Genomic DNA, 72,089 nt, shown 5'->3' with positions numbered 1-72,089 from the left:
ATTTTTTATTGATTTTCAAAGTTCGGAAAAACTGCGAATTTCGATGTTGCCTGCTTTTACATTTCTCCCCATAACTCGGGCTAGAAAAGAGATAGAGAAACAAAATAAACACCATTCTACTCAGAACTGTACAGGTTTTCACCAGATATGTCACAAGAGTATCTTTAATAATATTTTACCTATGCGAACGCAAGCGCAAAACTTTAAAACGCATTTCCGAAAAAAACGTTTAATTTAAAAATGTCAAAAACTGCACATGTGCCTGCTATGCTCCTAGCCACTTCTGCACCAAAACACAAGCTGGGATCGTGGTGGGATCATATTTTAAAAAATAAAACTATTACAGTGTCAGTTCAAAAATCTTGATCTCAGATCTGTTCAGCCTGTGGTCTAACAGTGTGGGGTCTAGATTTACCAAATAATCCATGATTGTTAGATATTACGGTATTATTTATTATGTTACAGAGTATTAGAAGCAGGAGAGGACAGAGGAGAAGCTTTGTTAGGGCTGAGGATGACCAGGGGTAGAAGGTGACTGCAGAGCAGATGACAGGCCGGCAGCTCGGGCCTCCAGAGGCCATATTCACACCAAATCTTATCACCCAGGAGAGGTAACTCCTCAAATGGAGGGAGAAACATATTCTTAACATCCAGTTCATGTATTGTACAAACCAGGACTACGAAGAGGAGGAGAGTTTGTTATAACATCGGTTACAGGAAGCAGAACCCATCACAGGGACTCAGCAATACCGGACTGTCATTCCATGTAGTGGAAATAAAGACAGTGACGTCCATGAAGTGGTAGAAGGCGGCACAAGATCGGCCATGGATGGCATAACTGGCTATGTGACCTATGAATATGATCGGCGCTGGTGGCTACTGGACTCTCCAAAGATTGTGAAAATGAAGACGTAGAAGTGACTTTTCTGCACCTTCTGGTCCAGCGCCGTCCTTTGTGTATCCAAGAAAAACAGACATTGTAAAAGTTACAAAAATCAGATATAACTCAGGTGGAGCCGAGCACCATGACAGCCGCACGTACTCTGACACAGAAGGAAACGGCCATTGCTAGTGAGCGCTTATGGACAAGGTCACATTTCACCCACTAGAAGGGACACATTGCTGATAACAGGCCAGTGTAAAAACCTACTATTAATTGTTTGATTAGTTCATATTTTATAGTACGAGGAGGATTTAACTACTGGACTATTCTTCTTAAACACTTCAGAAATGACATGTTTAGTGATATAGTAGAAAAAAAAATGTTCCATGTATAAATAGGTGGTAAAAATATTGGTTCTTTTAATCTTGTTTTTAACATATAATTAGGATCAGACTGTATTTAGAAAATCACACTTGAGGATGTGATCACGTTTTTTCTTTTGGCTTGTTCAATGCATTCAGGTTGAAAATGCTGAGCAAGTTGTGTTATGATGATTAAGGCTGGTTTCACACTTGCGTTTTTATCTGCATGCGTTTTTTAAAAAAAACGCATGTGTGAAAAACGCATGTAAACGCGGTAAAACGCATGCGTTTTTTAGACGCATGCGTTTTTATAGAAAAACACAAGAAAACACAAGAAAAAACAAGAAAACCCTAACCCTACCCCTACCCCTAACCCTAAACGTGACTGAAATACGTGGCACTGAAATACGTGCAACTGAAATACGTGGTACTTAAATACGTGGCACTTAAATACGTGGCACGTGGCACTTAAATGCGTGGCACATGGCACTTAAATGCGTGGCACGTGGCACTTAAATACGTGGCACGTGGCACTTAAATACGTGGCACGTGGCACTTAAATACGTGGCACGTGGCACTTAAATACGTGGCACGTGGCACTTAAATATGTGCCATGTGGCACTTAAATACGTGGCACGTGGCACTTTAATACGTGGCACTTAAATACGTGGCACGTGGCACTTAAATATGTGGCAATATGACTGTCAGAAAATGTTCATTAAACGGTTAGGGGTGAGGTTAGGGGTAGAGTTAGGGTTAGGGTTTGGATCCCTTTATCACCTTGATGGTGGTGGGTGGCTTTTCAGTGTGTTTTCTGGTGTTTTTCTATAAAAACGCATGCGTTTTTAGCGCAAACAAACGCATGTGCTTAAAAACGCATGCGTTTACATAGACAGCAATGCATTTTTTTGCCGCGAAAAAACGCATGCGTTTTTTCGCGGCAAAAAAACGCGCAAGAAAATACTGCAGGTAGCATTTTTGAAAATGAACGCATGCAGACAAAAAACGCATGCGTTTGAAAACGCGACCAAACGCATGTGCAAAAAAACGCATGCGTTTTCAATGTTAAATATAGGAAAAAAAACGCTGCAGACAAAAACGCAAGTGTGAAACCAGCCTAAGATGTATTTATTCTGGCACTATGGTATTTGTTTTTTGCGTTTCTTTATTGTTACATATAAATGTTGAATGCAATAAGTTGTAATTTGAAAAGAAAAAGGGAAGAAACTCACCCAAACAAAAAAATCAGATGATTCAGGGCTTAGAAAAAAATACAAATGTGATAGATCCCAAATTGAATCCCTGTACAAATATAAACAAGGTCACAAGTAACACACATGCATGTTTTCAAAATTTTAAAACATACGTTTTTTTCAGAATTGCGCATCAAAATGTTTAATTTGATTTCACCAAAACAAAATATAAAGAAACATAGTCTTGTGACATATCAAATGAAAGCCGGTACCGTTCTGAGAAAAATGCTGCCTCTCCCACCTTTATATCTTAATTCTAGCCCGAGATATGATAAAAAATGTAAAGCCATACCAGGCCAAAATCTGCGCTTTTTTTAAAACTTTAAAAATCTGTAAAAAATTAACTGATGAAGGAAAAAATTCTAAACTTTTAATTTGTAATTAACTAAAGTTGTACTTCATAAAAACAAAAAATAAACAAAATCTAAAGACGTCAGGTAAAAAAAATATTCATATTTGGATCACTTGATATGGAATGACCCACTAGGAGGAGCTCCATGTATAGAGAGATACAATGATAAGATCCTGTCTGCAGCCACCACTAGGGGGAGCTCCCTATATGCAGAGATACATGATAAGATTCTGTCTGCATCCACCACTAGGGGGAGCTCTCTCTATACAGAGATACATGATAAGTTTCTGTGTGCAGCCACCACTAGGGGGAGCTCCCTGTATACAGAGATACATGATAAGATTCTGTCTGCAGTCACCACTGGGGTAGCTCCCTGTATACAGAGATACATGATAAGATCCTCTCTGCAGTATACAGAGGGCAGTGCTGATTGGCTGCCGGGGTCATGTGTCACAATAACCTCCCAGGGAGTGTCGGGGACAGTGAGTGCTGACACCACAGGAACGGCATCGGCACAGGAGGGGAGTATAGGCCAAGTGAGAGGTTTGACAAGGAGTTACCCTACTAGTTTACCACTTCTTTAAGATCTCTACTTGCTTTGCACCTTGAGTCTGATGTCACACAGAGGATTGTTCCATTTACAGCCCCTTGTACTTGTCTGATACATGTAGTGATGATCCCAGATCGTATACCGCACTGTATCCCCCATACACGGCCGCCTCCGCTGCATCCCCCCATACACGGCCGCCTCCGCCGCGCTGTATCCCCCCATACACGGCCGCCTCCGCCGCGCTGTATCCCCCCATACACGGCCGCCTCCGCCGCGCTGTATTCCCCCATACACGGCTGCCTCCGCCGCGCTGTATCCCCCCATACACGGCCGCCTCCGCTGCGCTGTATCCCCCATACACGGCCGCCTCCGCTGCGCTGTATCCCCCATACACGGCCGCCTCCGCTGCGCTGTATCCCCCCATAAACGGCCGCCTCCGCTGCGCTGTATCCCCATACACGGCCTCCTCCGCTGCGCTGTATCCCCATACACGGCCTCCTCCGCTGCGCTGTATCCCCCCATACACGGCCGCCTCTGCTGCATCCCCCATACACGGCCTCCTCCGCTGCGCTGTATCCCCCCATACACGGCCGCCTCCGCCGCGCTGTATCCCCCCATACACGGCCGCCTCCGCCGCGCTGTATCCCCCCATACACGGCCGCATCCGCTGCGCTGTATCCCCCCCGATACACGGCCGCCTCCGCTGCGCTGTATCCCCCCCATACACGGCCGCCTCTGCTGCGCTGTATCCCCATACAAGGCCTCCTCTGCTACGCTGTCTGTATCCCCCCATACACGGCCGTCTCCGCTGCATCCCCCCATACACGGCCGCCTCCACTGCGCTGTATCCCCCATACACGGCCGCCTCCGCTGCGCTGTATCACCCCATACACGGCCGCCTCCGCTGCGCTGTATCCCCCATACACGGCCGCCTCCGCCGCGCTGTATCCCCCCCCATACACGGCCGCCTCCGCTGCGCTGTATCCCCCCATACACGGCCGCCTCCGCTGCGCTGTATCACCCCATACACGGCCGCCTCCGCTGCGCTGTATCCCCTATACACGGCCGCCTCCGCTGCGCTGTATCCCCCCCGATACACGGCCGCCTCCGCTGCGCTGTATCCCCCCATACACGGCCGCCTCCGCTGCGCTGTATCCCCCCATACACGGCCGCCTCCGCTGCGCTGTATCCCCCCATACACGGCCGCCTCCGCTGCGCTGTATCCCCCCCTACACGGCCGCCTCCGCCGCGCTGTATCCCCCCATACACGGCCGCCTCCGCTGCGCTGTATCCCCCCATACACGGCCGCCTCCGCTGCACTGCAGACACCATGGGGTGATGATACAAAGAGCCGGCGCCGCTGGTTCTGTCTCTGGATGTGAGGTTGTAGGTCGCCCTCTGGTGGCCAAGTCCTGGCACCTCAGCGCAGCTGCTCCTCATTAGTCCTAATAGAAACAAGGCGGCGATTTCCCCGTATAATTGAGAACGTTCTAGAATTTTCCGGATCTATTTCTGGCACAACAATAATTAATGACTGATAATAATTTTCAGCATGAAAACATTTCTCTGTTTTAGTTTCATTTTGGCCGAAAGGCAAAAGATGTGAGACGCAGATAGAGCAGGATGCGTTGTATCGTATAACACGAGCCAATTATAAAGCAGGAAATGTCACTTCCTGTCCAGATCCAGCCGTGTAATCAGCATTACTCCAGAGAACAGCGCCACCACATGTCCGCAGCTCTGGGAGCCGCCATTTTTCACTGTGCGGTTTTCCGGCGTCTTCTAGTGCTAGACCGATGTAGCGGAATGTGATCCGGCGCTGTGTCAGCTCTGCGGGCGAGACATACGAAGTGTCTCCCCTTAACTCTTCGTTCCGGGGGTCATTGACATGGCGGCACATAACCGCGCTGTGACTGTGAATTCGTCACCCGCCATTTTAACGCTCCATGTGACCCATCACTGGGGGTCCGCGTATTGTACAGCACGTTCCAGCGTGCGGAGAGTTAAGTGGTAACATAAACCCTGAGCGCAGCGCGGAAGGCGTCCATCTTCATCAGCGCAGCGCGGGGCCACGTCTCCTCCGTTACTTTGCTTGTTACCTTTTAGTTTAAGTGTCCTTTTCACATACTATTAGTCGTGTTTGTAAACGCTGTCAGACGTGCGCTGAGCGCGGAGAAACTCTACGCCGCCGTACCCTGAACAAGCAGGAGCCGGGGCACGACCTCTGTGGGATAATGGCCTCATTATTACAGTGCAGCAATAACCCTAAATGTAGAGGTCGCGATAAGAAACCGACAGAAAAAACGTAACAATGATGGCGGCCGCGCGATATGAGGACAACCACGTCCCGACAGCTAAGTCCTGAGTCCGCTGTTCCCCGTAATGATGAAGGACAGCGCGAGGTGTAGAAGGGTCACTGTCATGTCGCCCTCAGGTCACCTTCACGTTACGGTCGCACCCCCTGAGGTCACATCCTCGCCACCTCCGGGTGCAGATGACCCGACTCCCCGCTTCCCCTTCCTCACAGTCGCTTCGTGTTTTCTGGAACATTCTGCTAATTCTTCCGATTTGTAAACATCTGGTGCAGCGTCCTGACAGGCGGCAGTGACGGCCTCCGCAGAAACACACAGTCCTCACGCGCTGTTTATGTTTCCGTCAGTCCCAATTAGACAACGGCGGCGAGTGAGAAGACGATGAAATGAGGGACGACACGAGAGGTCGCGCAGACCAAAGCGCCGATCTTTGATAATCAGACGCTGCCGCTCGTTTACCGTCAGTCACTCAGAACATGCAGGAAATGGAGCAGCGCAGCGACAACCCCAGTGACACGCTTGTTTCACATCATGGAAGCAAACGCGGTGTAACATGGAGGCAGGCAGCGGGAGACATCTGCAAGTAATGAGCAAATGTTCACAACTCGGGGCCCCATGTGTCACCCTATACACAGAGGCTACCGAGCCCCTACAGATCTCCTGTATTAGGGCCTCAATGTGTCCCGTTACACACCATATCTACCCCATAATAAGGTCGTCATAGTCGCCTCCATGATTCTGCTTTTAAGGGTATGTCTCCACGTTTAGGATGGCCGGCGGGATCGCCGCAGCGGCGAAGCCGCTCGGCGCTAAGCCCCGCCCCCTTTCTGGGACACGATCATGCCGGATGTGTTAACTCTTCACATCCGGGATGATCGCTCTCTCCCATAGCGCCCTGTGATATGCCTTGCGGGGACGCTGCGTCCCCGCAAGGTGTACGGACATGCTGCGATCTGAAAAGACGCGCAGCATGTCCGTAGTCGCAGGCCCGCCGCATGCCGGTTTCCACGCATAGTGGAGACGGGATTTCATAAAATCCCCTCCACTATGCTGGAACATCTGGACGCTGCTTGTTTGACGCTGCAGCTCTGCGCAGCGTCAAACAAGCAGCGTTTCCTGACCGTGGAAACATACCCTAAGGCTGATCATGTGGTCAGTATTCCTGCATCGCTTATTAATCAGTCTCCTTCCTCTTCCGGTGGCTATAAATATAGTCCCTTACTCCCTCCTTAGCTCCTAGTTAATCTCCTTCCTCCCCAGGAAGCTGTTTTCATAGTTCCAGGCACTCTCCTTCCTCTTTGTGTATCTCTAATTATAGTACCCTGTAAGTTCCTAGTTAGTCTCCTTCCCTCCTCTGGCAGCTGCACAATAGGTTCCCAATAGGTTCCCAGTATCATTCCCCTTTGTAAACTGTAAATATATACCCCGGTCAATCTCCTTCCCCTTCTGGCAGCTCTAAATATAGTCCCTAATTAATTCCCAGTTAATTTCCTTCCTTTTTTTCCCCAGTCAGTCTCCTTTCTCCCCTAGCAGCTGTACATATAGTCCCAATTAAATTCCCAGTCAGTGTCCTTTCTCCCCTGGCAGCTGTACATATCGTCCCAATTAAATTCCCAGTCAGTGTCCTTTCTCCCCTGGCAGCTGTAAATATAGTCCCAATTAAATTCCCAGTCAGTGTCCTTTCTCTCCTAGCAGTTGTACCCCCATAGGTTCCTAGTGAATATTAATTTATTTATTTTACTCACTTATATAGCGCCATTAATTCCACAGCGTGTTACAGACATTATCATCACCATTCTTCTCTGGAAGCTGTAAATATAACACCCACTAAGCTTTTAGTTAGTCTCCTTCCCCTTCTGGCAGCTGCTGCGTATATCACACAGAGCACTCCAATCTATGATCTCTGTCCCTGTGTGAAGCCCTCATCAGCACGATCGGTGACGGTGGTCATTTTTCACGGGCGGCTGAGCTCTCATCACTGGTACTTGCCCCAGTGTGGGCTGACGGGAGCGGCGCCGCTGGAGGGTCATGTGTCTGCAGCGCCAGTTGTGCTAAACATTTCCTTTAGCTCCGAGAATGGCGTCTGATTTTGCCCCGGTCACCATCTTGTTTACTTCCGGGTGGCTGAGCGCCGGCGTAGTGTAGACTCTTTGGCGCAGGAATGGGCGCACATTACGGAGCTCCTGCCCTATTTTTGGCTATTTTTAATCGCAGTTTCCGCTGGTACTCGTTCACTTCCTGAGGTCTTCGTGTGTTACCACAGATCGCGACTCATTCTTCCTGCAAACCGTCCTCCCACCGAGAGCAGGAAGCGCAGCGCACAGCTCCGGCCGCACAGCAGCTGGCACATGAAACACTCGGATGTCGCTTCTCTATGCACAACATCAAGATGAACACAATGTAACAAGTGAAAATAGATCTTGTGGTGGCTCCTTTAAGATGAGATAGGACCACCTGCTCCGGTCTATCAGATAAACGCCCCCTGAACCCTGAGTATCTGCATCCAGGACCCCAAGAACCTGACACCAAGTGACAACTCAAATGTGACACAGGTTATGTTCTGCGTTAGCCGAGTAGAGTGTCAGCTCTTAGGGCAAGATTCCAATGTAGGTGTCCAACGTTACCAGTGTCAGAAACACCAGCTCATTATTGGGGGGCTCCAAAGAGGGGGACTCTCTAATACCATTGCACAGATTGTCTAGCATGGCACAACCATAGGATAGTCACAAGAAGGTCTGCCAGCAAAGTCTCAAGAGGGCCTTCACCAGACAGCACCAGAAATGTCAGGACCACTGGGCTATTAATTATGTATCGGTGCATCCGATGCTGCTAAGTAGTGCCACTGATGGAATGTGCCAGGAGGAGATCCCCAGGCACCATATGAGTAGTTGAATACCTGGAGATGAACCCGCAGCTACAGCCACAAAATTTTGCACAGTCACACGTCTGGACCCCAAGAGCGTCATAGGCTATGTTGTGAGGCGAAATTTTAACCCCGCGCTTTCCAATTCACTAAGCAATTTTGCCCCTATCTACATAATGAGGAAAAAGTGAAAGGAAAAGTGTTGGAGGCAAATTGACAGCTGCCAGATGTGAACAAGGGGGACTTAAAGAATGAGAGCGATGGCGCCAAAGAGTATATACCGTACAGTTGCTAAGGTGGGGCCCCGACATGGGATACTCACCACACGGGGATATGAACACACACACAAAATGCGCCACACACTACCACGTGCTTGAACACATATACCACCCTCAGCACACATTTCACCACACATACACCAACCTCGCCACATAAAAGTCGAAACACAAAAGTCACCGCTCAAAACTCGCCACGCGCAAAACTCGCCACATGCAAAACTTGCCACATGCAAAACTCGCCACACGTGCAAAACTTGCACACGCGGAAAAATTGCCACATGCACAAAAGTTGCCTCACACAAAAGTTGTACATACTCAAAACGCACCACACATAAAACTCGCCATGCGCAAAACTTGCTGCACACAAAACTTGCTACACTAACCTGTCACATGCAACTCGACACACAAAAAGTCACTATATACAGGAGATGACACACAGGTGTATACTATATACAGGGGAGATGACACACAGGTATGTACTATATACAGGAGGAGAGGACACACAGGTATATACTATTTACAGGAGGAGATGACACACACATATATACTATATACAGGAGGAGATGGCATACAGGTATATACTATATACAGGAGGAGATGACACACACACACACACACATATATATACTATATACAGGGAAATGACATATAGGTATATACTATATACAGGAGGAGATGACATACAGGTATATACTATATACAGGAGGAGATGGCATACAGGTATATACTATAAACAGGAGCAGATGACACAGATATATACTATATACAGGAGCAGATGACACAGGTATATACTATATACAGGAGGAGATGACACACAGGTATATTCCATATACAGGAGCAGATGACATACAGGTACATACTATATACAGGAGATGACATACAGGTATATACTATATATAGGAGGAGATGACATACAGGTATATACTATATACAGGAGGAGATGACACACAGGTATATACTATATACAAGAGGAGATGACACACAGGTATATACTATATACAGGAGCAGATGACACACAGATATATACTATATACAGGGGAGTGGAGATGACACACAGGTATATACTATATATAGGAGGAGATGACTCACAGGTGCATACTATATACAGGGGAGATGACACACAGGTATATACTATATACAGGAGTAGATGACTTACAGGTATATACTATATACAGGAGATGGCATACAGGTATATACTATATACAGGAGGAGATGACACACAGGTGTATACTATATACAGGGGAGATGACACACAGGTATATACTATATACAGGAGGAGAGGACACACAGGTATATACTATATACAGGAGGAGATGACACACACATATATACTATATACAGGGGAGATGACACACATGTATATACTATATACAGGAGGAGAGGACACACAGGTATATACTATATACAGGGGAGATGACACACAGGTATATACTATATACAGGGGAGATGACACACAGGTATATACTATATACAGGAGGAGATGACATACAGGTACATACTATATATAGGGGAGATGACATACAGGTATATACTATAAACAGGAGCAGATGACACAGATATATACTATATACAGGAGCAGATGACACAGGTATATACTATATACAGGAGGAGATGACACACAGGTATATTCTATATACAGGAGCAGATGACATACAGGTACATACTATATACAGGAGATGACATACAGGTATATACTATATATAGGAGATGACATACAGGTATATACTATATACAGGAGGAGATGACACACAGGTATATACTATATACAAGAGGAGATGACACACAGGTATATACTATATACAGGAGCAGATGACACACAGATATATACTATATACAGGGGAGGGGAGATGACACACAGGTATATACTATATACAGGAGGAGATGACTTACAGGTGCATACTATATACAGGGGAGATGACACACAGGTATATACTATATACAGGAGTAGATGACGTACAGGTATATACTATATACAGGAGATGGCATACAGGTATATACTATATACAGGAGGAGGTGACACACAGGTATATTCTATATACAGGAGCAGATGACATACAGGTACATACTATATACAGGAGATGACATACAGGTATATACTATATATAGGAGATGACATACAGGTATATACTATATACAGGAGGAGATGACACACAGGTATATACTATATACAAGAGGAGATGACACACAGGTATATACTATATACAGGAGCAGATGACACACAGATATATACTATATACAGGGGAGGGGAGATGACACACAGGTATATACTATATACAGGAGGAGATGACTTACAGGTGCATACTATATACAGGGGAGATGACACACAGGTATATACTATATACAGGAGTAGATGACGTACAGGTATATACTATATACAGGAGATGGCATACAGGTATATACTATATACAGGAGGAGGTGACACACAGGTATATACTATATACAGGAGAAGATGACACACGTATATACTATATACAGGAGATGATATACAGGTATATACTATATAAAATAGATGACACATAGGTATATAGAGGAGATGACATACAGCAGGTATATACTATATACAGGAGATGACATACAGGTATATACTATATATGAGTAGATGACATACAGGTATATACTATATACAGAAGAGATGATATACAGGTATATACTATATACAGGGGAGATGACACATATGTATATACAATATACAGGAGATGACATACAGGTATATACTATATAAAAGAGATGACACATAGGTATATAGAGGAGATGACATACAGCAGGTATATACTATTTACAGGGGAGATGACATACAGGTATATACTATATACAGGAGATGACATACAGGTGTATACTATATATAAGGGAGATGACAAACGTATATACTGAGGTGAAAATGAAAAGGTGTGAGTGCAAAATGAGAGGAGTGAGGGAAAATAGTGGAGTGATCGGAAAATGACAGATGTGAGGTCGCAATGACAAGTGTTAGGGGGGAATGAGAGGCGTGATGGGAAAATAAGAGAAGTGAGGTGCTATAACTAACCACAGATATTTACTATGCCCAGGCAACACCGGGCTCTTCAGCTTATATATATATATATATATATATATATATATATATATATATATATATATATATATACAGGTCCTTCTCAAAAATTAGCATATAGTGTTAAATTTCATTATTTACCATAATGTAATGATTACAATTAAACTTTCATATATTATAGATTCATTATCCACCAACTGAAATTTGTCAGGTCTTTTATTGTTTTAATACTGATGATTTTGGCCTACAACTCCTGATAACCCAAAAAACCTGTCTCAATAAATTAGCATATCAAGAAAAGGTTCTCTAAACGACCTATTACCCTAATCTTCTGAATCAACTAATTAACTCTAAACACATGCAAAAGATACCTGAGGCTTTTAAAAACTCCCTGCCTGGTTCATTACTCAAAACCCCCATCATGGGTAAGACTAGCGACCTGACAGATGTCAAGAAGGCCATCATTGACACCCTCAAGCAAGAGGGTAAGACCCAGAAAGAAATTTCTCAACAAATAGGCTGTTCCCAGAGTGCTGTATCAAGGCACCTCAATGGTAAGTCTGTTGGAAGGAAACAATGTGGCAGAAAACGCTGTACAACGAGAAGAGGTGACCGGACCCTGAGGAAGATTGTGGAGAAGGACCGATTCCAGACCTTGGGGAACCTGAGGAAGCAGTGGACTGAGTCTGGTGTGGAAACATCCAGAGCCACCGTGCACAGGCGTGTGCAGGAAATGGGCTACAGGTGCCGCATTCCCCAGGTAAAGCCACTTTTGAACCATAAAGAGCGGCAGAAGCGCCTGACCTGGGCTACAGAGAAGCAGCACTGGACTGTTGCTAAGTGGTCCCAAGTACTTTTTTCTGATGAAAGCAAATTTTGCATGTCATTCGGAAATCAAGGTGCCAGAGTCTGGAGGAAGACTGGGGAGAAGGAAAAGCCAAAATGCCTGAAGTCCAGTGTCAAGTACCCACAGTCAGTGATGGTGTGGGGTGCCATGTCAGCTGCTGGTGTTGGTCCACTGTGTTTCATCAAGGGCAGGGTCAATGCAGCTAGCTATCAGGAGATTTTGGAGCACTTCATGCTTCCATCGGCTGAAATGCTTTATGGAGATGAAGATTTCATTTTTCAGCACGACCTGGCACCTGCTCACAGTGCCAAAACCACTGGTAAATGGTTTACTGACCATGGTATTACTGTGCTCAATTGGCCTGCCAACTCTCCTGACCTGAACCCCATAGAGAATCTGTGGGATATTGTGAAGAGAAAGTTGAGAGACGCAAGACCCAACACTCTGGATGAGCTTAAGGCCGCTATTGAAGCATCCTGGGCCTCCATAACATCTCAGCAGTGTCACAGGCTGATTGCCTCCATGCCACGCCGCATTGAAGCAGTCATTTCTGCCAAAGGATTCCCGACCAAGTATTGAGTGCATAACTGAACATTATTATTTGATGGTTTTTTTGTTTGTTATTAAAAAACACTTTTATTTGATTGGACGGGTGAAATATGCTAATTTATTGAGACAGGTTTTTTGGGTTATCAGGAGTTGTATGCCAAAATCATCAGTATTAAAACAATAAAAGACCTGACAAATTTCAGTTGGTGGATAATGAATCTATAATATATGAAAGTTTAATTGTAATCATTACATTATGGTAAATAATGAAATTTAACACTATATGCTAATTTTTTGAGAAGGACCTGTATATACAGCTCTGGCAAAAAAAGTTGCCCAATCTCCAGACCTGAACCCCCCACTGAAAACCTCTTGAATGTAATCAAGAGGATGATGGATAGTCACAAGCCATCAAATAAAGAAGAACTGCTTACATTTTTGCACCAGAAGCAGTGGGAAAGACTGGTGGAAAGCATGCCAAGACGCATGAAAGCTGTGATTGAAAAACTTCTCCCGAGATAAAACATTAGTATTGTGGTTTCTAAATGATTATGAACTTGGTATCTTTGCATTATTTGAGGTTTGAAAGCAATGCATTTTCTTGTTATTTGGACCATTTCTCATCTTCAGAAAAAAAAGTACAAAATGTATTCCTTGGAACTTCGGAGACATGATGTCAGTAGTTTATAGAATAAAAGAACAATTTACATTTTACACAAAAATAAACCTTATAAAGAGAAAAATCAGACAAAATGAAAATGTTGCAGTGGTCTCTTAATTTTTGCCAGAGCTGTATCATACTGCCTCTATGTACAAGAATATAACTACTATAATACTGCCCCTATGTACAAGAATATAACTACTATAATACTGCCCCTATGTACAAGAATATAACTACTATAATACTGCCCCTATGTACAAGAATATAACTACAGCGAAGCTGTCCCTATGCGCGCGATGCGGCCGCCAGCTTCAGTTCCCAGCGATGCATTGCGAAATTACCCAGATTACTTAGCGGTACCGCTATGTCATCATCTCGCGAGACCGCAATGCATGGCCCGGAGCGTCGCGATAAGCGGGAAAGGCGTCGGAAGGTGGGTATATAATGATTTTTTATTTTGTTTATTATTTTTAACATTAGATCTTTTTAGTAAAAAGTTGGTCACAAGGGGTTAATATCAGCGTTAATGGAATGCGTTACACAGTGGCATAATGCGGTGTAACACAGCCATTAACCCTGCATGAGGGGAGTATGGAGGGGGCACTGACGGACAGTAGGAAGGGGTGAATTCGCGGCCGGACTGTGCCCGTCCGCCTGGCGGCTGCGACCACTCAGCGACGCGGGATTTCCATGACAAACAAACAGACGGAAGTGACCCTTAGACGATTATATATATAGATATATACAGGGTGGTCGAAAAGTAGGTGGACAGAAAATAATAACATTTATTTTGATTTATTATTATTATTTATTTTGAATTTTTATTCTGTTAAACCAGAGAGTTATGTGACACAAAATAGTTAATAAATAACATTTCCCACATGTCTACTTTACATCAGCACAATTTTGGAAACAATTTTTTTTGTGTTAGGAAGTTATAAGGGTTAAAAGTTGGCCAGGGATTTCTCATTTTTACAACAAAATTTACAAAAACATTTTTTATGGACCATCTCACATTTGAAGTCACTTTGAGGGGTCTATATGGCGGAAAATACCCCAAAGTGACACCATTCTAAAAGCTGCACCCCTCAAGGTGATCAAAACCACATTCAAAAGTTTATTAACCCTTCAGGTGTTTCACAGCAGCAGAAGCAACATGGAAGAAAAAAATGAACATTTAATTTTTTGGTCTCAAAAATGATCTTTTAGCAACAATTTTTTTATTATCCCAAGGGTAAATGGAGAAAGTGGACAGCAAATGTTGTTGTCCAATTTGTCCTGAGTACGACGATAACCCATATGTGGGGGGAACCACTGTTTGGGCGCATGGCAGAGCTCAGAAGAGAAGGGACGTTTTGGAATGCAGACTTTGATGGAATGGTCTGCGGGCGTCATGTTGCGTTTGCAAAGCCCCTAATGTACCTAAATAGTAGAAACCCCCACAAGTGACCCCACTTTGGAAACTAGACTCCACAAGGAACTTATCTAGGTGTGTGGTGAGAACTTTGAACCCCAAAAACCATGTTTGATAAAACTCCCCCTTCATAAACCTATTACATATATTGTCCACCTACTTTTGGACCACCATGTATATCTACTATATAATTCACTTTCGTCTGTTTGTCTGTCTGTCACGGAAATCCCGCATCGCAGATTGGTCGCGGCCCGAGGCCGCGACCAATCAGCGACGGGCACAGTCCGGCCACGAATTGGCCCCTCCCTACTGCCCTGCAGTCAGTGCCCCCTCCATACTCCCCCCTAGTCAGTGCCCACATAGCGTTAACCGGATAGCCTTACACCGCGGCATAACGCGGTGTAAGGCAGTCTGTTAACGCTGCCATTAACCCTCTGTGTGACCAACTTTTTACTATTGATGCTGCCTATGCAGCATCAATAGTAAAAACATATAATGTTAAAAATAATTTAAAAAATAAAAAATCATTATATACTCACCATCCGGTGGCCCCCGGATCCAGCCCAGGCCTTTCCCGCTCCTCGCGCACCGCTTCAGTCCCCAGAATGCATTGCGGCAATGGCCGCTGATGACGTGGCGGTCTTGCGAGACCGCTACATCATCACGTGTTATTGCCACAATGCATTCTGGGGACCGGAGCGGCGCGCGAGGAACGGGAAATGCCTGGGCTGGATCCGGGGGCCACCGGAGGGTGAGTATATAACAATTTTTTATTTTATTATTTTTAACAGGGATATGGTGCCCACATTGCTATATACTACGTGGGCTGAGCTACATACTACGTGACTGTGCAATATACTACGTGGGTGTGCAATGTACTACATGGGCTGTGCTACATACTACGTGGCTGTGTTATACTAAGTGGCTGTGCAATATACTATGTGGGCTGTGAAATAGAATATGTGGCTGTGCAATATACTACGTGGGCTGTGAAATATAATATGTGGCTGTGCAATATACTACATGGGCTGTGCAATATACTACGTGGCTGTGCAATATACTACATGGCTGTGCAATATACTATGTGGGCTGTGTAATATACTACGTGGGCTGTGCAATATACTACGTGGCTGTGCAATATACTACGTGGGCTGTGCTACATACTACGTGGGCAGTGTTATACACTATGTGGGCTGTTATATACTGCGTGGGCTGTTATATACTACGTGAGCTGTGTTATATGCTACGTGGGCTGTGTTATATGCTACGTGGGCTATTATATACTATGTGGCTGTTTTATATGCTATGTGGGCTGTTATATACTACGTGGCTGTGCTATATACTACTTGGCTGTGCTATAAATTCCATGGGCTGTGCTATATACTACATGGGCTGTGTTATATACTACGTGGGCTGTGCTATATACGTGTGCTGTGCAATATACAACATGGCTGTGCAATTTACTACTTAGCTGTGCTATATACTACGAGGCTGTGCTATATACTACCTGGCTGTGCTATATACTACGTGGGCTGTTATATGCTATGTGAGCTGTTACATGCTACATGGGCTGTTATATACTACGTGGCTGTGTTATATGCTACGTGGGCTGTTATATACTACGTGGCTGTGCTATATACTACGTGGCCACGAATTGGCCCGGGTGTCAGGACTCTGAACATTTTGATTACCTTTTTTGCATTACTGCCCTTTTCCAAGATGGCGTCTTTGGTCTCATGTGCAGTGTATTCCTGCTATATAACTCCACCCCAGCCTTTAGTCTGTGCTAGAGTATTCTGCCTTGCATCCAGCTTCTTACCCTGGCGACTCCCTGGCTTTGCACCTGCACCTGTGAATCTGTGTGGAGATCCTGCTACTCAGCTCTGAGTTTCTGCTGCACACATCGGTTTCCAGTAATCCTCCTCCATCTGGCTGCTTGTGTTTGTTTCCATCTGCATTCGCTGGACATGTAAGCTGTTGCTGCTCTGCTTAAACCTGAGATTATCACCCAGGCCGTCCTGGTTGAGCTAAGACATTGCTTGAACTGCCTTATAAGCATATCTATCTGTGTTTGGACTAAACAAGGACTTATTCGTGTCAAGTATCCTCAAGTACAACTGTGCTTCATAGACTTTCTGCTTGATTGCGTTTTCCTCTGAAGTTCCCTATAGACTGTTAAGCTGCATTTTATATTTACACCAAGTGTTGTGGACTTGAGCTTTGCTCTGCACCTGTTTGAATCACCGTGTGATAATATACACTTTACCACTTATAAAACTGTGTCCTGTAGTTGTCTTGTTCCACGCAAAGAGTCTCCTGAGTTATCCCCTATAATCATTACAGGATAATCTGCTGGAACAATGACTGCAGAAAGCAGATTAGTGCAGGTGTTTTCCATAATTAGATCACTGCAGAAAGATGTGGAAGGTCTGCAAAAGAAGTTTGGAAGCTTTGAACACAATCAACAAGTGTTTGGACAAACATTGCAGGACTTAAGCACCCGAATGGCGGTCTAAGAAAACAAGCTTGCTGGCATGGAGTCCCAGTATGGATGGGCTTTTCAGGACATAAGCACACAAGTAGCGGTACACATTACCCTCTGGGCAACCGCCACCAGCTAGCCCACCTAAGTTGCCCCCATTCAGATTTAATGGTGATCGCGACAAGTTTCATGGCTTTGTGAATCAATGTATGCTATATTTTGATGTGCATGCTGACCATTTTCCTAATGATAGATTCAAAGTATTGTGTGTAATAATGCTGCTGACTGCACGAGCGCTCGCCTGGGCGAATCCGATGATTGAGTCTCATGACCCGCGGTTAAATAATTTGGACTATTTTTTGGCCGCTATGGCATTAATGTTTGATGACCCTTATCGCCGTGCAACCGCTGAATCTGCTTTATTGTCTTTACTCCAGGCTAAACGTTCTGTTATTGAGTATGCAACTGAATTCAGGAGACTAGCGGTAGATACTAATTGGGACAGTAATGCACAATTACCTATTTTTAAAAGGGGTCTGTCTAGTATTGTAAAGGATGAATTAGCTCACTCTGAGTCACCACAAGAGCTAGAGACATTTATACAGCATTGTGTGCGCATTGACATTCGCCTTACTGAGCGTAGGCAGGAGAAGTTTTCTGCATATAAACGTATTTCTAACTTTACCTGCAGGTAAAATATCTCGAGAGGTAGAGGAGGTGCCCATGCAGATTGATTCCGTTCAGAGGCGCGAGAGTAATGAACACCGGGAGCTGTTGTGAACTCTATTTTTAGGCTCCCTCTAGTGGTCACAAGCGGTACTGTGTAGTGTTGTCTTTCTGCAGGTTGGCTGCATCAGCTGGTTCGTTATCCTTGGTTGGTTTCCTATTTAGCTCACCTGGATACTCAGTTCCTTGCCTGCTATCAATGTATTCAGTGCTCTTCAGATTCCTTGTGATTACCGTGCTCCCAGCCTCTCCAAGACAAGCTAAGTTTTTGTTCGTTCATTTTTTGATTATCAGCATTCATCATGTTTCTTGTCCAGCTTGCTAAGATGTGATCTCCTCGCTTGCTGGTTGCTCTAGGGGACTGAGTTTCTCCCCCCACACCGTTAGTTGGTGCGGGGGTTCTTGAAATCTCAGTGTGGATATTTTGTAAGGGTTTTTTACTGACCGCACAGACCCCTTTACTATTTTCTGCTATCTAGTATTAGTGGGCCTCTGTTATGACCCCAATGGCGAGGGTCTCAGAGGAACAAGTAAGTCTGCGAAGTACAAAAATCCAGCTCATAGGGCAGTGGTAACTGGGTTGACCATATATCTACTCCTAACGCCAACACTAGAAGTAGTCGGGGAACATGCCTACGTTGGTCGCTAGATGTCTCGCGCCAGCCGGAGGACTAACTACCCCTAGAAGAGGAAAACAAAGACCTCTCTTGCCTCCAGAGAATAGACCCCAAAAGTTGGATACAAGCCCCCCACAAATAATAACGGTGAGGTAAGAGGAAATGACAAACACAGAGATGAACTAGGTTTAGCAAAGAGAGGCCCACTTACTAATAGCAGAATGTAGTAAGATAACTTATATGGTCAACAAAAACCCTATCAAAAATCCACACTGGAAATTCAAGAACCCCCGAACCGTCTAACGGCCCGGGGGGAGAACTCCAGCCTCCCTAGAGCTTCCAGCAAGGTTAGGATACAGATAATGTACAAGCTGGACAAAAATGCAAACAAAAACAAATAGCAAAAAGCAAGAAAGCAGACTTAGCTTAATCTAGCAGGAACCAGGATCAGTAGACAAGAGCACAACAGATTAGCTCTGATTACAACGTTGCCAGGCATTGAACTGAAGGTCCAGGGAGCTTATATAGCAACACCCCTGAACTAACGGCCCAGGTGAGCATACAAGGGATGACTGACATACCCAGAGTCAAATCACTAGTAACCACTAGAGGGAGCCAAAAAGCAAATTCACAACAGTACCCCCCCCTTAGTGAGGGGTCACCGAACCCTCACCAAGACCACCAGGGCGATCAGGATGAGCGGCGTGAAAGGCACGAACTAAATCGGCCGCATGCACATCAGAGGCGACCACCCAGGAATTATCCTCCTGACCATAGCCCTTCCACTTGACCAGGTACTGAAGCCTCCGCCTGGAGAGACGAGAATCTAAGATCTTCTCCACCACGTACTCCAACTCGCCCTCAACCAACACCGGAGCAGGAGGCTCCGCAGAAGGGACCACAGGCACAACGTACCGCCGCAACAAGGACCTATGAAATACGTTGTGAATGGCAAACGACACCGGAAGATCCAGGCGAAAGGATACAGGATTAAGGATTTCCAATATCTTGTTAGGACCAATGAAGCGAGGCTTAAATTTGGGAGAGGAGACCTTCATAGGAACAAATCGAGAAGACAGCCATACCAAATCCCCAACGCGAAGTCGGGGACCCACACCGCGGCGGCGGTTGGCAAAACGCTGAGCCTTCTCCTGTGACAACTTCAAGTTGTCCACCACATGACTCCAGATCCGCTGCAACCTATCCACCACAGAATCCACCCCAGGACAGTCAGAAGGCTCCACATGTCCCGAGGAAAAACGAGGATGGAAACCAGAGTTGCAGAAAAATGGCGAAACCAAGGTGGCGGAACTAGCCCGATTATTAAGGGCAAATTCAGCCAACGGCAAGAAGGTCACCCAATCATCCTGATCAGAAGAGACAAAACACCTCAAATAAGCCTCCAGAGTCTGATTAGTTCGCTCCGTTTGTCCGTTAGTCTGGGGATGAAAAGCGGACGAAAACGACAAATCAATGCCCATCCTACCACAAAAGGATCGCCAGAACCTGGAAACAAACTGGGATCCTCTGTCCGACACAATATTCTCAGGAATGCCGTGCAAACGAACCACGTTCTGGAAGAACACAGAAACCAGATCAGAAGAGGAGGGCAGCTTAGGCAAAGGAACCAAATGGACCATCTTGGAGAAACGATCACATATCACCCAGATGACAGACATGCCCTGAGACACCGGAAGATCAGAAATGAAATCCATAGAGATGTGTGTCCAAGGTCTCTTCGGGACAGGCAAGGGCAAGAGCAACCCGCTGGCACGAGAACAGCAAGGCTTAGCTCGAGCACAAGTTCCACAGGACTGCACAAATGACCGCACATCCCTTGACAAGGAAGGCCACCAAAAGGACCTGGCCACCAGATCTCTGGTGCCAAAAATTCCCGGGTGCCCTGCCAACACTGAGGAATGAACCTCGGAAATGACTCTGCTGGTCCATTTAGCAGGCACAAACAATCTGTCAGATGGACAAGAGTCAGGCCTACCAGCCTGAAATCTCTGCAACACACGCCGCAGATCAGGAGAAATAGCTGACAAGATAACTCCTTCCTTAAGAATACCCACAGGTTCAGCGACTCCAGGAGCATCAGGCACAAAGCTCCTAGACAGAGCATCGGCCTTCACATTCTTAGAACCTGGTAAATACGAGACCACAAAGTCAAAACGGGAGAAAAACAATGACCAGCGGGCCTGTCTAGGATTCAGGCGTTTAGCAGACTCGAGATACATCAGATTTTTGTGATCAGTCAAGACCACCACACGATGCTTAGCACCCTCGAGCCAATGACGCCACTCCTCAAATGCCCACTTCATGGCCAACAACTCCCGATTGCCCACATCATAATTTCGCTCTGCCGGCGAAAACTTCCTGGAGAAAAAGGCACAAGGTCTCATAGTAGAGCAACCAGGGCCTCTCTGCGACAAAACGGCCCCTGCCCCAATCTCCGAAGCATCCACCTCCACCTGAAAGGGAAGTGAGGTGTCAGGTTGGCACAAAACAGGCGCCGAAATAAACCGGCGTTTCAACTCCTGGAAAGCCTCCACGGCAGCAGGAGCCCAGTTAGCTACATCAGAGCCTTTCTTGGTCATATCCGTCAATGGTTTAACAACGCTAGAAAAATTTGCGATAAAACGACGGTAGAAGTTAGCAAAACCCAAGAACTTCTGAAGACTCTTAACTGACGAGGGTTGAGTCCAATCATGAATAGCTCGGACCTTGACTGGGTCCATCTCCACAGCAGAAGGGGAAAAAATGAACCCCAAAAAGGGAACCCTCTGTACACCAAAGAGACACTTTGAGCCTTTAACAAACAAAGAATTTTCACGCAAAATCTTAAAAACCATCCTGACCTGCTCCACATGCGAGTCCCAATCATCAGAAAAAAACAGAATATCATCCAGATAAACAATCAAAAATTTATCCAGATACTTCCGGAAAATGTCATGCATGAAGGACTGAAAAACTGAAGGTGCATTAGAGAGCCCAAATGGCATCACCAAGTACTCAAAATGACCTTCGGGCGTATTGAATGCGGTTTTCCATTCATCGCCTTGCTTAATGCGCACAAGGTTGTACGCACCACGAAGGTCTATCTTGGTGAACCACCTGGCACCTTTAATCCGGGCAAACAAGTCTGACAACAGCGGCAAAGGATACTGAAATTTGACAGTGATCTTGTTTAAAAGCCGATAGTCAATACAAGGCCTCAAAGATCCGTCCTTTTTGGCCACAAAAAAGAATCCCGCACCAAGAGGGGAAGAAGAAGGACGGATATGCCCCTTCTCAAGAGACTCTTTGATATATGAACGCATCGCGGTATGTTCAGGTACCGACAAATTAAACAGTCTCCCCTTAGGAAACTTACTGCCAGGAATCAAATCTATTGCACAGTCACATTCCCTATGAGGAGGCAGTGCACTGGACTTAGACTCGCTGAAGACATCCTGATAATCAGACAAATACGCCGGAACTTCCGAAGGCGTAGAAGAAGCAATAGACAAGGGCAGGGAATCTCCATGAATTCCATGGCAGCCCCAACTTGACACCGACATTGCCTTCCAGTCCAAGACTGGATTATGGGTCTGTAACCATGGCAAACCCAAAACAACCAAATCATGCATCTTATGCAGAACAAGAAAACGTATCACCTCCCGATGTTCGGGAGTCATGCACATGGTAACCTGTGTCCAAAACTGCGGTTTATTTTTTGCCAAAGGCGTAGCATCAATACCCCTAAGAGGGATAGGATTTTCTAATGGCTCCAGAACAAAACCGCAGCGCTTGGCAAATGACAGATCCATCAGACTCAGGGCAGCACCTGAGTCTACAAACGCCATGACAGGATACGATGACAGTGAGCAAATCAAAGTTACAGATAGAATAAATTTAGGTTGCAAATTACCAATGGCGACAGGACTAACAACCCTAGTAAGACGTTTAGAGCATGCTGAGATAACATGTGTAGAATCACCACAGTAGTAACACAAGCCATTCTGGCGTCTATGAATTTTCCGCTCATTTCTAGTCAGGATTCTATCACATTGCATTAAATCAGGTGCCTGTTCAGACAACACCATGAGGGAATTTGCGGTTTTGCGCTCCCGCAACCGCCGGTCGATTTGAATTGCCAGGGCCATGGAATCATTCAGACCTGTGGGAATGGGAAAACCCACCATCACATTCTTAATGGCTTCAGAAAGGCCATTTCTGAAATTTGCAGCCAATGCACACTTGTTCCACTGGGTCAGCACGGACCATTTCCGAAATTTTTGGCAATACACTTCAGCCTCGTCCTGGCCCTGAGACATAGCCAGCAAGGCTTTTTCTGCCTGAATCTCAAGATTGGGTTCCTCATAAAGCAAACCGAGCGCCAGAAAAAACGCATCAATATCAGCCAATGCCGGATCTCCTGGTGCCAGCGAGAAGGCCCAATCCTGAGGGTCGCCCCGTAAAAAAGAAATAACAATTTTCACTTGCTGAGCGGAGTCTCCAGATGAACAGGGTCTCAGGGACAAAAACAATTTACAATTATTCCTGAAATTTCTAAATTTAAATCGGTCTCCGGAAAACAGTTCAGGAATCGGTATCTTAGGTTCTGACATAGGATTTCTGAAAACATAATCTTGTATGCCCTGCACACGAGCAGTAAGCTGGTCCACACCTGTAATCAAGGTCTGGACATTCATGTCTGCAGCAAACACAAGCCACTCAGAGGTAAAGGGGAAAAGAAAAAAAAAAATGAGAAAAAGGAAAAAAAAAAAACTCAGAATTTTCTTTCTTATAATCCCGCTTCTGCAATGCATTTAACATTTAATACTGGCCTGGCAAACTGTTATGACCCCAATGGCGAGGGTCTCAGAGGAACAAGTAAGTCTGCGAAGTACAAAAATCCAGCTCATAGGGCAGTGGTAACTGGGTTGACCATATATCTACTCCTAACGCCAACACTAGAAGTAGTCGGGGAACATGCCTACGTTAGTCGCTAGATGTCTCGCGCCAGCCGGAGGACTAACTACCCCTAGAAGAGGAAAACAAAGACCTCTCTTGCCTCCAGAGAATAGACCCCAAAAGTTGGATACAAGCCCCCCACAAATAATAACGGTGAGGTAAGAGGAAATGACAAACACAGAGATGAACTAGGTTTAGCAAAGAGAGGCCCACTTACTAATAGCAGAATGTAGTAAGATAACTTATATGGTCAACAAAAACCCTATCAAAAATCCACACTGGAAATTCAAGAACCCCCGAACCGTCTAACGGCCCGGGGGGAGAACTCCAGCCTCCCTAGAGCTTCCAGCAAGGTTAGGATACAGATAATGTACAAGCTGGACAAAAATGCAAACAAAAACAAATAGCAAAAAGCAAGAAAGCAGACTTAGCTTAATCTAGCAGGAACCTGGATCAGTAGACAAGAGCACAACAGATTAGCTCTGATTACAACGTTGCCAGGCATTGAACTGAAGGTCCAGGGAGCTTATATAGCAACACCCCTGAACTAACGGCCCAGGTGAGCATACAAGGGATGACTGACATACCCAGAGTCAAATCACTAGTAACCACTAGAGGGAGCCAAAAAGCAAATTCACAACAGGCCTCATTTGCTGAATCTGTTTTCACCCCTGTGTATGTGCCTTCCTCTTACCTCACCGTTATTATCTGTTGGGGGCTTCTATATCTTTGGGGATTATTTCTCTGGAGGCAAGAGAGGTCTTTCTTTCTCTCTAGGGGTAGTTAGTTCCTCAGGCTGGCTCGAGACGTCTAGGATTTTTAGGCACGTTCACCGGCTACTTCTAGTGTGTTTGGATAGGTTCAGATTTGCGGTCAGTCCAGTTTGCCACCTCCCTAGAGCTTGTCCTATGTTTGTTACTTAGCTGGAGTAATTCGTGATCCTCAACCACTAAGGATCATAACAGGGAGCATCGCCTTTGAGAAAGTCTATGTTTCTACTGCGGCCAGTCTGACCACTTTCTAATCAACTGTCCCAAGCGGCCTAACAAGGTGCTAGCAGCGGTAGGGGAGTATGACAACTATGATGATGAATCTGACATCTCTGAATGTAGCCTGCCTTTAAACGCTGTATTCCATTCACTTTCTATGACTTCACCAGCCAAGGAGCTAAATGTAAAGAACTCTCACTGTTCTCTCCCAATTAATATCCTGTGTACATGACAGTGGATTTCCAGTGCAGCTATGATTGACTCTGGTGCAGGTGGCAATTTTATGGATATCGCATTTGCCAAGGAACATGGTATTGAAATTCAGCAAAGAGCCTCTCCAATTACCATGGAAACAGTGGATGGGTCACCTTTAATCTCTGGGCCTGTGGATCAGAAGACCGCACCCCTTGAGATTTTGTTGGAGCCTAATCATCAGGAGCAACTCTCTTTCTTGTTAATTTCTTCTCATTTTCCTGTGATTTTAGGCATCCCTTGGCTGCGTTCTCAGAATCCAACTATCAACTGGGAGACCAAGGAGATTATCTTTCCAACAAGGAGCAACTCAGCATTAACTGAAGCTGTCCCTGAGTCCACAGCTACGGAACCACCTGTACAGGTATTTACTTTACCTTCAGCATATAAAGAGTTCTCTGACATCTGTGACAAGAATGCAGATCAGCTTCCTCCACACAGGCATTATGACTGTCCCATTGAGCTGCTTCCTGGGGCAGCTATTCCTTTTGGTAACGTATACCCTTTGGCGGCACCTGAGCCTCAAGCCTTAAAGGAGTATGTTGATGAAAATCTGGCCAAAGGCTTCATACATCCTTCTTCCTCACCAGCAGGGGCACCTATATTTTTTGTAAAGAAGAAGGATGGGTCCCTGAGACCCTGTGTGGACTATCGAGAGCTCAATAAGGTAACCATACGGAATCGTTACCCTTTGCCTCTGATTCCCGAATTACTGGAAAGAGTCCGCCATGCTAAGGTGTTCTCTAAACTGGATCTTCATGGAGCTTATAATTTGGTGCGTATTCGTCCAGGGGATGAGTGGAAGACAGCATTCAGATGCCGGTATGGACACTTTGAATATCTCATGATGCCCTTTGGGCTTTGTAATGCCTCTGCAACGTTTTAACACCTTGCTAATGACATTTTCAGAGATTTGTTGGACCAGTTTGTGGTGATCTATTTGGATAATATTCTAATCATTTCTGACTCTATACAAGAACATGTCAAAGCTGTTTTAACACATCTGAAAGAGAACCATCTGTATATCAAGCCGGAGAAATGCGAGTTCCATCGTTCTGAGATACAGTTCTTAGGTTATATCATCTCTCCCCAGGGGCTGAACATGGAATCTGGTAAGATTCAGGCTATCCTTGACTGGCCGGTACCCAAGAACGTTAAGGAAGTCCAACGTTTTATTGGTTTTGCAAATTTTTACAGACGTTTTATTCAAAATTTTTCTGATATTGTCCGTCCCATTACTTCCTTGACAAAGAAGGAAAAGCCCTTTAAGTGGTCACCACAGGCTCAAGAAGCTTTTGATCGGCTTAAGATCTGTTTCACCTCAGCACCGCTGTTGATACACCCAGATCCAACGCTTTCTTTCATTGTGGAGGTGGACGCTTCTGATAATGCCTTGGGGGCTATTCTCTTCCAAAGAACTGGAGAGAAGGGTCTGCTACATCCTTGTGCTTTCTTTTCCCGTAGACTAACCTCAGCAGAGAAGAATTACGATGTGGGAGACAAGGAATTGCTGGCTATTATTGCGGCTTTCAAGGAATGGAGGCATCATCTGCAAGGAGCTGCACAACAGATCGTAGTGCTTACTGACCATCGCAATTTAGAGTTCCTCAGATCCGCTAGATGTCTTTCTCGTCAGGCTCGTTGGAATTTATTTTTAAATCAATTTAATTTTGTTAACCCTGTACCGTCCAGGTTCTCGTTATGGGAAGACTGATGCTTTATCCCGAATCCATGCTACGGATTCCGTACCTGGAGCCCGTCCAAGACCATTCTATCTGATGCCAATTTCATCGGAGTTATCCACGATCAGGACTTGTGGAAGAAGTGCAGGGAGGCTTATGACGGTGATGTATTTCTGGCCAACCCACCTGTGGATATTAATCTTGTCTTTAAGGGTGGCATGTGGTTCAAAGATCGCCGTATCTACGTTCCTGAGGCCGTCCATCTGCAGATCCTCAAGTTGGTACATGACTGCAAGTTGGCTGGTCACAGGGGGGTACAGAAAACACAAGAGTTCCTAAGCCGATTTTTCTGGTGGCCAACTTGCCTGAAGGTTACTAAAGACTATGTTCTCTCTTGCGAGGTATGTGCTCGTTACAAGACTCCTCATGTGGCACCTACGGGTCTTCTACAACCATTACCTGTTCCGTCCCGCCCTTGGGGGTCTATATCAATGGACTTTATTGTGGAGCTGCCTACATCAGGGGGCATGAATACGATCATGGTGGTAGTTGATCGCCTGACTAAAGCCGCTCATTTTGTTCCATGCATCGGCCTCCCCTCAGCTAAGGATAGTGAACTTGGTTATTCAGAATGCATTCCGGCTGCATGGGGTCCCGGATGAGATCATCTCTGACCGTGGAGTACAGTTCACTTCAAGATTCTGGAAGGGGTTTTGCTCTGCACTCAATATTAATGTCTGTCTCTCTTCCGCTTACCATCCCCAGACAAATGGTCAGCGTACCAACCAGACGTTGGAACAATATCTAAGATGCTATGTCAGCCATCTCCAGGATGATTGGTTGGAGTTACTGCCGTTAGCTGAATTTTCATATAACAACTCTCAGAGCGCCTCCACTAAGTTCACTCCTTTCTTTGCCAATCTGGGTTATCATCCGTGTATCTTACCTAGGTCTCCGATTAATTCTCCGGTTCCAGCAGTTGAGGAAAGGCTGACTGAGATGAGGCAAAATCTGGAGGTTCTGAAGAATCCCTGACCACGGCTCAAGAACATTATAAGAGATCGGCTGATAGATGCCGTAAACCTGCACCCATGTTCAAGGTAGGAGATTCCGTGTGGTTATCAACTAAGAATCTGAAGTTAAATGTTCCTTCACAAAAACTTGGACAGAAACTCATTGGTCCTTTCAAGATCAACGGTATTGTCAGTTCTGTGGCCTGCCGTCTGAAGCTGCCTAGGACTATGAAGGTACACCCAGTTTTTCATGTATCTTTACTAAAGCCTGTATCTCCTAATACCTTCCAGGGACGTGTTGTGCCACCTCCGCAGCCTGTGGTGATTGATGGGCAAGAACAATTTGTGGTGGAGGAAATTATTGATTCCAGGATTCGCAGGAATCGGCTCCAATATCTTACAAGATGGCAGGGATATCCCCCTGAGGAAGACTCTTGGGAACCTGTGGAAAACATCAATGCCCAACAGAAGATTTCTCGTTTTAATCAAAGATTCCCTGAGAAACCAGGTCCAGGATCATCCTGAGGCCGCTTCTAAGGAGGGAGTAATGTCAGGACTCTGAACATTTTGAGTACCTTTTTTGCATTACTGCCCTTTTCCAAGATGGCGTCTTTGGTCTCATGTGCAGTGTCTTCCTGCTATATAACTCCACCCCAGCCTTTAGTCTGTGCTAGAGTATTCTGCTTTGCATCCAGCTTCTTACCCTGGCAACTCCCTGGCTTTGCACCTGCACCTGCGAACCTGTGTGGAGATCCTGCTACTCAGCTCTGAGTTTCTGCTGCATACATCGATTTCCAGTAATCCTCCTCCACCTGGCTGCTTGTGTTTGTTTCCATCTGCATTCGCTGGACATGTAAGCTGTTGCTGCTCTGCTTAAACCTGAGATTATCACCCAGGCCTTCCTGGTTGAGCTAAGACATTGCTTGAACTGCCTTATAAGCATATCTACACTCACCGGCCACTTTATTAGGTACACCTGTCCAACTTCTTGTTAACACTTAATTTCTAATCAGCCAATCACATGGTGGCAACTCAGTGCATTTAGGCATGTAGACATGGTCAAGACAATCTCCTGCAGTTCAAACCGAGCATCAGTATGGGGAAGAAAGGTGATTTGAGTGCCTTTGAACGTGGCATGGTTGTTGGTGCCAGAAGGGCTGGTCTGAGTATTTCAGAAACTGCTGATCTACTGGGATTTTCACGCACAACCATCTCTAGGGTTTACAGAGAATGGTCCGAAAAAGAAAAAAAATCCAGTGAGCGGCAGTTCTGTGGGCGGAAATGCCTTGTTGATGCCAGAGGTCAGAGGAGAATGGGCAGACTGGTTTGAGCTGATAGAAAGGCAACAGTGACTCAAATCGCCACCCGTTACAACCAAGGTAGGCCTAAGAGCATCTCTGAACGCACAGTGCGTCGAACTTTGAGGCAGATGGGCTACAGCAGCAGAAGACCACACCGGGTACCACTCCTTTCAGCTAAGAACAGGAAACTGAGGCTACAATTTGTACAAGCTCATCGAAATTGGACAGTAGAAGATTGGAAAAACGTTGCTTGGTCTGATGAGTCTCGATTTCTGCTGCGACATTCGGATGGTAGGGTCAGAATTTGGCGTAAACAACATGAAAGCATGGATCCATCCTGCCTTGTATGGAGCATCTTTGGGATGTGCAGCCGACAAATCTGCGGCAACTGTGTGATGCCATCATGTCAATATGGACCAAAATCTCTGAGGAATGCTTCCAGCACCTTGTTGAATCTATGCCACGAAGAATTGAGAAAGTTCTGAAGGCAAAAGGGGGTCCAACCCGTTACTAGCATGGTGTACCTAATAAAGTGGCCGGTGAGTGTATGTTTGGACTAAACAAGGACTTATTTGTGTCAAGTATCCTCAAGCACAACTGTGCTTCATAGACTTTCTGCTTGATTGCGTTTTCCCTGAAGTTCCCTATGGACTGTTAAGCTGCATTTTATATTTACACCAAGTGTTGTGGACTTGAGCTTTGCTCTGCACCTGTTTGAATCACCGTGTGATAATACAGACTTTACCACTTATAAAACTGTGTCCTGTAGTTGTCTTGTTCCATGCAAAGAGTCTCCTGAGTTATCGCCTATAATCATTACACCGGGATTTGAACCACGCTTCGCTAATTGGTCACGCCCGGCCATCCGAATCCTGTGTATTCATTGTATTATTCTAAAATCTACTATATAATTGTCTAAGGGGTACTTCCGTCTGTCTGTCCCGGAAATCCCCGTGTCGCTGATTGGTCTCGCCAGCTGACTGTCCTGGCTGCCGTGACCAATCAGCAACGGGCAAAGTCCGATTAGTCCCTCCCTACTTCAGTCCAGTCAGTGCCCGGCGCCCGCTCCATACTCCCCTCCAATCAGCACTTACAGGGTTAATGCCAGCGTTAACGGACCGCGTTATGCCGCGGGTAACACACTCCGTTAACGCTGCTATTAACCCTGTGTGTCCCCAACTTTTTACTATTGATGCTACCTATGCAGCATCAATAGTAGAAAGATGTCATGTTAAAAAAAAACAAAAAACCTGCTATTCTCACCTTCCGTAGTCCGCCGAGGTGAGCGCGGCTGCCGCCAGCTTCCGTTCCCAGAGATGCATTGCGAAATTACCCAGAAGACTTAGCGGTCTTGCGAGACCGCTAAGTCAGCTGGGTAATTTCGCAATGCATCCTGGGAACGGAAGATGGCGGCAGCCACACGCACATCGGCACAGCTTCGCTGGATCCCGGCAGGTGAGTATATAACTATTTACAGGTCCTTCTCAAAAAATTAGCATATAGTGTTAAATTTCATTATTTACCATAATGTAATGATTACAATTAAACTTTCATATATTATAGATTCATTATCCACCAACTGAAATTTGTCAGGTCTTTTATTGTTTTAATACTGATGATTTTGGCATACAACTCCTGATAACCCAAAAAACCTGTCTCAATAAATTAGCATATTTCACCCGTCCAATCAAATAAAAGTGTTTTTTAATAACAAACAAAAAAACCATCAAATAATAATGTTCAGTTATGCACTCAATACTTGGTCGGGAATCCTTTGGCAGAAATGACTGCTTCAATGCGGCGTGGCATGGAGGCAATCAGCCTGTGACACTGCTGAGATGTTATGGAGGCCCAGGATGCTTCAATAGCGGCCTTAAGCTCATCCAGAGTGTTGGGTCTTGCGTCTCTCAACTTTCTCTTCACAATATCCCACAGATTCTCTATGGGGTTCAGGTCAGGAGAGTTGGCAGGCCAATTGAGCACAGTAATACCATGGTCAGTAAACCATTTACCAGTGGTTTTGGCACTGTGAGCAGGTGCCAGGTCGTGCTGAAAAATGAAATCTTCATCTCCATAAAGCATTTCAGCCGATGGAAGCATGAAGTGCTCCAAAATCTCCTGATAGCTAGCTGCATTGACCCTGCCCTTGATGAAACACAGTGGACCAACACCAGCAGCTGACATGGCACCCCACACCATCACTGACTGTGGGTACTTGACACTGGACTTCAGGCATTTTGGCTTTTCCTTCTCCCCAGTCTTCCTCCAGACTCTGGCACCTTGATTTCCGAATGACATGCAAAATTTGCTTTCATCAGAAAAAAGTACTTGGGACCACTTAGCAACAGTCCAGTGCTGCTTCTCTGTAGCCCAGGTCAGGCGCTTCTGCCGCTGTTTATGGTTCAAAAGTGGCTTTACCTGGGGAATGCGGCACCTGTAGCCCATTTCCTGCACACGCCTGTGCACGGTGGCTCTGGATGTTTCCACACCAGACTCAGTCCACTGCTTCCTCAGGTTCCCCAAGGTCTGGAATCGGTCCTTCTCCACAATCTTCCTCAGGGTCCGGTCACCTCTTCTCGTTGTACAGCGTTTTCTGCCACATTGTTTCCTTCCAACAGACTTACCATTGAGGTGCCTTGATACAGCACTCTGGGAACAGCCTATTTGTTGAGAAATTTCTTTCTGGGTCTTACCCTCTTGCTTGAGGGTGTCAATGATGGCCTTCTTGACATCTGTCAGGTCGCTAGTCTTACCCATGATGGGGGTTTTGAGTAATGAACCAGGCAGGGAGTTTTTAAAAGCCTCAGGTATCTTTTGCATGTGTTTAGAGTTAATTAGTTGATTCAGAAGATTAGGGTAATAGGTCGTTTAGAGAACCTTTTCTTGATATGCTAATTTATTGAGACAGGTTTTTTGGGTTATCAGGAGTTGTATGCCAAAATCATAAGTATTAAAACAATAAAAGACCTGACAAATTTCAGTTGGTGGATAATGAATCTATAATATATGAAAGTTTAATTGTAATCATTACATTATGGTAAATAATGAAATTTAACACTATATGCTAATTTTTTGAGAAGGACCTGTATTTTAAATATTTTTTTTTAACAGGGATATGGTGCCCACACTGCTATATACTACGTGGGCTGTTATATACCGCGTGGCTGCTATATACTACGTGGCCAGTGTTATATACTGCGTGGGCTGTGCTATATATTACGTGGCCAGTGTTATATACTGCGTGGGCTGTGCTATATATTACGTGGCCAGTGTTATATACTGTTTGGGCTGTGCTATATATTACGTGGCCAGTGTTATATACTGTTTGGCCTGTGCTATATACTACGTCGCCTGTGTTATATACTGCGTGGCTGCTATATACTGCGTGGGCTGTTATATAGTACGTGGGCTGTTATATACTGCGTGGGCTGTGTTATATACTGCACGGCCACAGTTATATACTGCGTGGCCTGTATTAACGCATCGGGTGTTCTACAATATGTATGTATATAGCAGCCACATAGTATATAGCACAGGCCACGTAGTATTTGTCTGCTATATACTACATGGCCTGTGCTATATACTATGTGGCTGCTATATACATACATACATAGATATTCTAGAATACCCAATGCGTTAGAATCGGGCCACCATCTAGTATATATATATATATATATATATATATATATATACATACATATATATATATATACATATATATATATACACACATACTATATACATACATACTATATACATATATATATATATATATATACTATATACACTGCTCAAAAAAATAAAGGGAACACTAAAATCCCACATCCTAGATATTACTGAATGAAATATTCCAGTTATAAATCTTTATTCATTACATAGTGGAATGTGTTGAGAACAATAAAACCTAACAATGATCAACATAAATCACAACTAATATCCCACGGATGTCTGGAGTTGGAATGATGCTCAAAAACAAAGTGGAAAATGAAGTTACAGGCTGATCCAACTTCAGTGGAAATGCCTCATGACAAGGAAATGATGCTCAGTAGTGTGTGTGGCCTCCACGTGCCTGTATGACCTCCCTACAATGCCTGGGCATGCTCCTGAGTGGGCATGCTCCTGAGGAGGCGGCGGATGGTCTCCTGAGGGATCTCCTTCCAGACCTGGACGAAAGCATCCGCCAACTCCTGGACAGTGTATATTGCAACGTGACGGTGGATGGTGCGAAACATGATGTCCCAGATGTGTTCAATCGGATTCAGGTCTGGGGAACGGGTGGGCCAGTCCATAGCTTCAATGCCTTCATCTTGCAGGAACTGGTGACACACTCCAGCCACATGAGGTCTGGCATTGTCCTGCATTAGGAGGAACCCAGGGCCATCCACACCAGCATATGGTCTCACAAGGGGTCTGAGGATCTCATCTCGGTACCTAATGGCAGTCAGGCTACCTCTGGCAAGTACATGGAGGGCTGTGCGGCCCTCCAAAGAAATGCCACCCCACACCATTACTGACCCACTGCCCAACCAGTCATGCTGAAGGATGTTGCAGGCAGCAGATCGCTCTCCACGGCATCTCCAGACTCTGTCACGTCTGTCACATGTGCTCAGTGTGAACCTGCTTTCATCTGTGAAGAGCACAGGGCGCAAGTGGCGAATTTGCCAATCCTGGTGTTCTGTGGCAAATACCAAGCGTCCTGCACGGTGTTGGGCTGTGAGCACAACCCCCATCTGTGGATGTCAGGTACTCAGACCATCCTCATGGAGTCGGTTTCTAACCCTTTGTGCAGACACATGCACATTTGTGGCCTGCTGGAGGTCATTTTGCAGGGCTCTGGCAGTACTCCTCCTGTTCCTCCTTGCACAAAGGCGGTGGTAGAGGTCCTGCTACTGGTTTGTTGCCCTCCTACGGCCTCCTCCACGTCTCCTGGTGTACTGGCCTGTCTCCTGGTAGCGCCTCCAGCCTCTGGACACTACGCTGACAGACACAGCAAACCTTATTGCCTCAGCTCGCATTGATGTGCCGTCCTGGATGAGCTGCACTACCTGAGCCACTTGTGTGGGTTGTAGAGTCCGTATCATGCTACCACGAGTGTGAAAGCACAACCAACATTCAAAAGTGACCAAAACATCAGCCAGAAAGCATTGGTACTGAGATGTGGTCTGTGGTCCCCACCTGCAGAACCATTCCTTTATTGAGGGGTCTTGATAATTGCCAATAATTTCCATCTGTTGTTTATTCCATTTGCACAACAGCAGGTGAAATTGATTGTCAATCAGTGTTGCTTCCTAAGTGGACAGTTTGATTTCACAGAAGATTGATTTACTTGGAGTTATATTCTGGTGTTTAAGTGTTCCCTTTATTTTTATGAGCAGTGTATGAGGGGGCACAGTAAATAAAGGGGGCTGCTCTAGGACTATATATGGGGGGTCACTCAGTATATACAGGGAGCTGCTCTAGGACTATATATGGGGGGTCACACAGTATACACAGGGAGCTGCTCTATGACTATATATGTGGGGTCACACAGTATACACAGGGGGCTGCTCTGGGAATATATGGGGGTCACACAGTATACACAGGGGGCTGCTCTGGGAATATATGGGGGGTCACACAGTATACACAGGGGGCTGCTCTGGGAATATATGGGGGTCACACAGTATACACAGGGGGCTGCTCTGGGAATATATATGGGGGGTCACACAGTATAAACAGGGGGCTGCTCTGGGAATATATGGGGGGTCACACAGTATACACAGGGAGCTGCTCTAGGACTATATATGGGGGGTCACACAGTATACACAGGGAGCTGCTCTATGACTATATATGTGGGGTCACACAGTATACACAGGGGGCTGCTCTGGGAATATATGGGGGTCACACAGTATACACAGGGGGCTGCTCTGGGAATATATGGGGGGTCACACAGTATACACAGGGAGCTGCTCTATGACTATATATGTGGGGTCACACAGTATACACAGGGGGCTGCTCTGGGAATATATGGGGGTCACACAGTATACACAGGGGGCTGCTCTGGGAATATATGGGGGGTCACACAGTATACACAGGGGGCTGCTCTGGGAATATATGGGGGGCACACAGTATATGCAGGGGGCTGCTCTAGGAAAATATATGGGGGCACACAGCATATACAAGGGGATGCTCTGGGAATATATATGGGGGCACACAGTATATACAGGGAGCTGCTCTATGACTATATATGGGGGGGTCACACAGTATACACAGGGGGCTGCTCTGGGAATATATGGGGGTCACACAGTATAAACAGGGGGCTGCTCTGGGAATATATGGGGGCACACAGTATATACAGGGAGCTGCTCTATGACTATATATGGGGGGTCACACAGTATACACAGGGGCTGCTCTGGGAATATATGGGGGTCACACAGTATAAACGGGGCTGCTCTGGGAATATATGGGGGTCACACAGTATACACAGGAGGCTGCTCTGGGAATATATATGGGGGGCACACAGCATCTACAAGGGGCTGCTCTGGGAATATATATGGGGGGCACACAGTATATACAGGGAGCTGCTCTATGACTATATATGGGGGTCACACAGTATACACAGGGGGCTGCTCTGGGAATATATGGGGGGCACACAGTATATACAGGGAGCTGCTCTATGATTATATATGGGGGGTCACACAGTATACACAGGGGGCTGCTCTAGGAATATATGGGGGTCACACAGTATACACAGGGGGCTGCTCTGGGAATATATGGGGGTCACACAGTATACACAGGGAGCTGCTCTGGGAATATATATGGGGGGTCACACAGTATAAACAGGGGCTGCTCTGGGACTATATGGGGGCACACAGTACATACAGGGGGCTGCTCTAGGAATATATATGGGGGCACACAGTATATACAGGGGGCTGCTATAGGAATATATATGGGGGCACACAGCATATACAGGGGGCTGCTCTGGGAATACATATGGGGGCATACAGTATATACAGGGGGCTGCTCTAGGAATATATATGGGGGCACACAGTATATACAGGGGGCTGCTCTAGGAATATATATGGGGGCACACAGCATATACAAGGGGCTGCTCTGGGAATACATATGGGGGCATACAGTATATACAGGGGGCTGCTCTAGGAATATATATGGGGCACACAATATATACAGTAGGCTGCTCTAGGAATATATATGGGGCACACAGTATATACAGGGGCTGCTCTGGGAATACATATGGGGGCAAACAGTATATACAGGGGGCTGCTCTAGGAATATATATGGGGGCACACAGTATATACAGGGGGCTGCTCTAGGAATATATATGGGGGCACACAGTATATACAGGGGGCTGCTATAGGAATATATATGGGGGCACACAGCATATACAGGGGGCTGCTCTGGGAATACATATGGGGGCATACAGTATATACAGGGGGCTGCTCTAGGAATATATATGGGGGCACACAGTATATACAGGGGGCTGCTCTAAGAATATATATGGGGCACACAGTATATACAGGAGGCTGCTCTAGGAATATATATGGGGCACACAGTATATACAGGGGGCTGCTCTAGGAATATATATGGGGCACACAGTATATACAGGAGGCTGCTCTAGAAATATATATGGGGCACACAGTATATACAGGGGGCTGCTCTGGGAATACATATGGGGGCATACAGTATATACAGGGGGCTGCTCTAGGAATATATATGGGGCACACAATATATACAGTAGGCTGCTCTAGGAATATATATGGGGCACACAGTATATACAGGGGCTGCTCTGGGAATACATATGGGGGCAAACAGTATATACAGGGGGCTGCTCTAGGAATATATATGGGGGCACACAGTATATACAGGGGGCTGCTCTAGGAATATATATGGGGGCACACAGCATATACAAGGGGCTGCTCTGGGAATACATATGGGGGCACACAGTATATACAGGAGGCTGCTCTAGGAATATACTGTATATGGGGGCACACAGTATATACAGGGGGCTGCTCTGGGAATATATATGGGGGCACACAGTATATACAGGGGGCTGCTCTGGGAATATATATGGGGGCAAACAGTATATACAGGGGGCTGCTCTGGGAATATATGGGGGGCACACAGTATATACAGGGGGCTGCTCTGGGAATACATATGGGGGCACACAGTATATACAGGGGGCTGCTCTGGGAATATATGGGGGGCACACAGTATATACAGGTGGCTGCTTTGGGAATATATATGGGGGTCACACAGTATACACAGGGGGCTGCTCTGGGAATATATGGGGGGTCACACAGTATATACAGGGGGCTGCTCTGGGAATATATATGGGGGCAAACAGTATACACGGGGCTGCTCTGGGAATATATGGGGGGCACACAGTATACACAGGGGGCTGCTCTGGGAATATATGGGGGGCACACAGCATATACAGGGGGCTGCTCTGGGAATATATGGGGGTCACACAGTATACACAGGGAGCTGCTCTGGGAATATATATGGGGGGTCACACAGTATAAACAGGGGCTGCTCTGGGAATATATGGGGGCACACAGTACATACAGGGGGCTGCTCTAGGAATACATATGGGGGCACACAGTATATACAGGGGGCTGCTATAGGAATATATATGGGGGCACACAGCATATACAGGGGGCTGCTCTGGGAATACATATGGGGGCATACAGTATATACAGGGGGCTGCTCTAGGAATATATATGGGGGCACACAGTATATACAGGGGGCTGCTCTAGGAATATATATGGGGCACACAGTATATACAGGAGGCTGCTCTAGGAATATATATGGGGCACACAGTATATACAGGGGGCTGCTCTAGGAATATATATGGGGCACACAGTATATACAGGAGGCTGCTCTAGGAATATATATGGGGCACACAGTATATACAGGGGGCTGCTCTGGGAATACATATGGGGGCATACAGTATATACAGGGGGCTGCTCTAGGAATATATATGGGGCATACAGTATATACAGGAGGCTGCTCTAGGAATATATATGGGGCACACAGTATATACAGGGGCTGCTCTGGGAATACATATGGGGGCATACAGTCTATACAGGGGGCTGCTCTAGGAATATATATGGGGGCACACAGTATATACAGGGGGCTGCTCTAGGAATATATATGGGGGCACACAGCATATACAAGGGGCTGCTCTGGGAATACATATGGGGGCACACAGTATATACAGGAGGCTGCTCTAGGAATATACTGTATATGGGGGCACACAGTATATACAGGGGGCTGCTCTGGGAATATATATGGGGGCACACAGTATATACAGGGGGCTGCTCTGGGAATATATATGGGGGCAAACAGTATATACAGGGGGCTGCTCTGGGAATATATGGGGGGCACACAGTATACACAGGGGGCTGCTCTGGGAATATATATGGGGGCAAACAGTATATACAGGGGGCTGCTCTGGGAATATATGGGGGGCACACAGTATATACAGGGGGCTGCTCTGGGAATATATATGGGGGCAAACAGTATATACAGGGGGCTGCTCTGGGAATATATGGGGGGCACACAGTATATACAGGGGGCTGCTCTGGAAATACATATGGGGGCACACAGTATATACAGGGGGCTGCTCTGGGAATATATGGGGGGCACACAGTATATACAGGTGGCTGCTTTGGGAATATATATGGGGGTCACACAGTATACACAGGGGGCTGCTCTGGGAATATATGGGGGGTCACACAGTATACACAGGGGGCTGCTCTGGGAATATATGGGGGGCACACAGTATACACAGGTGGCTGCTCTGGGAATATATATGGGGGTCACACAGTATACACAGGGGGCTGCTCTGGGAATATATACAGGGGGCTGCTCTAGGAGAAATATATATATATATATATATATATATATATATATATATATCGTGTTTACACAAAACAGAGCCTATATATATAGAGAGGCTCTGTTCTGTGTAAACACGATAAGACCCACCAGACACAGCCCCGTTTCCCATGATCACCTGACAGCACGTACAGGAAGTCTCTCTCCCTGCGCTTGATACCACGTGACACTTGTAGCCCCGCCCCGCCAGGAGCAGCTGATGTGGGCGGGGCCAAGCTGTTGTTACTGCGTCACCCGGCGCCGCAGAGTCAGTGTGGTGTCGGCTGTTGCCCGCGGGTCACGATGGTGAAGATCGCGTTCACTTCTCCTTTCTCCGCCAAGGAACCGGCCAAGGACGCGCAGTGCCTCGTACCGGACAAGGTAAACGTCTTTCCGTGACCTCCCAGTCTGAGACCTAGTGACCGGATCACCTGACTGCGGGGATTGCAGGCCGAGACCTGACGGCAACCCCTCCACTCAACACCGGGGGGCGCTGTGTATATAGTGGTGGGGTGACCCTTGTATATAACACCGGGGGGCGCTGTGTATATAGTGGGGGGGTGACCATGGCCTTGTATATAACACCGGGGGGCGCTGTGTATATAGTGGTGGGGTGACCCTTGTATATAACACCGGGGGGCGCTGTGTATATAGTAGTGGGGGGTGACCCCTGTATATAACACCGGGGGGGGGCGCTGTGTATATAGTAGTGGGGGGTGACCCCTGTATATAACACCGGGGGGCGCTGTGTATATAGTAGTGGGGGGTGACCCCTGTATATAACACCGGGGGGGGGGGCGCTGTGTATATAGTAGTGGGGGGTGACCCTTGTATATAACACCGGGGGGCGCTGTGTATATAGTAGTGGGGGGTGACCCCTGTATATAACACCGGGGGGCGCTGTGTATATAGTAGTGGGGGGTGACCCCTGTATATAACACCGGGGGGGGGGGGCGCTGTGTATATAGTAGTGGGGGGTGACCCCTGTATATAACACCGGGGGGGGGGGCGCTGTGTATATAGTAGTGGGGGGTGACCCCTGTATATAACACCGGGGGGCGCTGTGTATATAGTAGTGGGGGGTGACCCCTGTATATAACACCGGGGGGCGCTGTGTATATAGTAGTGGGGGGTGACCCCTGTATATAACACCGGGGGGCGCTGTGTGTATAGTAGTGGGGGGTGACCCCTGTATATAACACCGGGGGGCGCTGTGTATATAGTAGTGGGGGGGTTACCCCTGTATATAACACGGGGGCGCTGTGTATATAGTAGTGGGGGGTGACCCTTGTATATAACACCGGGGGGCGCTGTGTATATAGTAGTGGGGGGGTGACCCCTGTATATAACACAGGGGGGCGCTGTGTATATAGTAGTGGGGGGTGACCCTTGTATATAACACCGGGGGGCGCTGTGTATATAGTAGTGGGGGGTGACCCCTGTATATAACACCGGGGGGCGCTGTGTATATAGTAGTGGGGGGGTGACCCCTGTATATAACACAGGGGGGCGCTGTGTATATAGTAGTGGGGGGTGACCCTTGTATATAACACCGGGGGGCGCTGTGTATATAGTAGTGGGGGGTGACCCCTGTATATAACACCGGGGGGGGGCGCTGTGTATATAGTAGTGGGGGGTGACCCCTGTATATAACACCGGGGGGCGCTGTGTATATAGTAGTGGGGGGTGACCCCTGTATATAACACCGGGGGGCGCTGTGTATATAGATATATAGATTCACCGGTCAGGGAGCTTCAAACAAGACATAGAGACCCTGAAAGACAAGGCCTGCAAAACCTTCTATGCCATCCAAAGGAAACTCTACCATCTGAAGCCACCAGTGAGGGTCTGGCTAAAAATCTTCGACTCCATCATCGCCCCAATCCTCCTGTATGGCAGCGAAGTCTGGGGTCCTCACACCTACCCAGACTGGTCAAGGTGGGATTCCAGTCCAACAGAAATATTCCACCTGGAATTCTGCAAGCACCTTCTCCAGGTCCATCGGAGCACCTCCAACAGTGCTGGTCGGGCCGAGCTGGGCAGATTCCCTCTGCACCTAACAGTTCTAAAGAGGGCGCTGTCATTCCGGGCTCACCTGCATAGGAGCAATCCAAGCTCCCATCACCATAAAGCCCTGATACATGTAGGTGAAACAGAAAAACCAGAATCCTCGGAACAGCCCAGCTAAACCCAACCGGACCAGAACACCGATCACAACCTGACAAAAGCCGGAATCAGGAAAGATGGCAGACGAAGGCCAGGAGAAGTATGTCAGTGACTGTAAGAATATCATCAGCTCACAGAAACTGATCATGTACCGGAGTCTTCAGAGAGACTACAGACTGGCCCCATATCTGGAGAAACTCCCGGACCCCAGAGATCGCAAGATCCTGAGCCGATATAGACTCAGTGCCCACAATCTGGCCATCGAATGTGGCCGACACAGGCAGAACTACAAGCCCAGGGAGGAAAGACTGTGCCAACACTGTGATCAGGAGGCCATAGAGGACGAAACCCACTTCCTGCTACACTGCTCCAAATACTCCGCAGTGAGGGACACTCACTTCAGGAGACTCTCACATCTCTTCCCGGATTTCATCACCATGAAGGAGGAAGAGAAGACATATATCCTGCTGGGAGAAGAAGAGAGAGCAGTGGAGATAGCAGCATGGTCTGTGAGCGAATGTCATAGACTGCGAGAAAGAGAACTATGATGCCATGGACTATAGCCCCCACAATGGATCTGCCCCCATCCACCTCCCCTATGCCATGGACTATAGCCCCCACCCTGGATCTGCCCCCATCCACCTTCCCTATGCCATGGACTATAGCCTCCACAATGGATCTGCCCCCATCCACCTTCCCTATGCCATGGACTATAGCCCCTACCCTGGATCTGCCCCCATCCACCTCCCCTATGCCATGGACTATAGCCCCCACCCTGGATCTGCCCCCATCCACCTCCCCTACCTCTCCTACCCAACATCCCCACAGTCCCTATCCCTATTGCCTTTATACACTTGCTTTGGCAAAACTGATGTGTATCTGGTCCTGCCAATAAAGCTTCTTTGAATCTTGAATCTTGTATATAGTGGTGGGGTGACCACTGTATGGAACACCAGGTGGAGGCGCTGTGTGTATATAGTGGTAGGGTGACCCCTGTACATTACACCGGGGGCGCTGTGTATATAGTGGTGGGGTGACCCCTGTATATAACACCGGGGGCGCTGTGTATATAGTGGGGTGACCCCTTTATATAACATCGGGGGGGTGCTGTGTATATAGTTGTCAACCTATCCACGGGAGGACCCTGACAGCTTGGGGGCCCCTGGGCAAGTAAAGAAGCTTTCCCATGCTCCATCAGCCGTCATTGCATTATACATCTAACAAGACAGGACGGTATGTAATAAAGACATATAATCCTATATGTAAGGGATGGAGCTGTGCATAAGACACATTTCTAATGGAGGAGCTGATGGACTGGTCGTCTGGTCACATGTGCTCCATCAACAGTCATTTTATATCTAACAAGAGAGGGGGGGGACTGTGTAATAAAAGACGGCGCTGTGAATAACAAAAATAGCAAGAATAAACTATGTAAGAGACAGCACTGTACATAACAGCAGAGGAAGCTATATCATCAGGGACTACACCATATATAGTAAGGAATGGTGTTATACATACTAAAACAGGAAACTATGTAACTAAGGATGGTGTTATACATAAGTGAGTACACTATATACTAAGGGACTATACTATACGTAAGTGAGCACACTATACTAAGGGACTGTACTGTACAAAATAAGTGAGTACACTATATACTAAGGGACTGCGCTGTACATAAGTGAGCACACTATATACTAAGGGACTGCTATACATAATAAGTGAGCACACTATATACTAAGGGACTGCGCTGTACATAAGTGAGCACACTATATACTAAGGGACTGTGCTATACATAATAAGTGAGCACACTATATACTAAGGGACTGTGCTGTACATAAGTGAGTACTATACTGTGCTATACATAATAAAGCTACATCCCTGTATCTGTGTGTAGTGCTGCCCGCTTTTACAGACCCATTGAGCATGTCCTCAAAATCGGAACAGAAGAGGACATTCTCTGACCCTCGCTGATCTCATTCTCAGATCCGTGATTTTCATGCATGTGTGAATGGAGCTATAAAACCCTGAGTCCGTGTGCCGTCTGATAAAAAAACCTGGAAGCACACGGACATTTCACACCAATGTGAGAATGTAGAATAAGGGATGTTACAGAAAACATTATCGCACATACAGAATAATATCTACATCCAGGCACCGCTGACGTCTCAGAGCCGCTTTCTCCTGTTTCTCCTCCATCTGGTCAGACCTTCATGTCGACATCTCCCAGCCATGACTCGTATTGTCACAATGATCTTCACAGCCCTGAAAATAACAAGGTCACATACATTGTATACATACATGTGTCTCCCCTGAATACAGATACGTACCCCACCATTAATATACTATTAGCCACCCACCAATATAAAGTGATAATCAGCACTGTGCCCCCATTGTTATATTCTCTGACTCCAATAATATAAATTATTCAGTCTGTGACTCCCCCTATTACCTGTTCGGCTTTGTGCACACAGAATATATGGAAGGTTTTACAGTGCAGGAAAAGTGACTGAGATCCCTGAAGTCTTGTGCACACGCTGATTATTTTTCCTTGCAGATTTGTAGCAGATTAACCCCTTCACCCCCAAGGGTGGTTTGCACGTTAATGACCGGGCCAATTTTTACAATTCTGACCACTGTCCCTTTATGAGGTTATAATTCTGGAACGCTTCAACGGATCTCTGTTTTCTCGTGACATATTGTACTTTATGATATTACCTGCATTTATTTGTGAAAAAAATGGAAATTTGGTGAAAATGTTGAAAATTTCGCAATTTTCCAACTTTGAATTTTTATGCCCTTAACCCCTTCCCGACCTTTGACGCAGCGTATGCGTCATGAAAACCAGTGCCAATCCAACCTGTGACGCAGCATATGCGTCATAGCCGGATCGCGTCCCTGCAGGCCGGGTGAAAGGGTTAACTCCAATTTCACCCGACATGCAGGGACAGGGGGAGTGGTGCTACAGCCCAGGGGGGGTGGCTTCGCCCCCCCCGTGGCTACGATCACTCTGATTGGCTGTTTCACTTTCAACAGCCAATCAGAGCAATCTGTAATAATTCACCTATGAAAATTGGTGAAATATTACAATCCAGCCATGGCCAATGCTGCAATAGCATCGGCCATGGCTGGAGACCTCGATCTGGCCCCCCCACCGACTGGCGGCGGCAATCTGCAGCCGCCGTCAGTGTTCCCTACCCCTCCGTCCTGTCCTAAGCGCCTTCCTCTCCCCTCCGCACCCCCCATACTTACCTAGTCCCGGTGTCCTCCGTCTTTTCGCATGGGCGCCGCCATCTTGGAAAATGGCGGGCGCATGTGCAGTGCGCCCGCCGAATCGGCCGGCAGATTCGTTCCCTGTGCATTTTGATCGCTGTGATAAGTTCTATCACAGCAATCAAAATAAAAAAATTGTAAATAAACCCCCCCTTTATCACTCCCATAGGTAGGGCCAATAATAAAATACAGAAAATATATTTATTTTTGTTTTTCAGTTAGGGGTAGGGTTAGGGGTAGGGATAGGGTTGCCCTTGGGGATAGGGTTGCCCTTGGGGATAGGGTTGCCCTTGGGGATAGGGTTGCCCTTGGGGCTAGGGTTGCCCTTGGGGCTAGAATTAGGCTATGTGCACACGGTGCAGATTTGGCTGCGGATCCGCAGCGGATTGGTCGCTGCGGATTCGTAGCAGTTTTCCATCACGTTTACAGTACCACGTAAACCTATGGAAAACCAAATCCGCTGTGCCCATGGTGCGGAAAATACAGCGCGGAAACGCTGCGTTGTATTTTCCGCAGCATGTCAATTCTTTGTGCGGATTCCGCAGCTTCTTACACCTGCTCCATAATAGGAATCCGCAGTTGAAATCCACACAAAAAACGCTGTAAATCCGTAGGTAAAGCGCAGTGCGTTTTACCTGCAGATTTTTCAAAAACGGTGCCGAAAAATCCGCACACAAATCCGCAACATGGGCACATAGCCTTAGGGTTAGGGTTGGGATTAGGGTTAGGGGTGTGTTGGGGTTAGTGTTTGAGTTAGAATTGAGGGGTTTCCACTGTTTAGGCACATCAGGGGGTCTCCAAACGCAACATGGCGCCACCATTGATTCCAGCCAATCTTGCATTGAAAAAGTCAAATGGTGCTATCTCCCTTCCGAGCCCAGACGTGTGCCCAAACAGTGGTTTACCCCCACATATGGGGTACCAGCGTACTCAGGAGAAACTGGACAACAACTTTTGGGGTCCAATTTCTCCTGTAACTGTTGGGAAAATAAAAAATTGCGGGCTAAAAAATTATTTTTGAGGAAAGAAAAATGATTTTTTATTTTCACGGCTCTGCGTTATAAACTTCTGTGAAGCACTTGGGGGTTCAAAGTGCTGACCACACATCTAGATAAGTTCCTTTGGGGGTCTAGTTTCCAAAATGGGGTCACTTGTGGGGAGTTTCCACTGTTTAGGCACATCAGGGGCTCTGCAAACGCAACGTGATGCCCGCAGAGCATTCCATCAAAGTCTGCATTTCAAAATGTCACTACTTCCCTTCCGAACCCCGACGTGTGCCCAAACAGTGGTTTACCCCCACATATGGGGTATCAGCGTACTCAGGAGAAACTGGACAACAACTTTTGGGGTCAAATTTCTCCTGTTACCCTTGGGAAAATAAATAAATGTGGGCTAAAAAATCATTTTTGAGAAAAGAAGAATTATTTTTTGTTTTCATGGCTCTGCGTTATAAATTTCTGTGAAGCACCTTTGGGTTTAAAGTGCTCACTATGCATCTAGATAAGTTCCTTGGGGCGTCTAGTTTCCAAAATGGGGTCCCTTCTGGGGGAGCTCCAATGTTTAGGCACACGGGGGCTCTCCAAACGAGACATGGTGTCCGCTAATGATTGGAGCTAATTTTCCATTCAAAAAGCCTAATGGCATGCCTTCCCTTCCGAGCCCTGCCGTGCACCCAAACAGTGGTTTACCCCCACATATGGGGTATCAGCGTACTCAGGAGAAATTGGACCCCAAATGTTGGTGTCCAGTTTGTCCTGATACCCTTGGGAAAATAAAAAATTCCGGGCTAAAAAATCATTTTTGAGGAAAGAAGAATTATTTTTTATTTTCACGGCTCTGCGTTATAAACTTCTGTGAAGCACCTTTGGGTTTAAAGTGCTCACTATGCTTCTAGATAAGTTCCTTGGGGCATCTAGTTTCCAAAATGGGGTCCCTTGTGGGGGAGCTCCAATGTTTAGGCACACGGGCTCTCCAAACGCGACATGGTGTCCGCTAAAGATTGGAGCCAATTTTTCATTCAAAAAGTCAAATGGCGCTCCTTCCCTTCCGAGCCCTGCCGTGCGCCCAAACAGTGGTTTACCCCCACATATGAGGTATCAGCGTACTCAGGACAAATTGGACAACAACGTTCGTGGTCCAGTTTCTCCTTTTACCCTTGGGAAAATAACAAAATTGTTGCTAAAATATAATTTTTGTGACTAAAAAGTTAAATGTTCATTTTTTTCCTTCCGTGTTGCTTCTGCTGCTGTGAAGCACCTGAAGGGTTAATAAACTTCTTGAATGTGGTTTTTAGCACCTTGAGGGGTGCAGTTTTTAGAATGGTGTCACTTTTGGGTATTTTCAGCCATATAGAACCCTGAAACTGACTTCAAATGTGAGGTGGTCCCTAAAAAAAATGGTTTTGTAAATTTTGTTGTAAAAATGAGAAATCACTGGTCAAATTTTAACCCTTATAACTTCCTAGCAAAAAAAAATTTTGTTTCCAAAATTGTGCTGATGTAAAGTAGACATGTGGGAAATGTTACACAGGCCAACAAAAAACAACTTTTTTTATGTTTCTTTGATGAAAATAGGCAAATATTACTAATTTTGGGTCGAGAAACTCAAATATACCCACAGAATTGTTTAATTAGCTCTCGTTTTTTAGATACACGCCATGGAAGTATGTGCTGTAGGTAGCGAGAAGAATTCATTACAAGAGTATAAATTGCACAGTACAGTACACATATTTAGTATCGCCGCGTCCGTAACGACCCAACCTATAAAACTGTCCCACTAGTTAACCCCTTCAGTAAACACCGTAAGAAAAAAAAAAAAAAACGAGGCAAAAAACAACGCTTTATTACCATACCGCCGAACAAAAAGTGGAATAACACGCGATCAAAAAGATGGATATAAATAACCATGGTACCGCTGAAAACGTCATCTTGTCCCGCAAAAAACAAGCCGCCATACAGCATCATCAGCAAAAAAATAAAAAAGTTATAGTCCTCAGAATAAAGCGATGCCAAAATAATTATTTTTTCTATAAAATAGTTTTTATCGTATAAAAGCGCCAAAACATTAAAAAATGATATAAATGAGGTATCGCTGTAATCGTACTGACCCGACGAATAAAACTGCTTTATCAATTTTACCAAACGCAGAACGGTATAAAGAAATTCATGAATAGCTGGTTTTTGGTTATTCTGCCTCACAAAAAACGGAATAAAAAGTGATAAAAAATGGTCACGTGTCCGAAAATGTTACCAATAAAAACGTCAACTCGTCCCGCAAAAAACAAGACCTCACATGACTCTGTGGACCAAAATGTGGAAAAATTATAGGTCTCAAAATGCCACGTATATAAGTGCCACGTATTTAAGTGCCACGTATAAGTGCCACGTATTTAAGTGCCACGTATAAGCAAAGTAATGATGGTAAGCAGTCTTCACAAGTGGAGTAATTGGTCTTCTTTGGTTGGCAAATGTCACATAACCACACACGTAACAAAAATTGTTAACAATATTTGCACATTTACGAGGCATTTTCAAAGTGTAAATTCTCTCCACAAAATTACTGCAACAAGAGAAAGAGACTTCAATTAGTACAAACTATGCAGACACAATTTATAAAATGGCTGACATTGGTTCAACAGGTCTGTAATCAGGTTTACCAATACACATTTGTTGAAAATTCAAAATTTCCCTATTTTCCTGCATAATAATCTTAAATGACCTGTATCTCAGCAACAAGAGCTAATAATGATTTTTAAGTAACATATTCGTTTTTAGGATGCTAAAATTATTACAAACCAGCTATTTTCATTTCAGAAACATTTTCACTGTTGGCCAGTGTTATTTATTAACTATTTTGTGTCACATAACTCTCTGGTTTAACAGAATAAAAATAAAAAATGTGAAAATTGGGAAATTTTCAAAATTTTCGCCAAATTTCTGTTTTTTTCACAAACGCAGAAATTATCGACCTAAATTTACCACTAACATGAAGCCCAATATGTCACAAAAAACAGTCTCAGAATCGCTAGGATCCGTTGAAGCGTTCCTGAGTTATTACCTCATAAAGGGACACTGGTCAGAATTGCAAAAAATGGCCAGGTCATTAAGGTCAAAATAGGCTGGGTCATGAAGGGGTTATTAGATGTCACACAAAATACTTAATAAGTAACATTTCCCACATGTCTACTTTACATCAGCACAATTTTGGAACCAACATTTTTTGGGGATAGGGAGCTATAAGGGTTAAAAGTTGACCAGCAATTTCTCATTTTTACAACACCGTTTTTTTTAGGGACCACATCTCATTTGAAGTCATTTTGAGGGGTCTATATGATAGAAAATAACCAAGTGTGACACCATTCTAAAAACTGCACCCCTCAAGGTGCTCAAAACCACATTCAAGAAGTATATTAACCCTTCAGGTGTTTCACAGGAATTGTTGGAATGTTTAAATAAAAATGAACATTTAACTTTTTTTCACAAAAAATTTACTTCAGCTCCAATTTGTTTTATTTTACCAAGGGTAACAGGAGAAAATAGACCCCAAAAGTTGTTGTACAATTTGTCCTGAGTACGCCGAAACCCCATATGTGGGGGTAAACCACTATTTGGGCGCATGGCAGAGCTCGGAAGCGAAGGAGCGCCATTTGACTTTTCAATGCAAAATAGACTGGAATTGAGATGGGACGCCATGTTGCGTTTGGAGAGCCCCTGATGTGCCAAAACATTGAAACACCCCCCCCCCCCCACAAGTGACACCATTTTGGAAAGTAGACCCCCTAAGGAACTCGTCTAGATGTGTTGTGAGCACTTTGACCCATTAAGTGATTCACGGAAGTTTATAATGCAGAGCCGTAAAAATAAAAATTCATTTTTGTGAAAAAATATGATCTTTTCGCCCCCAATTTTTTATTTTCCCAAGGGTAAGAGAAGAAATTGGACCCCAAAAGTTGTCCAATTAGTCCTGAGTACGCTGATACCCCATATGTGGGGGTAAACCACTGTTTGGGCGCATGGGAGAGCTCGGAAGGGAAGGTGCGCTGTTTGACTTTTCAATGCAAAATTGACAGGATTTGAGATGGGACGCCATGTTGCGTTTCGAGAGCCACTGATGTGCCTAAACATTGAAACCCCCCACAAGTGACGCCATTTTGGAAAGTAGACCCCCTAAGGAACTCATCTAGATGGGGGTTCAAAGCTCTCACAACACAAGTGTTTCACTACAGTTTATAACGCAGAGCCATGCAAATAAATTCTTTTTTTTTTTCCACAAAAATTATTTTGTAGCCCCTAGTTTTGTATTTTTCCAAGGGAAACAGTTGAAATTGGACCCCAAAATTTGTTGTCCAATTTGTCCTGAGTAGGCTGATACCCCATATGTGGGGGGGAACCACAGTTTGAGCGCATGGCAGAGCTCAGAAGGGAAGGAGCGTCATTTGGAATGCAGACTTAGATGGATTGGTCTGCAGGCGTCACATTGCGTTTGAAGAGCCCTTAATGTACCTAAACAGTAGAAACCCCCCACAAGTGACCCCATATTGGAAACTAGACCCCCCAAGGAACTTATCTAGATGTGTTGTGAGAACTTTGAACCCCCAAGTGTTTCACTACAGTTTATAACGCAGAGCCATGAAAATAAAAAATCATTTTTTTTTTCCACAAAAATTATTTTTTAGCCCCCAGTTTTGTATTTTCCCAAGGGTAACAGGAGAAATTGGACCCAAAAAGTTGTTGTCCAATGTGTCCTGAGTACGCTGATACCCCATATGTTGGGGTAAACCCCTGTTTGGGCGCACGGGAGAGCTTGGAAGGGAAGGAGCATTGTTTTACTTTTTCAACGCAGAATTGGCTGGAATTGAGATCGGACGCCATGTCGCGTTTGGAGAGCCCCTGATGTGCTTAAACTGGAAACCCCCCAATTATAACTGAAACCCTAATCCAAACACATCCCTAACCCTAATCCCAATGGTAACCCTAACCACACCTCTAACCCTGACACACACCGCTAACTCTAATCCCAACCCTATTCCCAACCGTAAATGTAATCCAAACCCTAACTTTAGCCCCAACCCTTACTCTAGCCCTAGCCCTAACCCTAACAGAAAAATGGAAATAAATAAAAAAAATTTATTTTTCCCTAACTAAGGAGGTGATGAAGGGGGGGGGGGGGGGGGTTGATTAATTTTATATTGTTTTTTTTAGTGGATTTTTATGATTGGCAGCCGTCACACACTGAAAGACGCTTTTTATTGCAAAAAATATTTTTTTGCGTTACCACATTTTGAGAGCTATAATTTTTCCATATTTTGGCCTACAGAATCATGTGAGGTCTTGTTGTTTTGCGGGACGAGTTGATGTTTTTATTGGTAACATTTTCGGCACGTGACATTTTTTTGATCGCTTTTTATTCCGATTTTTGTGAGGCAGAATGACCAAAAACCAGCTATTCATGAATTTCTTTTGGGGGAGGTGTTTATACCGTTCCGCGTTTGGTAAAATGGATAAAGCAGTTTTATTCTTCGGGTCAGTACGATTACAGAGATGCCTCATTTATATCCTTTTTTTTTGGGGGGGGGGGGGGCTTTTATACGATAATTATTTTTTCTCTAAAATAGTTTTTATCTTTGCATCACTTTATTCTGAGGACTAACTTTTTTTCTTTTTTCTTTGATGCTGTATGGCAGCTCGTTTTTTGTGGGACAAGATGACGTTTTCAGCGGTACCATGGTTATTTATATCTGTCTTTTTGATCTCGTGTTATTCCACTTTTTGTTTGGCGGTATGAGAATAAAGCGGTTTTTTGCCTTGTGTGGTGTGTGTTTTTTTTTTTTTTTTTTTTACGGTGTTCACTGAAGGGGGTAACTAGTGGGACAGTTTTACAGGTCGGTTCGTTATGGACGCGGCGATACTAAATATGTGTACTTTTATTGTTTTTTGTTTTTTTTAATTTGGATAAAGAAATGTATTTATAGGAAATATGTGTGTGTGTGTATATATGTATATATGTGTGTGTGTGTATATATATATATATATATATATTTATTTCAAAGAAGCTTTATTGGCAGGACCAAATGCACATCAGTTTTGCCAAAGCAAGTGTATAGAGGCAATAGGGATAGGGACTGTGGGGATGTTGGGTAGGAGCTGTAGGGGAGGTGGATGGGGGCAGATCCAGGGTGGGGGCTATAGTCCATGGCATAGGGGAGGTGGATGGGGGCAGATCCATTGTGGGGGCTATAGCCCATGGCATCATAGTTGTCTTTCTCGCAGTCTATGACATTCGCTCACATACCGCGCTGCTATCTCCACTGCTCTCTCTTCTTCTCCCAGCAGGATATATGTCTTCTCTTCCTCCTTCATGGTGATGAAGTCCGGGAAGAGATGTGAGAGTCTCCTGAAGTGAGTGTCCCTCACTGCTGAGTATTTGGAGCAGTGTAGCAGGAAGTGGGTTTCGTCCTCTATGGCCTCCTCATCACAGTGTTGGCACAGTCTTTCCTCCCTGGGCTTGTAGTTCTGCCTGTGTCGGCCACATTCGATGGCCAGATTGTGGGCACTGAGTCTATATCGGCTCAGGATCTTGCGATCTCTGGGGTCCGGGAGTTTCTCCAGATATGGGGCCAGTCTGTAGTCTCTCTGAAGACTCCGGTACATGATCAGTTTCTGTGAGCTGATGATATTCTTCCAGTCACTGACATACTTCTCCTGGCCTTCGTCTGCCATCTTCCTGATTCCAGCTTTTGTCAGGCTGTTGTGATTGGTGTTCTGGTCCGGTTGGGTTAGGCAGGGCTGTTCCGAGGGTTCTGGTTTTTCTGTTTCACCTACATGTATCAGGGCTTTATGGTGATGGGAGCTTGGATTGCTCCTATGCAGGTGAGCCCGGAATGACAGCGCCCTCTTTAGAACTGTTAGGTGTAGAGGGAATCTGCCCAGCTCGGCCCGACAAGCACTGTTGGAGGTGCTCCGATGGACCTGGAGAAGGTGCTTGCAGAATTCCAGGTGGAATATTTCAGTTGGACTGGAATCCCACCTTGACCAGTCTGGGTAGGTGTGAGGACCCCAGACTTCGCTGCCATACAGGAGGATTGGGGCGATGATGGAGTCGAAGATTTTTAGCCAGACCCTCACTGGTGGCTTCAGATGGTAGAGTTTCCTTTGGATGGCATAGAAGGTTTTGCGGGCCTTGTCTTTCAGGGTCTCTATGGCTTGTTTGAAGCTCCCTGACCGGTGAATCTCTAGGCCCAGGTAGGTATATTTGTGTGTTCCTGTGAGGTCGCAGTTGTTGAGGACAAATGTTGGGTGCTGGTCTGATCTTCTTTCTCCTCTGGAACACCATGGTGTTGGTTTTCTTTAGGTTGACCGGTAGAGCCCAGGTGGTGCTGAATTTCTCTAGGATTTTCAGGTTGTCCTGGAGGCCTTTCTCGGTTGGTGACAGCAGCAGCAGGTCATCTGCATACAGCAGGAATTTCACCTGCGTGTCGTGGAGGGTGAGACCTGGTGCTGAGGAGGATTCCAGGGCGGTAGCCAGCTCGTTGATGTAAATGTTGAAGAGTGTTGGACTTAGGCTGCAGCCTTGTCTGACCCCACGGCTCTGCTGGAAATAAGCCGTTCTTCTGCCGTTCACACTCACGCTGCAGCGGTTCTCAGTGTAGGAGCTTTTGATGACATCGAAGGTCTTTCCTCCTATTCCGCTCTCCAGCAGTTTCAGGAATAAGCCCGGGTGCCACACTGAATCAAAGGCCTTTTTAAAGTCCACAAAGCAGGCGTATATCTTCCCATTCTTTGTATTGTAGACGTGTCTCTGAATGAGGCTGTGCAGAGTATAGATGTGGTCAGTGGTGCGGTGGTTCGGCATGAACCCTGCTTGGCTCTTGCTGAGGACGTTGTGCTCGGTGAGGAAGGTGAGGATCCTCTTGTTCAGGATACTGTTGAACAGTTTTCCCAGGTTGCTGCTGACGCATATGCCTCTGTAGTTGGCTGGGTCATACCTGTCCCCACTCTTGTGGATGGGTGTGATGAGGCCTTGGTTCCATTTACAAGGGAAGTAGCCGGCACTCAGCACAATATTGAAGAGTTTAACCATTGCAGCCTGTATTTCTGGTGGGCTGTACTTCAGCATTTCTGGTAAGATTCCATGCAGGCCACCGGCTTTTCTACATCTTATGGAGGAGAGTCTCTCGGCTACTTCCTGTAGTGTTATAGGTGTATCCACCGGGTTTTGGAAGTTTTTGATTTTTTCCTCCATTGCTTTTAGTTTCGCCATTATGTTTTCCTGTTCTTGGCTTAGTTCTTCCTTTGGAATGTCTTTTATAGAGGTCTCTGAAGTATTGGAGCCAGAGGTTGCCATTTTGGATATGGGTGTTTTTCTTGTCTTTGGTGCCCATGTGGTTCCATAGTTCCCAGAAGGAGTTATCTTGGAGGGCGTCTTGGAGTTGGTTAAGCTTGGTAGAGATGTAACTCTGCTTCTTCCTCCTGAGGATAGTTTTGTACTGCCTTTGTATGGAGTCATAGGCTTCCCTCAGACCCAGGTGGTTGGGGTCTCTGTGTTTCTTGTTGGAGGCTGTTCTCAGGGTCTTTCGTACAGCTTTACATTCTCTGTCAAACCAGCCATTGACCTGTGTTTCTTTTGGTCTCTTGTAGTTGACTTTTTTTAAGGTCGGACAGTCTGGCCATTGCGTAGAATATATTGTTGAGGTCCTTTGCGGCTTGGCTCACTCCCTCTGGGTTTGGCTTGTACTCGAGGTTGTAGAAGTGGTGGAGCATCTGCTGTATTTCAGGTCTGCTGGAAGCTTCTTTATACTTTAGTGCCGACATTTTGGACCATTTATAGGATGGAGGCCGGGTGAAGAGGCCGCTCTGCTGTGGCTTCTGAGTGGATGGTTTCTCTGTAGATTTCATGTACAGAAGAAGTTGGCTGTGGTCTGACAGGTTCGTTTGTGGGGTGACTATGAGGGCGCTGACATCTGCCAGGTTCAGATCTGTAATGGCGTAGTCTACTACACTCCTCCCTACATGGGAGTTTAGTGTATACCTTCCTAAGGAGTCACCCTTGCTTCGTCCATTAAGGATATGAAGTCCTAAACTTCTACATACGTTCAGGAGCTTTCTGCCACTTTTGTTGACTGTACTGTCATAGCTGTTTCTCTCAGTGTGTACAGGGTCTTGGCCGTAATTCTCTGCTCCAAGTATGTAGATGTTTCCATCCGTGGTCAGGAAGTCTCTCTCTCTCTCCCTGTTCTTGCATTGAGGTCTCCAAAGATGAGAACTTTGCCCAGGGCCTGATAATGGGCGGCTTCTCTTTGTAAGATCTCGAAGCAGTCTGGATTGAAGTAGGGGGACTCTGGCGGTGGTATATAGGTGGCACAGAGGTGGACATCAGACTGGCAGGTGAGGATGGAGCTGCTGATTCTGATCCATATGTGGCTGCCTCCTTTCTTCACCGGTTTGATGTACTGGTGGAGCTCCTCTTTATACCAGATCAATACTCCTCCTGAGCCCCGGCCCTGTTTGGTGTTTTTATTTTTCTGGGCATGGACCGAGAATTCCTTGTATCCAATAGGCACCAGGGATTCGTTTTCGGCTCTGGTCCATGTTTCCAGGAGGATCTGAATGTCTATTTTTTTAGTCTTTGTATAAAATCAGGGTCCTTTGTTTTCGATCCAAAGGTTGAGGCGTTGAGACCCTGAATATTCCAGCTGTGTGTGTGTGTGTGTGTGTGTGTGTGTGTGTGTGTGTGTGTGTGTGTGTGTGTGTGTGTGTGTGTGTGTGTGTGTGTGTGTGTTTTTATTTTTTTTTTTACACTATAACATTGCCCCAGGGGGGGCATCATCTTATAGTTTAAGATCGCTGATGTAACAACTCTGCTGGCATCACGGCATGGCCTTGCATTTCTCACACTATCTTACCCACTGCTCCAGGTCATGATGTGGTTTCTGTTTTATGCCAGCTCCATGTTCTGTGTCTCTGCTCTCTGCATGCTTCATGGTTCTGTGTATAGAGGGGCGGCGCCTGAACTCTCTGGTTCTTATAGGAATCAGGTGCATCTGTCCAATCTGTTCCTGACCAATTGTCAAGAGGCCTCCAGTATATAGTGCAGCTCCACCCAGTGTTCTGGGCCTGTGCAATGTGTTAGCTCAGTTAGTGTCTTGCTTCTGAGTTTGCCTGGCCTTTCTCTGAGTTACTCCCTCTCTGGAGGATTCTCGGTGTTATTTCCTTGGTCTTGTTGTCCGCCCACCAGGAGGCAGTATATCCTGGTCCCAGTGTCTTTGTCCTTGTGTCTTGTTCCATTGCCTTGTCTGCACTTAGTCTTACCTTGGTCTCCTAGTCTTTGGCTTCCTTCCCTGTTGTCTTTCCTTGTATTCTCAGTCTGCTTACACTCCGCACTCTTGCAGCTCTGCCTGCTCTGAACCTTTGTGACTTTACCTCTGCTCCTCACTTCTGTGTTTCTGCTCCTTTCTACTCAGCTTATCTTCTGCTGTTGCAGTTATCCCTTGCTGCAGCTTCTCTCCACATTCTTTGTGGCTCTGCTCAGCTTTGCTGCAGAGACCCCTCCCGCAGCACCTCTCCGCTCCTTGCGGTTCTACCTGGCTCCGCTCCTTGCGGTTCTACCTGGCTCCGCTCCTTGCGGTTCTACCTGGCTCCGCTCCTTGCGGTTCTACCTGGCTCCGCTCCTTGCGGTTCTACCTGGCTCCGCTCCTTGCGGTTCTACCTGGCTCCGCTCCTTGCGGTTCTACCTGGCTCCGCTCCTTGCGGTTCTACCTGGCTCCGCTCCTTGCGGTTCTACCTGGCTCCGCTCCTTGCGGTTCTACCTGGCTCCGCTCCTTGCGGTTCTACCTGGCTCCGCTCCTTGCGGTTCTACCTGGCTCCGCTCCTTGCGGTTCTACCTGGCTCCGCTCCTTGCGGTTCTACCTGGCTCCGCTCCTTGCGGTTCTACCTGGCTCCGCTCCTTGCGGTTCTACCTGGCTCCGCTCCTTGCGGTTCTACCTGGCTCCGCTCCTTGCGGTTCTACCTGGCTCCGCTCCTTGCGGTTCTACCTGGCTCCGCTCCTTGCGGTTCTACCTGGCTCCGCTCCTTGCGGTTCTACCTGGCTCCGCTCCTTGCGGTTCTACCTGGCTCCGCTCCTTGCGGTTCTACCTGGCTCCGCTCCTTGCGGTTCTACCTGGCTCCGCTCCTTGCGGTTCTACCTGGCTCCGCTCCTTGCGGTTCTACCTGGCTCCGCTCCTTGCGGTTCTACCTGGCTCCGCTCCTTGCGGTTCTACCTGGCTCCGCTCCTTGCGGTTCTACCTGGCTCCGCTCCTTGCGGTTCTACCTGGCTCCGCTCCTTGCGGTTCTACCTGGCTCCGCTCCTTGCGGTTCTACCTGGCTCCGCTCCTTGCGGTTCTACCTGGCTCCGCTCCTTGCGGTTCTACCTGGCTCCGCTCCTTGCGGTTCTACCTGGCTCCGCTCCTTGCGGTTCTACCTGGCTCCGCTCCTTGCGGTTCTACCTGGCTCCGCTCCTTGCGGTTCTACCTGGCTCCGCTCCTTGCGGTTCTACCTGGCTCCGCTCCTTGCGGTTCTACCTGGCTCCGCTCCTTGCGGTTCTACCTGGCTCCGCTCCTTGCGGTTCTACCTGGCTCCGCTCCTTGCGGTTCTACCTGGCTCCGCTCCTTGCGGTTCTACCTGGCTCCGCTCCTTGCGGTTCTACCTGGCTCCGCTCCTTGCGGTTCTACCTGGCTCCGCTCCTTGCGGTTCTACCTGGCTCCGCTCCTTGCGGTTCTACCTGGCTCCGCTCCTTGCGGTTCTACCTGGCTCCGCTCTTTGCGGTTCTACTTCTCCTGCACTTGGCTCCGCCGCCAGCTCTTGGCTCCGCCTCCTGCCTGTCTGCACTTGGCTCCGCCGCCAGCTCTTGGCTCCGCCTCCTGCCTGTCTGCACTTGGCTCCGCCTCCTGCATTTCTGTTCTTGGCTCTAGCTCCTGTGCTTTCGCTCTGCATCCGCTCTTGCGGTCTTTTTATACTTATTCCTAGGTCCTCGTGTCTGAACAGGTTCTTACCCGTTCTACATACCTGCCTGCAGACCGGTCCCTACCGGTTCTTCCAGTGTACCAGTCTTGTCCACCAGTCCTGCCAGAGAGCCAGCCGTGCCCGCCTGCCTACCAGAGAGCCAGCCGTGCCCGCCTGCCTGTGTTCCTGTTGTACCCGTCTGCCTGCCTATGTGCCATCCGTGCCCGCTTACTTGTCTATGTTCCGTTCCCCGGTGGGATCAGCAGCCACAACCAGACTCCACCCTGGAGTGGTACCTGGTAGCTTCCTATTGCACAAGTCTGACCTCACCATCAGAGGCTCCAGCGAACACCTAGGAAGCTACTTAGTTACGCCTCTTCCAGGGAGGTTTGGTCTGTGGCACAGTGGGGCCACACATACCCCCGCGTGCTCACGCCTTCCAGTCAGGGCGCGAGCGTGACAGCTGATCTGACACTTTGCTGTGCACTGTGTCAGATCAGCGATCTGACGTGCACTCCTGGAGGCTTACCAGTGCTGTGAAGCCACCTCCCTGCAGGACCCGGATGCAGCGGCCATCTTGGATCCGGGCCTGCTGCAGGGAGGAGAAGGTAAGAGACCCTCGGAGCAACGCAATCACATCGCGTTGCTCCGGGGGTCTCAGGGAAGCACGCAGGGAGCCCCCTCCCTGCGCGATGCTTCCCTATACCGTGAGCGCGGCCGATCGCATATGATGTACTATCCTGTCGGTGGTCATACGGGCCCACCCCATCTCGACGGGATAGTACGTCAGATGTCAGAAAGGGGTTAAGATCTGCATAATGTCAAATCTTAATTTCTCCCGTACTAATGGGGGAAAAATACGTAACAAAAGCATGGCAAAAATGTGGAAAAAAAATAAATGTATTTTATGCAACTTTCTTTCTGCCAACACATTTGGATATGCAGCAGAAACTTCTCCTTCCTGCAAATCCTGAACATGTACACACGGCCTTAGTGCTGTCCTGTGTCACCCCCCCCGTATCCTATCATTGCCCTCTCCCTCACCTCCGTCGTTGCCCTCTCCACCACCCCTCCTCTATCATTGCCCTCTCCACCGCGCACACACTGCGCCACTCACCTCTCCTCATGTTCCCCGCAGCATCTTCGTTGCTGGCAGCTATCTAACACATGCTGAATGCTGACATCATCCAGCCGCTCTACTGTGTCCTACAGGAAGTGTGGGCAGGAAGCAGGACGGATCCCTGCAGCTCCGCTGCCATTTTCTCCTGTAGGCAGCGGAGCTGCAGGGATCGCTCCATGCCCACCACACATGAGGAGAATCTGGCCAGGGGCCCCCAGAGCCGGATAAACATGCCAGATTGCCTTCAGTGTTAGCCGCCTGCGGGGGCCCACTCTCCTGCTGTCTTATCTGATCGCCCCATTTATTCTACAGATGTCCGCACTTTGTTACCATTTCTGCCCCTCTTTCCTGTAACTGTCCCTTTATCTGTTACTTTGTGTCCTCTTTTCTCTGTACTGTCCCTTCTGTACAGAGCTGGGAATATGTTGGTGCTATATAAGTAAATGCTCATCTGTCTTCCTCAGGCCTAGTGCCCGTCCTTTTATCTTGCTGATGTGCGGCTCTTCCATTTTAAAGGGCCGGTGTCTGCCTTCCTGACGTTTTTTTTCTTGTCTTGTATCTTACAGGATCCTGAGGTCGCCACTAATGTTCCGGACACGGCCTCCACGGGGCGCTGCCTGCTCACCCTCCTGGGTCTGGCGTTCATTTTGGCCGGGCTGATCGTTGGTGGTGCCTGCATCTATAAGTTCTTCATGCCGCGGGTGAGTTGGGTGGGGTGTGAAGTCGCCCTGTAGTCGTCGTGGTCTCGGACCCTCACAATATGTGTCCCTGCTTCTCCCCTGCTCCAGCCCAAGATGTTTGAGGGGCAGCTGTCGTACCTCGATCACACGGACGTGGACGAGGAGCCGTACTACCTGCCCGTGTCCGAGGAGGCAGACATCCGGGAGGAGGACAACGTGGCGCTGATCAATGTGCCTGTGCCGAGCTTCTCCGAGGGCGACTCCGCGGCCATCGTCCATGACTTCGACAGAGTAAGTGATCTGATGGGGTCTGGGGTGGAGATACTGGGTGCAGGGGGATATGAGGTGCAGACGGCCACTCCTAGGGGCTGTATAGATATATGGGGGGTTATGAATATTTGGGGTGCTGACGTCTCCTCCCTCCGCTCAGCTCCTCACTGCTTACCTGGACCTGCAGCTGCAGAAATGTTACATCATCAGCCTGAACACGTCGGTGGTGCTGCCGCCCCGTAACCTGATGGACCTCTTCATGAAGCTGGCGGTGCGTGTTTTCTCCTGTGCCCCCAGGATTTGTAGGCTATGTAACCTCTCGTACACCCTGGTGTAGTCGGGGGTCCCTGTAACCGCTGCTTCTCCTGTACCCCAGAGCGGGTCCTACCTGCCGCAGACGTACCTGGTGCGCGAGGAGCTGGTGGTGACGGAGCGGGTGGACGACGTGTCTGAGCTGGGGATCTTCATCTATCAGCACTGTGTGGGCCGGGAGACCTACCGACTGCAAAGGAGGGACCAGATCATAGGTAAGACCCCCCCCACCCCAAGGATAAGGGGCACAGAAAAGTGGTACATGGTAGCACCATAGTACAAGGGTGCCCGCACAGTAATGAGTAAAAATATTTGTTACACTATAAAACTAATAAAAACCGCCAAAGAGAAAACCACCAGGCGAAATAGTATAAATGGTGTAAACACGTTGTTAGTAATGTGACCCTACTAAAGATGGAGAGCACTAATGGTGTAGTATGCTAATCAGCTGCTGTACAAACATCCAGGTAGTCATGTGTTAAAGTAAAGCTGGATATAATCAGCTTGCTAATGTGTAAGCATAACCAAGCAATGTCTGCCAACAGGGACTGCACAGATATATGCAATATACAGGATATGTATGTAGGATATATGGAGCAAGTTTTACCAGGTGGGTGGTAGTGTGGCACACTCCCCGACGCGCGTTTCGGAACACAGTCCTGACGAGTCCTCCCGGCTGCACGTCTCACTCCTGTTCGACAGCCGCAACACATGCAGGGATAGCCTGTTTCTTAGACAATTCCTGTATGTGTTGCAGCTGTCGAACAGTGACTCAAACATAGTATTCGAGTACGCCTCTCAACAAACTCTCTGTCTTTTAGAAAGAAAAGATATATGTTGACTTTCGCCCTCTGCTGTCGTGTCGTCTCGCTGACAGTAGCCGGTGCTGTTCCGTCTTCTCTGGTTGCTGCTGTTGGACAGACGCCGTCTGTGGGGATCAGACATGGGCCGTCCTACATTGCGGAGGGGTTACCGGGCCGCTCCCCTATAAATGCTGCTCAGTTGTAGAATAAACGTCCATTTCCATAGATTTGCCCTCGCGGTCAGTGAATGTCCCGGTGTCGGGTTTGGGTCTCGCTGACCGCCGTCTCTGCTTTTGCTTTTCAGGCTTCCAGAAGCGCTCGGCGGAGAGCTGCATGGAGATCACCCACTTCGAGAACACGTTTGTGACGATGACCCGGATCTGTCCCGAGTGAGGCTCGCGGCGGACGGTGGTGGAGGAGTCGGCGGCTTTTCCAATTTTTAACCTGTGCAGTGATAATCATTCTTGACCTGTGCTCCTGCTTTGTAGCTTCTGTATGGACCTGACGTGACCGCGCCTCGCGGGCGACGCCAAACCTCAGGAATTCACCTGGAATTAGTGGCCGTAACCTCACTGTCCCCACGATGTGTCACCTGCCGGTGGCCGCAGCGCCGTCCCGGTGACCGAAGATTAATGTCGTTACTTCTAGATAGGACTCATCGTTCCGGCGCATGTTCCCTCTGTGTGCGGCTACTGTAACGCCTGTATCTGCTGCTTCTCCTGACACTGAGATTTTCTTAGATTGAAGTTTGTACTTTGCCACCCCCCTCCCCCCATATATGCACCCCTATATCTAATGTGGTGGAGTATATAGCGCGTCCCAGCAGCAGCGACTGCGGCGTTCACCTCCGGCGGCGTCTCATTGGGTGATGGGTATGTTACATGCACCTGGGGGTGCGGGCAGCATGGAGGGCTGAGTTTGGGGGGTGCAGCTGACTGGGGCCCTGTGATAGGGGGGTTCAGATGTTGCTGGGGGAGGGGGGGTCGATCAGCGGGTGACCTTTACCACTGGAGCCCCCAAATCTCACTACCCCCTTTACAGCAGATTGACCCAGCAATAACATGTGCCAATATTATCCTCATCCCCTTGTGACCTGTGTATGGGGGCTGGAGGGGGCATCAATTTATTAGGGGAAGATGGTGGGGGGGCACTGGCTTATGACAGGCGGGTGGTCTGGGGTGTTGCTGACCCGAGGAGGGGTCTTGCCTGCAATGAAGTCAGTATTACCAGCAGTGTTAGTGTGATGACCAGTAATTGGGGGCTTTTATACCCCTGCTCACTTGTTGTATATGATATGGATGGGAGTGAAGAGGTTAACGCTGCTCTGCTGCTGTAAAATGATTGACCTTGAAATAAAATTTGTTTCTCTACTGGGAGCCTCTGCCGTACTTTGACACCCTTATTGGGGCACCCGGGCCTCCTATAGAAGGGTAATCTGCCCAAACCCTTCGCCCATGAGCCAGAATCTACAGCGCCACCAAAACCTTCCTGGACCCTGACTGCAGTGCGGCCGTCAGACGAGGCTGCAACAAACGTGCAACAAATTCCTGCAGGACGACCAACTGCTCTGCACCCCGAGCCCCAGTCTGTGGGTCTATGGAGGCTTTACTCTGGGTGTAGTGCCCAAAAGTTACCAGCAGATGGCAGCAGCTCACCAAGGACTCTCTCCACTCGCTCTCTGGCGGCTTTTCCAACACAACCATTAATTTCCTCTTTTGGGCTGTGTTCACTCTCATTCTCACTACTACGATATTTATCGTCTGCCCAGAACTTTCTACGTATAGGGCTTGATTAGTTTGCTTTTTTTCTTGTATTTTTTGATAGTTTTTGCACCAAATTGGTCAAAATGGTTTCTGAATGCAAAAATGGTCTTTATTTTGGCCTTAGTTTTGGGCCTTATTAGGTTAAGTTCCCATGATGGGCATTTGCTAAAAAAAAAAAAAAAAAAAAAAATGCAGCTCCATCAAAGTGGATGGGATTTCTCTAAATCTGGTGCCCACTGTGCCTTTTTTTTTTTTTTTTTTACCACGCTGTGAAATCCATAACAAGTCCCTTTCTATTGCTGTATATATTCGTGGCTTTTTGCTGTAGCCTTGAATGAGATCTTGGGGAACCCACCATTATAGGGGCGCCCAGCTGCCCCTGGAAGTTACACTTTCTGTAGGAATCTGAGGTCGGGTCCATGATACAGAACCGACCAAACAAGGAGAGCCAGTGCAGCCCGAAGCCTCTAGCGCTAAGCACCGTCCCGCCTCCGCTCGTCTGCTGATCGCTTACGACATTCGCCACTTCCTCTGTTCGGCTTCTAAATCTAGAAGAGAGGAAGGTGACGATGAGACAGCGGACGCCTCGCAGCTGGCGAGTGTGGAAAATCTGAGCGATTCTGCAGAGGAGGATGGAGTGAGGGGGAAGTACCGCGCTGGATCTGCCCGCAGGGGCTGCAGCACCATAATACCGCACGGCCGGAAACTTCTGTCATTATTGCATCATCTACACCACCAGCTCATGATAATCACTGCTGACAACCCGCCTGTATGTGATGTGTGAGAGGTTGTCAGCCCCGCCCCCTGGTGGTCATCACATGAGCAGCCTATTCCTCCTGCTGGGAGCGCTGTGGTGCTGGGTTGGGGGCTGTGATGGTCCCCTGCGGCCCCCCATTGTGATATCTGCTCCTCTTTGTTCAGGATGCTGTGTTGGGGACAGATTCTGGGGACTTAAGGGGTCACTGACATTAGTCAGATTTGCCCCTAATGACTGGTACAAGTTTCCAGCCGCTCGGTTATCTGAACTTTTAACACTTCAGCACTTTTTTTTTTTTAACAAGCACAATTGTGTTTCACTTTCCTCTGAACTCGGGTTTTTTTACTGTGAGAAATGAGAAACCGTTCTACAAAGAGAAAACCACAAGAACCACAGGAAATATACGCAGCAGATAACGGCGAGAAAAAAGACCCTCCACCTTCATCCACAAACAGCGGAACAATCGCATAGAACGTTCCAGAACTCCGCTACATCCTGTGATATGTGACACCCAGAGCTGCGCTCACTATTCTGCCGTAAAGATTCACAGCTGATAACATACAGTGAGGGGGCGACATCGGTGAAGAATGATGGAACCAAAACGAACAGTGTGACACCTGGAAGTCTAGAAAGTATAGTTTGCGCAGATCGTCTCTCCGCAGCATCCTCAGATCAATGTGCGGCAAAGTAACAGAAGTGACTACAATAACGGACATGTTACATTGTTACGTTGTTGCTCGTTGCATCCCCTTGTGCTGGTTTCTCTGGTGGCTCGTACCCAAGGGGATTGTGACCATTTATTTGCAGGCACGTATCCATTTGTAGGATGACGCTGATGCAGATATTTTGGTTTTACTTGTTTTTAGCCATCGGGGGTGATGATTTATTGCTTTGAATAAACTACAGGTCTTTGAAAAAGTATTCATACCCCGTGAACTTTTCCACATTACACCCACAAACTTTAATGTTGTTTATTTCGATTTTATGTGACATCCACACAATGTAGCAAGTATCAGTGATGTGTAAAGGAAATGATACAGGGTGGTCTAATAGTATAAATCTGAAAACTGTGATATTCATTTGTATTCAGCCCCTTGGAGTCTGATACCTCTAGAAAAAAAATCCTGAGTGACCAATTCCCTCCAGAAGTCACGTAATTAATACATTGTGTCCTCCTGGGTGTGATTTCTTCTCAGTATAACTACAGCTGTTCTGTGAAGGCCTCAACCTCTGAGGTTTCAGAATATTAGGGATCGAACAGGATCATGAAAACCAAGGAGCTCACCAGACAGGTCAGGGATAAGGTTAGGTTATATAAAAAAAAAAAAAAAATAGCCTGAGCTCTGAACATCTCACTGAGCATCAATCTTATCATCCAAAGATGGAAGGAGTATGACACAACTGAAAACCTACCAAGACATGGCCGTCCACCGAACCTGACATCCCAACCAAGGAGAGCACTAATTAGAGAAAGAGTCGAGGCCCATGGTCACTGTAGGAGCTGCAGAGATCCATATTTCAGGAGGGAGAATCTGACCACAGGACAACTACTAGTCGTGTACTCCACAAATCTGGCCTTTATGGAAGAGTGGCAAGAAGAATGACATTTTTGAAAGTCATAAGTCCCATCTGCAGTGTTCTATAAGCCATGTAGTTCACACGGCGAGCTCTGGTCAGATGAAATCAAAGGAGAACGTTTTGGGCAAAACGCTATGAGTAATAGAACACTGCACATCACCCTGAAAACACCATGCCCACCGTCACACGTGGTGGTGGCAGTATCATGCTCTGGGGAGGCTTATCTTCAGCAGGGGCAGGAAGCTGGTCAGAGATGATGAGAAGATGGATGGAGTTAAGTAGAGGGAAATCCTGCAGGAAAACCTGTTAGAGGCTGCAGAGGATCCTGCCGGAGCTACAATGGAGGCAGTGGTGTAACTAGAGTCTGATGAGCCCCAGTGCAAGATTTAGACTGCTCCCCCCCCCCCATCCTGAATAAATACCCCCCTGTTGTGCCGCTGTTCTTTAATGTGTAGAACAAAATGAACCATTATACTCACCAGGGGCGTACATAGAAGTCATGGGGCCCCATAGCAGAAGTATAATGCACAGTCCAGAGTCCTCCATATAATATACCGCACAGCCCATAGTCCTCCATATAATATACTGCACAGCCCATAGATCTCCATATAATATACCGCACAGCCCATAGTCCTCCATATAATATACCGCACATCCCATAGTCCTCCATATAATATACCGCACAGCCCGTAGTCCTCCATATAGTATAATACACTCCCCATAGTCCTCCATCTAGTATAATACATTCCCCATAGTCTTTCATATAGTATAATGCACTTCCCATAGTCCTCCATATAGCATACAGCACAGCCCATAGTCCTCCATATAATGCACAGCTTGTAGCCCTTGGGCGGACATCCAGTTGAATGTTTATGCTGGAGTCTTCGGGCCCCTGACAGCCGGGTGCAGTCGCAACGGCAAGTGCTATCATTATGCCACTGAATGGAGGGTTTAGATCACAGCATATTCCTGTGTGTGAACCTGCCAGTCACCGTCCAGACCCAAATCCCAGAGAATCTGTGACAAGACGTGAAAATTGCTGATCACAGACGTCTCCATCCAATGTCACTGAGTGAGGGTGAGGCTGAGTGTGCAAAGGAGAAGGGGCAAAATGTCACCTCTAGATGTGCAAAGCTGGAGAGACAGACCCCAATAGACCGCAGCAGTAACTGCAGAGAAAGGTGGTCCTACAGAGTACTGACTCAGGGGCTGAATATAAATGCATGAACAATGATCAGATTTATGTTTTTAAAATAATATTTTCCTTTACACATCACAAATACTTAGTGTTTGTATCACCGAATATCCCAATAAAATACATTTTAGTTTGTGGACGTAACGTGGAACGGTGATGAAAAGTTCACAAGGTGTGGATACTTTTTCAAAGCACTGTATACTTTATATATACAGTATAGGTGTGAACATTGGTCCTGTATTGCTATTTTCTCCTTTTCTGACATCCAGAACTGCACTCACTATTCTGCTGGTGCAGTCACTGTGTACATACATTACATTACTGATCCTGAGTTACATCCTGTATTATACCCCAGAGCTGCACTCACTATTCTGCTGGTGCAGTCACTGTGTACATACATTACATTACTGATCCTGAGTTACTTCCTGTATTATACCCCAGAGCTGCACTCACTATTCTGCTGGCACAGTCACTGTGTACATACATTACTGATCCTGAGTTACATCCTGTATTATACTCCAGAGCTGCACTCACTATTCTGCTGGTGCAGTCACTCTGTACATACATTACATTACTGACCCTGAGTTACATCCTGTATTATACCCCAGAGTTGCACTCACTATTCTGCTGGTGCAGTCACTGTGTACATACATTACTGATCCTGAGTTACATCCTGTATTATACCCCAGAGCTGCTCTCACTATTCTGCTGGTGCAGTCACTGTGTACATACATTACATTACTGATCCTGAGTTACATCCTGTATTATACCCCAGAGCTGCAATCACTATTCTGCTGGTGCAGTCACTGTGTACATACATTACATATCCTGAGTTACATCCTGTATTATACTCCAGAGCAGCACTCACTATTCTGCTGGTGCAGTCACTGTGTACATACGTTACTGATCCTGAGTTACATCCTGTATTATACTCCAGAGCTGCACTCACTATTCTGCTGGTGCAGTCACTGTGTACATACATTACATTACTAATCCTGAGTTACATCCTGTATTATACTCCAGAGCTGCACTCACTATTCTGCTGGTGCAGTCACTGTGTACATACATTACTGATCCTGAGTTACATCCTGTATTATACTCCAGAGCTGCACTCACTATTCTGCTGGTGCAGTCACTGTGTACATACGTTACTGATCCTGAGTTACATCCTGTATTATACTCCAGAGCTGCACTCACTATTCTGCTGGTGCAGTCACTGTGTACATACATTACATTACTAATCCTGAGTTACATCCTGTATTATACGGCAGAGCTGCACTCACTATTCTGCTGGTGCAGTCACTGTGTACATACATTACATTACTGATCCTGAGTTACATCCTGTATTATACTCCAGAGCTGCACTCACTATTCTGCTGGTGCAGTCACTGTGCACATACATTACATTACTGATCCTGAGTTACATCCTGTATTATACTCCAGAGCTGCACTCACTATTCTGCTGGTGCAGTCACTGTGTACATACATTACATTACTGATCCTGAGTTACATCCTGTATTATACTCCAGAGCTGCACTCACTATTCTGCTGGTGCAGTCACTGTGTACATACATTATATTACTGATCCTGAGTTGCATCCTGTATTATACTCCAGAGCTGCACTCACTATTCTGCTGGTGCAGTCGCTGTGTACATACATTACATATCCTGAGTTACATCCTGTATTATACTCCAGAGCTGCACTCACTATTCTGCTGGTGCAGTCACTGTGTACATACATTACATTACTGATCCTGTGTTACATCCTGTATTATACTCCAGAGCTGCACTCACTATTCTGCTGGTGCAGTCGCTGTGTACATACATTACATTACTGATCCTGAGTTACATCCTGTATTATACTCCAGAGCTGCACTCACTATTCTGCTGGTGCAGTCACTGTGTACATACATTACATTACTGATCCTGAGTTACCTCCTGTGTTATACCCCAGAGCTGCACTCACTATTCTGCTGGTGCATTCACTGTGTACATACATTACATATCCTGAGTTACATCCTGTATTATACTCCAGAGCTGCACTCACTATTCTGCTGGTGCAGTCACTGTGTACATACATTACATTACTGATCCTGAGTTACCTCCTGTGTTATACCCCAGAGCTGCACTCACTATTCTGCTGGTGCATTCACTGTGTACATACATTACATATCCTGAGTTACATCCTGTATTATACTCCAGAGCTGCACTCACTATTCTGCTGGTGCAGTCACTGTGTACATACATTACATTACTGATCCTGAGTTACATCCTGTATTATACTCCAGAGCTGCACTCACTATTCTGCAGGTGCAGTCGCTGTGTACATACATTACATTACTGATCCTGAGTTACATCCTGTGTTATACCCCAGAGCTGCACTCACTATTCTGCTGGTGCAGTCACTGTGTACATACATTACATATCCTGAGTTACATCCTGTATTATACTCCAGAGCTGCACTCACTATTCTGCTGGTGCAGTCGCTGTGTACATACATTACATTACTGATCCTGAGTTACATCCTGTATTATACCCCAGAGCTGCACTCACTATTCTGCTGGTGCAGTCACTGTGTACATACATTACATTACTGATCCTGAGTTACATCCTGTATTATACCCCAGAGCTGCACTCACTATTCTGCTGGCGCAGTCACTGTGTACATACATTACATTACTGATCCTGAGTTACATCCTGTATTATACCCCAGAGCTGCACTCACTATTCTGCTGGTGCAGTCACTGTGTACATACTGTACATTACATTACTGATCCTGAGTTTCTTCATATCGTGTGGAATTGTTTACTGTAACAGAAGACACATGAGTAGTGAGTGCAGCTCTGGATGTGACTACAGACATGATGTGACTGAGTATATATATATCTGGTTTCTCCTCATCATGACTATTTTATAACAATATGAACATTACAGAATATAAATGTCAATTTTAATAGAAAAATATACAAATAAATAAAGAATCGTCTTTCCCATCGGGAAAATAGAAAATATGACTCCTCCACAGAGAAAAAACAGAAGTAAAATGACAATTCTGTGTCCATAAATGCGGAGCAGAGATCCAGATCTGACACATATCCCCGTACAGTGCGGATGTGACCCCATACAGCCCCCATATATAAAATACACCCCTCGTACACCGCAGATCTCCTGCCCACCTCACACATGCCCCATCTGTCTCCAGTCACTGGATCAAAATCTCCAATCCACTCTTTATGCGCCTAATAGATCTCCTACACCCTTCATAACCCCCATATTTCCACTTTCCCAAATGTCGCTCATAACCCCCTTCATGCGCCTCTCCCAGCCCCATGTGTCCTTCATCTGTCCCCGATGCAGCCACCCTGCTTCCACTATGTGTCCCTCATACTTTCCTCATAACCCCACTAAATATGTCCCCGTACAGCCCTCATATGTCCCCCATGCTCCCCTCATATATCCCCATATGCCCCTCATTTATCCCATGCTCCTCTAAAATGCCCTCCATACCGCCCTCATATATCCCCATATGTCCCCTTATTCATCCCCCGTATGCCCCTCGTACATTCTCCTTTACACGTCCCCTAAAAGTCCTTTATACATCCCTATATGTCCCTGCTACGTCAGGCCTCACTTCCTATATGTCCCCATCTTTGCCCCATATAGCCTTTTTTCCTTTACATTGTGACACCTCTTCCATCACTGCTCCTCCACGGGTTCTGCCTCGGTTGTCAGGTGTCATGACTGTGGAGGAGGGGAGACATGTGATACGGAAGCTGTGATTTCCGCTCTAGAGTCGGGGGCAGGGGAGTGACCATATAATAAGTCATCCAGCTTTCCCAGGATCAGATTTAATCATGAATTTTCTGGACCTGGATCCCACGGGGGTGGTACAATACGATGTGCGGCTCCTCAGGGGAGGAGTCACAGATGTCCACCATTCACAGTAATGATCATCTTACAAGGATCAGAGGTGTCCCTGGAAATGGCTGCCTCTCGTCACTCACATCGGAGGGTGGAGGACTCGTACACGGTGGCTCATTTTAGCGTAAATCTACCATTGTCTCGTACGGACCATAGCCTCTTATCTGCTCTGTAGGAACTGGTGGGGATTGTAGTAGCCACAGCCTCAGATGGCCAGATGGTATGAGGACGGGGTTTATCTCGAGGTCCCCTGACACCTCGTACATCGTGTCGCCTGCTGACGCTCCCGCCGTTGTCAGCTGGACCTGAGGCCGTCCTGATCCATCAAGTCTTTGGTGCAGAAGATCTGCAGCTCGGTGCCGTCCACCAGGTCCTGCCGGGACAGTCTCCTCCGGAACTCGTCGGTGGTGAAGTAGTAGATGACGGGATCCAGGCAGCAGTTCATACTGGCCAGGCACAGCGCCACGGGGTGCAGGGTGAGGATGACCCTCCGCTGCGAGCACGACGCGATCTTCTTGGCTTTGGCCAGGAAATGTAGCGGGAAGCTGAAGTGATAAGGAGCGAAGCAGACGAGGAAGACTCCGGCACAGGTCAGGATCATCTTCAGTGCCTTCCTCTTCTCCCCGAGGTCGCGAGAAGCGGCGTGCGGCTCCCGCAGCGACGTCACCGTCCTCCAGGTGCAGAACACGATGGTGAGAAGCGGAGTGACGAAACCGAGGAGCTCGGCCGCGGTCACCGTCACGATGGAGCTGGCGAGCCCGATGTCCAGCAGAGGGAGGTCCACGAAGCATTTGTCCTCACCGCCGGCTCCGCGCGTCACGTTCCCGATCCGTAACAGCGGAAACGCGAGGCAGGTGACGCAGACGAGGATCCAGCCGGCGAAGCTGAGGTAAACGTCACACTGCCGCTTCCGTCCGGTGAAGCTGAAGGGGTAGATGAGGTACATGAAGCGGCGGACGCTGATGCACACCAGGAAGAAGATGCTGGCGTACATGTTCACGTACTTCAGGTAGAAGCAGAACATGCAGAGGAAGCGGCCGAACGGCCAGGACTTGTTCAGGTAGTAAAATATCCGCAGCGGCAGCGACAGGACCTGCAGCAGGTCAGCGATGGCGAGGTTAATCATGAAGATGACCGCGCGCTTTGTCTCCTTCTTGTACACGTGGAAGAACCAGAGCGCCAGGACGTTCCCGATCAGCCCCGGGATGAAGATGACGGTGTAGGTGATGGCGTACAGGTAATCCAGGAAGCGCTGCTCCTCCCCGCAGCCGTCTGTAAGGTTGCTGCCAGTAGGCATCTTCCCCTGCGCTGGGATCCGGGAGAGCAGGGGTTAACGCCACAGGCTCAGCTCTCCGATACCTCGGAGGTCATGGTCGAAGATCAGGTCCCCGGATTCGCCGCATTGCGTCCACATTGCATCGCCAATTCCAAGGGTGTTATAGTCCTATTCCTCCCACTTCTGTTGGATTCATCCTCACGGGATTCGCCCTAATGCCGATTATCCAGCGAGAACCGCGGTGCCGCCATAAGTGACGAGCTTCATGGTGACTGCACACACGGACCTGGAACAGAGAAAACACAGGGGTCATGGCTTAGATAATAACGAATGGGTGTGACACCAAAAGCAACGAACACGGTCAAGACCCTTCAAGCAACTCTACACAAATGGCTCAGATGGAGAGGAGAGAGATACTACTGCTGTAGTTAGTGTTTTATCTCACCCTAGTGCTGAACTCACAGCTACACTGCTCAGTACTGTGGTATAATGTCCTCCATTCTTCTGCTTTCCAGTAAGTGTTTTATCTCACCCCAAGACTGATTCACAGCTACACAGTTCAGTATTGCTGTATAATGCTCTCCATGCTGCTCTCTGGTGTTTTACTTCATATCAGTGCTGGATTCTCAGTTACACTGCTCAGTACTGCTCTATAATTTAATACATATGCTGTTTTCTAGTAAGTGTTTTATCTAATCTCTCTTTTGGATTCCTAGCTACACTTCTCAATACTACTATATAATGTATTTCAT

General features: G+C 46.9%; 2 protein-coding genes across 2 annotated transcripts in view; one reads left to right on the top strand and one right to left on the bottom strand.

Annotated features, from left to right (window-relative positions):
* Positions 1-39,349: 39,349 nt before the first annotated feature.
* ITM2A (integral membrane protein 2A) lies at positions 39,350-62,217 on the top strand. Its single transcript, XM_077286432.1, has 6 exons — positions 39,350-39,633; positions 59,349-59,483; positions 59,571-59,753; positions 59,893-60,003; positions 60,109-60,259; positions 61,152-62,217. The coding sequence occupies exons 1-6, from the start codon at positions 39,556-39,558 to the stop codon at positions 61,238-61,240; spliced, it is 747 nt and encodes a 248-aa protein (XP_077142547.1). The 5' UTR covers positions 39,350-39,555; the 3' UTR covers positions 61,241-62,217.
* Positions 62,218-69,076: 6,859 nt separating this feature from the next.
* The window catches only part of GPR174 (G protein-coupled receptor 174), a 10,826-nt gene continuing 7,813 nt past the window's right edge, over positions 69,077-72,089 (bottom strand). Inside the window, exon 2 of the mRNA XM_077292576.1 lies at positions 69,077-71,623. Within this exon, the coding sequence (XP_077148691.1) occupies positions 70,357-71,358 (1,002 nt within the window). The 5' untranslated portion in view covers positions 71,359-71,623 and the 3' untranslated portion in view covers positions 69,077-70,356. The remainder of the gene's footprint in view (positions 71,624-72,089) is intronic.

This window comes from Ranitomeya variabilis, chromosome 2 (genome assembly GCF_051348905.1).
Source record: "Ranitomeya variabilis isolate aRanVar5 chromosome 2, aRanVar5.hap1, whole genome shotgun sequence".
Taxonomy (NCBI): Eukaryota; Metazoa; Chordata; class Amphibia; order Anura; family Dendrobatidae; genus Ranitomeya; species Ranitomeya variabilis.
This window is presented reverse-complemented; position numbering and strand designations above follow the sequence as displayed.

Bases quoted from the DNA above. Each gene is read 5' to 3' on its own strand.
- ITM2A (XM_077286432.1), top strand. From the start codon at position 39,556: ATGGTGAAGATCGCGTTCACTTCTCCTTTCTCCGCCAAGGAACCGGCC. The intron at 39,634-59,348 runs GTAAACGTCTTT...TGTATCTTACAG, and splicing joins AGTGCCTCGTACCGGACAAG to GATCCTGAGGTCGCCACTAA. The intron at 59,754-59,892 runs GTAAGTGATCTG...CCCTCCGCTCAG, and splicing joins TCGTCCATGACTTCGACAGA to CTCCTCACTGCTTACCTGGA.